We start from the raw sequence: 72,089 nt of genomic DNA on the forward strand, positions 1-72,089 counted from the left end.
GAAATAGAAAGTCATGGTGGTAGTCTAAAAGAAGGTCAAAGCTCTGGGATTCGTGTTTCTGCAGAAAATGTTTATTAAGCAACATTGCCTTAAAGGACCTCACCTGCCTCTCTGTGCAGTGAACCACAATTCTGAGAGCTGGCATCTCAGAGGAGCTCCCCACGTTCCGGGGGAAAGGCCCAGTTACATAGAGCGCAGCGGAAATTGGCACAATCTTTACTGCTAGCTGCTTTGCCCTGACATGAACAATGTGTGCCTAAGCTAAGCAGCCGTTCTCTCCCATACTGAACTGTCTGTCTCAGGTCTCAGGACCAACAGGCAGCATGGCCGGCGCCGGTCGCCTCCGGGATGCTGATGGGCGCAGACAGGCTTGCCTTTGGCATTGTGATTGGTCTGAGCATCGTGGTTTAATGCTCAGCCACAGAATAGTAGTCTTGGAATGTTCTCCACGCAGGCTGTAATGCAACCTGCATGGAGAACAGGGAAAGTGTGCAAGACTGTTTGGCTGGTCCCAGAGGTCGGACAAAATGTTATGTGAACTTAGGAGTGGGCAAACCACCCCTCCTCTGCTCCACTCTCACCCGCCTGCACACAAAGCAGCAAGGAAATATAAAATGATAATACGTCAAAGTTATTATCATTTTATGTTTACTTTATTTGCACTGCGCAGCTGATTAAATATTCAACGCTATCAAAAGTTATACAGCACTTTTCAACAGTCCACTTATCAGGAACAGCAAGATTTGTTTAAGGGTTGTTGACATCTATCAAATATTGGTAAGTTCTGCCTTACAAATCATTTTATTTATTGTTAAGTCAATTTTTTGTATTTATATTTAATTAGTTGAAATCCTTTCTACTATTGAGGTTTTTAGCACATTAACCTTAGAGGAAGATGTGAGCAGTCACAAGGGAGTGGCTACTTTGAGAGGAATTGCTGATGCGGGATGGCGAATGGTGAAACTTTGACATGATGATGCAATGCACATAAAACAGGTTTAAAGAGTAGTCATGATGTTATTTACAGATAAAAAATTCCGAGAGCTGCAGATCAGCAAAAACGTTTAATTTAGAATCACGATGCAGGAATCTACATTTTAATTACCTGTCTACATTGTAGACAATAAGCAAGAGGGTGTGGCAGCATGCTTGAGCTGATCACAGGGTGTATTTTATGCATGGTGTCTGAGAAAAAAAAACACATTCTTGAGGAGGTGCAAGGTGGGTTACATGTAAAACAGTGAACAGGCCTCAGCATCACATACAAGTAGATGAGAAAAAGGAAGTACGACGGAATGCTTTGGATAGTTTTTAATCACAGGGAGTAAATTTTGTACCGCCAATTCAACCTTTCTATCACCAGCCAAACAGCATTGCTACAGTGCCGGCAAAAGTGGAGGCTCATCGCCCCACTTCTCAAAATAGAAAAATAATAATAATAATGTGTTGTTCTTATCATTTTCTTTTTCCTAATAAAGTCAGTGGCTTTCAGGGCAGGGCAGGGCAGGGCAGGGCAGGGCGGGACTGGCCAGAGCAGGGAAGGAGTGGTTTGCACTTTGAATGTTCCCCATCAGGCTGCATTACACAGCCTGGTGAGGAACATGCAAATCCCCTCAGTCTCTGTCTGCGTGCTGAACCAGCTAGCTCAGACCAATCACAACACTGCCTTGGAGCGTTGTGATTGGCTTAGAGGAGCCTGGGAGCCCAGTTGTTTTCTGCTGCCGTCGGAGACAGGAAGATGATAGAGGACTGAGGAGAGAGCTCCGACCAGCATAGGTAAGTGTTTTTTTTCATTTCTTTCCCCCCTGCCCCATCACTCCCATCTGGTAGCAGCTGCTGCTGCATTGCTAATTGCTTTTTTGAGGTGGTTAGAGTGCCACAGAAGACCAACAAATACCCTGGGGCAGTTGTTCCACATATTCATCAATATGGTGTTGATAACTGACTTGTCAGCCTACAAGTGGAATTGTGGGTGGGGTATTCATATGTTAGATAATTAATTTATATACAGTTCCCATGGGAGTATATGAGGAAAAGCTATAATCCAGGTTTAATGGAAAGATGAAAGGAGTAAAGGAGTAAAGGATCTTGGGCAAAAGACAGTAGCAGAAGAATGATGTAGCAGCAGGGAACCCAGCATCTGTGAGATGAAGTTGTTTTTCAAGTATCTAGGCTAGTGATAAATCTTGGGAAACAATAGAGCTTAATATCACCTTTGCAAATCACGCTAAAGGAGAGTTCCCGCTCTGGGAGTCACCAGATGTTAAAAGCAGATAGCAAAGAACTAACTGTTGGGAACCACCAGAAGTCACCGGTAATCAGACACACGGCAACTGCTAAATATTCTGACTGTCCTCATAGCATGAATATACAACAAGAATGCTCACTTAATGGTTCATTTCAGACCCCTGTAATTGGATCGCAAACATCGATGAAGCCCGCGGAAGTATTGACATCCTAGGCAGATGCAACATCTCAAGACTTTTACCCACACAGGAAGATCTGAGTCATCTCTCCTCCAGTAGCATTGAGGCAATACAACTTAAACCAGAGGACCCCCATAAGGCCACATTTGCAACCTGGTCTTCAGCTGCAACTGCAGAACTGGTTCTCTCAGAATATAGAGCTTTTTCTGAATGGGGAATAACAATATCATACTTGACCAAGGAGAAGTGCCTTATCACAATATTAGCCAAGAATTATGAACAAAAAGCAATGGAGAAGGATAATCACCGGGCCATGCATGACTTGAGAAAAAACATCCCTTTTGCAGAAAAGAGCATAAGGAGCTTGTGGAGCAAACCAGACCTCCCCTACAGATTCTGTAGCAATCTCACTAAATAGATCACAAGGCTACCTCTGTTGGTTTGCCAACTCTCCAATTTCCCAAACAGCTAATTGGAATATCATCTAACCTTAATCAAATTAAAATTAACTGATGTCATTTTGAGAACTATCCGGATCAATACTATATGATTAACCATTCAACACAGCAATTTTCTGCTGCTGCAATAAAAAGCCACTCCAAAGGACACGACGATCCATGTCCATTAGTTCATGGAACATTGCAGGAATCAAAAAACTCTATTCAGACCCAGAACTCGAGTCGTATTTGAAGAATTTCGATGTGGCCCATTTCCAAGAGAAATGGAAAATGAAGGAACTGCCACAGGAAGGGTATGTGGAAATTTTGGTCCCAGCAGAAAAAGCCAAGAAAAATGGGCACCTTAACCCCTTCAACGCGCATGATGGAACTACGCCATCATGAGCCACGGGCGGCGTGTGCACATGATGGCGTGGTTCCGTCATACTGCGGCCGCTCCACCCACGCGTCACTAATTCCCCACCTGTGCGGGCGAAATACTGAGTGGGCGGAGTCGTGACGGAACCACGCCGTCATGAGCACAGCTCGCCCGTGACTCATGACGGCGTGGTTCCGTCACGAGCATGGCGGTGCCGCGCTCACCCCGCAACCCCCAGCGCCGCAGCGGAATTCGCGCCGCAGCGAAGGGGTTAATGGGGCCCCCAATCTACATGATGCTGGGCAAGTCTTTCTGCTTGACTCGCTTTGAGTCTAATTCACCACACATACTCAACTTAATAATATCCAAATGGGACTTTGGAAATATAACTGGTCCAATTATTAACAATCCAGGCTCCAGGCCAAAGCAGCAAAAGCGCGTTTGGGGAAAACCCACAAATACTCAAAGGATTTTTTAATCTCAATTTTGCAAATCCCCTTAGAAAAAGTGCACTGGGGCATTTCAATGCAAACTTCCAAAATCAGTGGCATCAATAAAATAGACCATGGCCTCCTCCACACTTTAGAGGTCCTTGGATACCAATACTGCCACAAGAAAATCTCCCAAGACTGGGTTTGTCTTAGACTATACTTTTGTTTCACTCTCCCTCTTCAATAGAATTGTGAGTTTTAACATAAAAGCAAGATGTAACAGTGACTATTCACCCCAGATCATCAGGGTCATGAACTCCAATTAGCCAGTACATGCATACAATGTCATTGGCACTCAGGATGCAGGCTGCCATTGGCACGGGGTCAGATAGTACACCCCTGCATCAGTCTGTTATGAAGGAAGTAGTCTAGCACAACATTAAACTGGAACTTGAAGATCCAATTAGGGCATGGTGAATGTTTCAAGATGAACTTAAAACCCATGTCTCAAAATGTATTAAATAGCCCCTGCAGAGGTGTCAACCGGGGAAAAACAGAAAACGGTACTCAAAAACATTAATGCTCCAAAGTCAAGTTATGGCAATTGAAATAAAGGCCTTTAATACTCATCCTGATCCTGCAATTCAGCGTGAAGAATTCTGTGAGCTACGTAAAGCATACAAAAAAGCAGTCTGGTCAGCAAAAAGAACCCAAACCAAATAGGAGTGGACTGACATTGTGCAAGCTTGCAAAAGCAATAATGGTAAATCCCTTTGATCGCAAATCAACCAACCAACTGGATAGAGATCCAGCTGCCACTACAGGCAACAATGTCACAGAAGAAACATGGGTGAGACATATTCAATCTTTGTTCAAAGGTGAGGACCTAAGTCCTCTTCCTTCACCCAAGGACCACCCAACAATTTCCTTATTCTTCTCGCTGAGTAAAATCAAGGAAAATGTTGAGAAATGTAGAGGGAACGGAGCACCTGACCCCAACGGGCTTCCAGCAGCTATCTTTATACACAACTGTGAATGTTGGTGCGCACGTTTTCATTCCTCATTCAATTTCTGTCTAATGGAGTAGTTAGTTCTAGACTCATGGCATGGCTTTATTTTCCAACCTATATACAAGAAAGGCCAGTATGACATCCCCAGCATCTATCCCATGGTTGCCATTTTGAATGTGAACTGGACGTGTACTCAAAAATCTTTGCTAGTTTACTACTAGCAGAGCGGGAAGCCTGGGCGGAAATAGAAAAAATAATTGCTTTTAATCAAACTGGTTTCAGAGATAAATCTAGTACTACAGATAACTAAGTCTTGTTCTTAATGATCTCTGATAAATATATCATGAATAGAAAACAGCCTTTATATTGTTGCTTTGTGGATTTCTCCAAAGCGTTTGATCATGTCAATGGTAACCTCTTATGGAGAAATCTGACTGGCTGGATCATCCCTGCAAATCTATAATGCGCCATTCAACATTTATACTGAAATAATTGGGGAGTGGTCAAACTCGGTTCTAACAATGGATTGTCCTCTAAAATAAAAGTCAAACGGGGCCTGAAACAAGCATGCGTTTTGGCCCTAATGCTTTTCAATCTGTTTATATCGGACTGAAGTGCATACCTTAATGCAGCTACATCACATCCATCAAGGCTGGGACATCATCAGGTGACCTCATTACTGTACGCTGATGAGTTCTGATGAACTTGACAGGCATTGGGCTTCAGAGGCTCTTGAACAATCTCTACGCTCACTGTGCCAAAACAAAATGATGGTGAACCTCACAAAAACTCAGATCGTGGTGTTTGGAAGGAAGGCCAGGAAGAAAGGAAGTTGGTTTTTGGGTGGACTGCTAGTCTCATGAGGCACCTGTTATAAATACCTCAGTGTCTGGCTCCAGGAATGTCTTTCTTTTTTTTGCATCTAAACTCATTAAAGCCAACTTCTTTAATCGCAACTTTTAATTCTTACAATGCAAATTGCAAAGCCCATCCTTGGCACCTCTTCTTGCAGTGATAAAAAGATTTATTCCAACAATCAGCTTTGGCACAGTGGTTTTCCCAGGGAAGTTTGGGTCCTTTTTTAACTCTGCACAAAGTAAGGCTTGTCAAATTCTTATTCGCCTATTGCAAAGCAGTACCCCTGCCCAATTGCTGCTGGAATTTGGTCTGCTAAATCAAGTTTTAGTACAACATGGCTCTTACTTAAGTACAGAGCACTACTAAGGTGGTTTAATTAATTAACACTGCGTGTGGGATATGGTAAGAAACTCAAATTGCAATATCAAAAACAAACAGCTGGGCACAAACTTGTTATCTTGTCTTGAATGTCCTTGAGCCAAATGAACTACGGGAATCAACACTACTGCATGCTCTCTTTAAAACATCTCTAAGCAGACAAATAAGGAAGATCTCATGGAATAGGGACAAAAGAGACTTTAGTGAAAGGAGACATGCATGGACAGTCATTGACTCTTATAAACAACCCCGCCCGCATTCATACTTAACTGCTTTAGACATTCTTTTTTTAAAGCAATTTGATTCACATGCGTTTTGTCCTGTGGCAAACTACAGACTGCCTACCAAAATGGTCAAGGAAATCTTTGTGTTCTAAATGCAGCCTTTGTCATCTACACATGGAAACTCTGACTCATATTGTATCAACTTGCCTCAAGCTGCTGACTGAGCATGAGGCTTTGTTGCTCAACCTTTTTAATTAGAACAGCATCAAAACCTGCTGTCACGCCTTACTCTTTTGTTGAAAAGGTAAATGTCCCCAAATGGTTGCAGCTTTCAATAAACGTATCATAAAAACTGCTAGGCTGCTGTCAGAGAAATGTTTCAACACCACAGTGAGGAGAAAGAAAGAACAATAGTTCCACACTGACACCACTCAAAGTTCACAATGTTCACCGTTGCATTCTTTTAGCCACTTTGCAAAGTTACTTTATTCTATTCTAATGGAAGTGGCATTACAAGATATAATGTAGGCAACAATGTCCAAGGGATTATGAGGGGACACTTTTGAGGAAATATCCTCATCTGACACTTATTATTATTATCTTGTGCACTTTATTGCGAATTTTGCACCAACTGGAACAAGTGGTCAGATACAATGATAATTGCAGATGTTACAGTGTGTTGGGGGGTGATTAAAATGTTTTTAGCTTGATGTCTTTTTCTTTCTTCCAGTGTTAACTAATTGTATTTTTGTCACCCTTGCACTTTATATATGGTATTTTGGAAGAGGCAAGATAAGACAATAGACAACAATATGGAACAAGAAAACATGGGGCAATACTGCTGTTCAGAATGAGTTTACCATTTCCCTATTTCTCTTTCATGCCTCCCTTGCACTTTTAGCAAATCTTATGCTGTCACATTAGCACATCATATCTGATTTTATGGACAGGTTGTTGTCACATAAAATGTTAATTGTAGGTGATATAGTATGAGGGGCGTTGAGTACGTGTTTTTAGCTTGATGTCTTCAATTTTGAGCAAATTGGATCTTGTCACATCCATACTTTATATCTGCTAATATGAAGGAGCGAGTGTAAGACAATAGGCAACAATGTGGAACAGGAGGAGATGGGACATTTCTGCTGTCTAGAAATGAGTTTACCCTTTTTAGTACACCTTGGGCGGTCAAATTTGCACTATATATGTGGTTTTACGGAAGAGGTATTGCAAGACAGGATCGGATGCAATGTGAACAAGATAATACAGAATGACATTGCTCCCCTGAAATAGGACATTGTTGTAATTTTCTGTGAACCATTTTTAATTTACTGTTTTGTGATGTGTAAATTTATGGTTGTAATTAACCGAAATAAACTGGTTGCAATAAACCGAAATAAACTTTTTTGACTATAAATGTTAACATAACAACTACCAATGTGACAACAATTACTATTCTACATTTAGCTTTGGTAACGATAAACATGTTTGTCTACAGTCAGACCTTTAGTAAAATATAGCAGCAAGTCGATTCATTATTCTGGGTTGACTCCTACTTGTGTAAACTAGCAAAACGTTTGGTGATTAACTTGCAGTTACTTCATTCACCTTATATACATTAGTCTTTGTGAGGCATCCCTGGTCTACTCCATCTTCTAGAAATGTTATCCCTACTCTTCAACTGCAGACTTGGCTAGGTAGTTCTTCTTAGTTCTTTTTATTTTGTCACTATTAAAGAATATTTGTCATGATCATTTATCACAGTCTCTTATAACTTTGCTTTGAACACAGTTCAAATGACAAACCATTTGTCAAATCAATTCTTTCAGCTTTGAATTCACTAAATTGTGGTTGTCAAGACATGGTTATAAGATTGTTTTAGGAATCTTACTTTAATCAATGCAGTTGTAGTGTGGAGTATCATGGAGTTTCAAATGAGTGTGATGTCAATTTGTTAGGATTGTGATCTGATGCATCTGGCACATTGTGGGAAACCAGGGCTATTTTTGCACTTTCCATCCACTTTTTTCCCCCATTTTGACTGATAGATCCTGGTTTTCCAACTCTCATTTTGCTCTGGGCTCTGCTAACCAAACCCAGGGCATGTGCTCTGATTGAAACTACATGGCAATTAGGTACATTCATAATTGGTACTTACAACTTACCTGTAAGTCACAAGTATATGGTAGGGCATGTAGGATTAGAGGCCCACTAGATTTAATGCACTTACGTGTAAACTGCTGTGTTGCTTTGCGGGCTGCTTTAAAAGTAAATTAAATGAAAATTTGACTTTGGAATAAAAAGTACTTCCAAAGTCTTAAACTACCTTATTTTTACATATAAGTCACCCCTGAAGCCTTCCCTAGGTGCCTTGTAACTATAAGCAGGGACATTATAAAATGTGTTTCAATCAATCAATCAATCAACCAGGGTTTTGTAAAGCGCGCTACTCACCCGTGAGGGTATCAAGGCACTGGGGGGGGGGAGTGCAGCTCCGGTTCAGTCGAAGAACCAGTTCTTGAGGTTCTTCCTGAAGGCGTGCAGAGTAGGGTAGCATCTGATGTTGACTGGAATTTGTTCCAGGCCTTGGCTGTGACGTAGAAGAAGGCTCTTCTGCCTGCTCTACTTCTTCAGATATGGGGGTCTCTGTAAGGGCGAGGTCGGCAGAGCGGAGGTTCCTTTTGGGCACGTGGGAAGGAGACTCTCTCATTGAGGTACTTGGGTCAGATGTTACGGAGGGATTTGTAGACATGGGTGAGCAGTTTGAAAGTTATTCTATTCTCGATGGGGAGCAAGTGGCGGTCTCGTAGGTGTTGGGTCATGTGTTTATGCTGCAGGGTCCCTAGGACGAGTCTTGCTGCGGTGTTCTGGATGGTTTGGAGCTTGTGTAGGAGAGTTCTGTTGATTCTGGCATAGAGGGCGTTGCCGTAGTCCAGCCTGCAGGTTATGAGTCTGTGGGTGACGGTCTTCCTGCGTTTAGGGGTTATCCATTTGAAGGTCTCACGGAGGATGTGAAGGCTGTTGAAGCTGGCGGAGGCGATGGAGTTGATCTGGCGGGTCATGGTGAGGGAGGAGTCGAGGATGATGCTGAGGTTTCGTGTGTGGTCAGTGGGGGAGGGTGGACTTCCGAGGGCTGGGGGCCACCAGGTTTTGTGCCATGCGGGAGGTGGAGTGTCCGAGGATGAGGACCTCAGTCTTCTCCGAGTTGAGCTTTAGGCAGCTACTTTTCATCCAGGCTGTGATGTCCCTCATTCCTTCCTGGAAGCAGAGTCTGATGTAATGGGGGTTCTTCGTGAGGGAGATGATGAGCTGGCTGTCGTCGGCATATTATACTATGCTGAGCCCATGCTGTCTGACGATAGCGGCGAGGGGGGCCATGTAGATGTTGAAGAGCTTGGGGCTGAGCGACGATCCTTGGGGAACTCCGCTGTTGGTCTCTGTGGGTTCAGAGAGGAACAGGGGAGGCTGATTCTCTGTGTTCTGCTGGAGAGAAAGGATTGGATCTAGTTGAGGGTGGTTCCTCGTATCCCAGCTTCATAAAGTCTGGCTGCGAGCGTGTGATGTGAGACGGTGTCGAAAGCTGCAGAGAGGTCAAGTAATATGAGGGCTGCAGTTTGGCCCTGGTCAAGTAGCATGCGGATGTAGTCAGTGGCGGCAAGGAGGGCGGTCTCGGTGCTGCGGTTGCTGCAGAATCCGAACACGGAGGAGTCTAGGATGGAGTTCTCTTCAATGTAGGTGGTCAGCTGAGCGTTTAGGAGTCACTCGGTGACTTTGGCCGCGAAGTGGAGGAGAGAGATGGGCCAGTAGTTTTTCAGGTCCATTGGGTCAGCAGTAGGATTCTTGTGGAGGGGTTTGACCTCCGCCCGCTTCCAGTCGTCTGGGAAGATGCCGGATTTGAGGGAGGCGTGGATGGTCCATCCTAGTTCGGGTGCGATGGTGGTGGTGGCCCTGTGGTAGATGTGTGGGGGGCAGGGGTCCTGAGTGGGTGTTCTTCATAGTCGCGGTGGTGTGTTCCACGGTCGTGGGATTCCAGGTTGTAATGGTCGGCTCCTTGTTGGTGGTGGGGAGGGGGATGATGTCCGGCGTCTGTTCGTTGAAGTTGTCGTAGATGGCCTTGATTTTCAGATGGGAGTAGAAGCTGAGCTTGTTACAGAGTTCTCCTGATGGTGTGACATCCGTGGCTTCGCTGGGGGGGTTTGGTGAATAGCTATATGACATTGAAAAGTTCTTTGGCGTTGGTTGCTTTGGTGTGGATTTTGTTTTTGATGAAACTCTGCTTGGTGTCTCTTATGTGCTGGTGGTATTCCTTCAGGGCGCTCCTGTAGCTGTTAAGGTCTTCTGTGATTTTCCGGTTTTGCCAAGCTTTCTCAAGTTGTCTGCAGGAGTGCCTGGCTTTTTGGAGTTCAGGGGTGAACCAGGCTGGCTTCAGGGGGTGTTGTTTGACGGGGTGGCGGAGGGGTGCGAGCTTGTCGGCGCAGCTGGAGATCTTTGGCTGTGGAGTTGGCATCAGTCGTGGCGCAGGGGGAGTCTAGGAGGAGGGTGCTGTTGAGGTGTTCCTCTGTGATCTTGCTCCAATTCCTTCATGGCGGGCGCAGGGCGGGTGTGGGTGCGGTGGTGGTGTTGAAGATGAAGTGTACGCAGTGGTGGTCCGTCCAGAGGGGCTGGGTGCTGTGGCTGAAGTGGATGCTTGTCCCTTCTGCGAAAATGGGGTTGAAGGTGTGTCCTGCTCTGTGAGTGGGGGTGGTGACGAGCTGCTTCAGTCCAAGGTTGGAGAGGTTGTCAAGGAGGGTGATGGAGTTGGGGTCGCTCTGTTTGTCGAGGTGGAAGTTCAGGTCTCAGAGTAGGATGTAGTCTGTGGAAGTGAAGTGATGTTTCATATGCCCTGGTGAGTGAAAAAAACTTTTCCCCATTGTAGAAAATGTTCTCAATAGACTAACATTGGAATACTGCAATAAAGTATAACTATTCATAGGAATGAGATAAAATACATTTAAAAGTATTAAAATGATATCCTATGGAATTTATATTTCAGTTGACGGGATCTCTGTCTCTGTCTCTGTCACACAGAGTAACCCATCAGCCGAACTCTAAATCAAGCCCTAAGTCAGAAGGAACAAACTTGACAGGGCTCTACCGCTAAGTGTAACTGACAGGCACACCATTGCAGGCAGCCAGAAAATGTGACTTTGTCCTGGTCAAGCGCGACTAGGTTTCCCAAAAGGGTGCTTTTGTCTTTTGGCTTCAAGCACCTGAAAGTGTTTATTCTTTGAAACGTCATATCTCCGGTTCCCTTAATTGGATTCCTGACAAAGGGAAGTTGCTTAGCAATTCAGATCCCTGTATTAAACAACAAGAAGAAGGACTGCCATGCTGGAACCCTGGATGGCACCAAGAGGATTTCACTCTGACTGCACCTGCTACACACTTTGAGAACTACAGCCCTAAAGACTTTGCCTTGCTTTGGAAAGTGAAGGAGTTGGTTCCCTGAAAGCAACAGGTTAAAAGAGCTCCACCTGCATCATCTCCATAAAGAAGACCCCAGCAGACCACCTTCAGTTGGACCTTCAAGGATTTGGCCAGGTGCATTGTAGGAGATGTAGTCCTTTCATCCCAAGGAGCAACTCAGAGCTTCTGGAGCCTTGTGTTGGTGGTGTGGACACTTTGTAACCCGAAACGGACCTCCTGGAAGAAGACCAGAAGTCTGGGGAAGTTTGAAGAATTTTTGGTCAAAAGCTCCATAAGGTTACTGACCTGTTGACGAGAGTCAAGCTGACGACATCAAACCACAACCAGACTTAAAATTCAGGTTTGCCCCGATGAAGCTCTGGAGCTTTTTGTCATTGACAAGACTCCAAGGATTTGACTGAGGCATCGTGCTGAGGCAAGTTGCCATTATCGATCCCAAAGCGGGCCTTACAAGGAGCCTCACTCAAAGTTGAGAGAACAAACTCCCAAAAAGTGGCTAAAGAGAAGTTCAAAACTTGACCGGGCCCTATAGCTAAGTGTGTCCGACTGTCGCTCCATCAGGTCGGCCTAAAACTTTGATTTTGTCACAGCCAAGTGTGACCAAAAGTCCCAAAGTTGCACTTTTGGCTTTTAGGCACTAGAAAGTGTTTGGTCTTTAGAAATTTGTTTCTCCGGTCTCCTACCTTGGATGTTTGTCATTTTGGTGTCATTGTAATTATAAAGATATTTCCTATTTTTATATATTGGTGTTTGATTTTATTGTGTGTTGTGTCTTACTTATTTCATGTATTGGTGTTTTTTAATGCTTTACACACCTGAGCAAGGGAATAATTTATTGAGACCTTGACTGGACCTCATATTGTGATTGTGGACTTATTACTAGCGGTAGGTCCCTATCTACACCTACTAATAAGCCACATTCCACCACAAATTCTCTGAGTAATAAGTCTATTCAGGTGCAGAACAGCTGCAACAAGGTAACCTTGCTCCCTTGGACATTTTTGGTGTCTGTTGATCTTCTTCCATATCGTATTTGCCACTAGATTCTGTTTCCTCGATGATGGTTGTGGTATCTGTTCATCTGGCACACTTGATCTCAATCACCTCCTACCTTTTTGCCATTTTAAAATCTTTAGGGTATTTCTCTTCTTACACTTGTCCCTTCATCTGGGTCATTTGGTTGCTCTTGTGATGCTTCAACAGTTCTAATTTTTTTCAACTCTCAATCCATTTTCAGTGGGTATTTCCACACCTCTTTGTGAAAGTCAGGAACTTGAACTGGTGAAGGATTTTACTGTACTTCATCCTCCTCTGATCCTTCAGGACATATGTACACAGGAGGTCTCAGACTCGACTCAAAGAACCTTACTTCTTCATATGGACACCTCACTCTCTGGGTGTGCAGAGCATGCACTCAATTTGTTATCCGAGCACACTTCACAGCAGTGTTGGTAATCTAGATTACCTGCCTGATGCCTTTCCACCTCAGCTCCAGGTGGGATTTTAGCACATGCTTTTTGATCAAAACCTAGTCACTGGGGTAAGATTGCGGCACTGCTCCGGGATCAGACTGGCAGTATCAGTTCCAACATGGTGAAAAACAGAACGTACCACATGCAGAGTATCACTTCATCTGTCATGATTACAAAAGCATTCACAGCTACAGCAGGGAGTCACATAGCGCTTCCCATGAGGATCACTTGTGGAGATGATCCAGTCCTTCTGCCAGGAGTACTTTGAAGACTCATTAACACGAATGGTAAATCATCTGGCCCTTTCAGTGAGGTGGATGCACAGATTTTGGCCAGTTGAGATTTCAGTATCCCATTGAATTGTTTAATGATCCCAGAAACCTTGGGATGAATGCTTCAATGCAATCTCTGTTACACTTGAAGGGCCGCACAGAGCATTCCAAGGTCAGGAATGTTAAAATGGGTCCCTTGGTCTGACTCCAGAGAAACCAGGAATCTGAACTATAGAATGAGTTCACGTAACAGCAGTTCGGCTACAGTAAGACTGCTGGATGTGCTGAGCTGGATAAGCTTTCACCTATCGGGAGAAAATGCACACTATAACCAGAATCTCAGGCATTTCAATAAATTCAAACTCTGGCCTGTCAAATTGTCCTCCAGATCTTCCTTTGTGACTCAGTGTTACAGGGGTTCTCCCTCCTACATTTATCTGCAGACATGTTACACACCTATTGCCTTTTTTCCGGCTAGAGCTCTGATTCGAGGACCAAAGCAGTTCTGCCCAAACATTCTAATCATTGCCTCCCTCCCAATGTGTGCAGAATAATGGAAATGTTGTGTCATGGGAAACTATTGTCAAAAAAGGAGGGGTTTAGCCCAAAGGATTAGAGGGTAGGTAGGGCTAGTTATACTATATAAGAATTTTTTTTACCTATGCCTCTGGTGACTTCAACACTTATTCGTATGAAGTAAGATCAACGAAAATTAATACGTTTATCCAAGCAATGATTTATGCCTTTTATTTATTTTATTTTTTAAATTAATATCTTTGATCACAAAAAGAACACAAAATAAACTACACGAAATACCACATTGATATTTACACAATGAAAGTGAACAACGTGAAAAATGTGTTTTGACATACAATTATAAATAAACTCATAATAGTCAAACATTAAAACCATCAAATGCAATGTCACAAAAAACAATCATTATATAAACAATACGAAATGCAAAGTTGTCAAACAAATTAATAGATTGGACAACTAACACCCTTATATTTGGAATCAATCAAATCCCCTACATATCAGTGACACAAGGGAGTTTATTTGTGATATTTAACCAAGAAGTTAGATTCCTTTGTCTGCCTTGTAATATTTAACCAAGGAGTTGAATTCCTTTATCTGCCAACGCGTTTCGAGTGCCGGTTAAATCAATTGCCGCACTCTCATCAGGGCTGGATTAATCTTTCTCACGAACAGACTGCATTATGCCGGTTGCATGTAACCATCAGCAATGTATAACACACAGTGGTTGCCAAACTGATTTTCAATATTGCGGGGCCAAGACGATTTTTAAACCGCAGATCTTTAATTTCAAGAAGGGGGGCCAAAAACGTGGTCCCACAGAGTAAGTGTTGTAACAAATAACGATCCTTCACTCTCTTTAAAAGTAGTTCGTGGCTAAAGAAGCTTCAAGCTCAAGATTTCAGGCTCAAGGTTTCAAATGGGATCTGTCTCCATTACTGCTAATAATGTTTGACTATTATGAGTTTACTAACAACAGCATTGAAAAAGTAGTGAGCTCATCAGATTCACTTTTATATTCTCCATAAAATGTGCTTGTCACAACCGCACATTACAGTGTAAGTTCAATGGCATATCTAGTTTCCACTGTAATATACTTATTACCACTTTTGTGGGCTACACATTTATCTATGACAATTTATATGGCAATTTTAAAGCTTCCAAAATTTCCATCACATATATGCCATTTCTTATGGAGGGCCCAGATGCTTTCATTAATCACGTTTGTGACCCAACTGCCCAAAGTCATGAACCGCACCAAAGCCATAGTGACTATCCATAAATATAGACACTCTTAATTGAGTTGAAAGATTGCATGCTCTTGTAAGGGCAATCAATTCCATCACTTGCGCAGAGGTCACACCTTGAAGCCAGGAGGCGTATATTGCTTTCTGAATTGTGCAAACAGCATAAGCAGCTCTCATAGGCCCCTCATTTTATCTTAAACATGAGCTGTCCACAAAAAGTACATGATCAGTTTCATGGAAAGGTTCATCTTCAATGTCTAGACTTAGATCAGTGGATACATTCAGAGCATCCAAGCAGTCATGTTCAACCTCATCTCTATCAATTTCACTTTCAGGCAATGGTAACAATATAGCAGGATTGTGTGTTTGGCACCTCTTGAGGACCACATTGTCTGCAGCAAGGATTTGTTGTTCATCATTTGTAAGTCTGCTGTTTGTAAAATTCTGTGTTTTGGTATGTGTGAGCAATATTTCCACAGAATGTGGGACCATCACTTTAAGAGGGTGTCTCATCACTATGCTCTCAAATCCCTCATTACTGACACCAACTGCCACAACTGCTTTACGGCAACCAGGCAGTCCTGCACCAACAGGATTAAGAGTAGTTAAAACATATGCCACAGTTCCTTGAGAGTCTCCATGTACCTGAATAAACAGTGAGAGAGTGCAGCCCTTACCCTCACTGCAAAACAATGTGAACATTTTACTTTAATCAGGCATTCCCAGTGCCAAGGCACAACAGAGACTTTCCCTTAGGTCTAGGAATGCTTTCAAGCAATTGTTATCCCATGGTAGTGGATCAGGCACATCTTTGTGTGCCAGCCTCAGTAAAGGCTTGTCCACTAGGGAAAAGTTGGGTATCAACTGTCTACAGTAGCCAACCATTCCCAGGAATATCCTGAATTTTCTTTGAGTGTTTGGTGGATTCATCTTCGATATTGTCTTGGTTCTCTACTGTGACAACTTTCTCATTCCTCTTCTCAATGAGATTGTCGTAAATACGCCTACAATTTAATTTCTTCTTTATTTTCCTTATTCATCGTGCCATGTTCAAATACTGGTAACCCCCAGCATAAGGAATGTGCAACAAAATTTCCTAGAACATTAATAATTCCCCCATTCCATTGACATCATCAACAACACAGTGCATTCCTTTAATCCTTCAAGTAGTGCAACTCCACACATCTCCTTCTTTATAAAGAACAACATAACAAGACAACAAAAGAGTACTTCATAACTATAAGATACATATTAAAAAAACTTGAAATAAATGAGCATCAAAGGCAGGAGAGCCTACACAAATTGCCCATACTCCATTCTCTTCCATCATGAAATCTAACAAAAGAATTCATGACCTTAATTACTTTCTGTGGTTTGGAAAATTTACTTTCCCCTTTTTTTTCTTGACTAATTTTCCTCACTACCACCCGATCTCCATAGTTCGCATTCACATACTTCACTCCTTTACTGTTCTCACAACACATTTTATTACATCTCTGAAAATATGTCACTCTTGCCGTCATTGATTCACTCTCTACCCATACTTGATTCTTTTTACACATCCACATAGGAGATTCTTTCATCGCAGATTCTCTACCCTTTAGAGCAATAAATGGAGATAAACCTGCCACCAAATGAGGCCATATCATCTTATTCAACTCCTCTTCCACACCAACCCATTTGTTAAAGACAACTGGATATTATCCATCATGATTCAATTTACCCTTTTCACTAGTCCATTTGCATGTGGGTTGAATAGTGCCACTCTATCATGTCTGATGCCCAAATCTTTAAGAAATTCCATCATGGCAGGGGAAACCAACAGCACACCATTTTGCTTAACTAAGACCTCTAGTATCCTTTCTTCCAAGAATACATCCTTTAAGTATCCAATCACATTCTTGGTCATAATTTGCTCCATAGTCTGGACCACAAACCATTTTCTATGATAATCCACAAGAACGGCCAAAACTCTATTCCTCAGACCCAATCTCTCAACCGGTTCCAAAAGGTCTAGTGCTAGTTTCTCCCATGGACGAGCAGGAAGCATCACTCACACTAAAATAAAGGTGGGTGCCTGACCACCCTACCTCTATCACTGTAACTACAGGTGTGATAATCACTCACCACTGCCTTCACATCCCTGTCCATTCCTGGCCACCAAAACGACTCTCTCAATCTTCGTTTTGTCAAATTTCTACCAAGACCGCCCTTCAATTTTCGCTAACCTTCCTCTCAAAGCCTTGGGGGGAAAAAAACTTGATTTTACCTTCAAACCTTATCCACCTGGACACTCAATTTATGCTTACCACCAAATACTGTTTCAAACCTTTGCTCAAATCAGCTGTCTGTTCCCAACCATTACTTACAGCATTCTTCAATATCTTGTACTCCTCATCCTTCATCAATGCATCCTTCTACTCTTCCTGTCCCGAAGCAAGTTCCCCATCAATGGAGACTGTGACCGACTCACCCTCATTAGAGAAATAAAGATCCCCCCTCTTCTTACCTCACCAGCATTCGTGACAAAAAATTGGCAATTGCGTTTTCCTTCCTCTAAAGAATTCTATCACAAAATTGAAAATCAATCACTGACAACATCCACCTGGAAATCCGAGGTGTCACACTACCTTCTAGACCCTCGGCTACATTTAAACACATGCAACAAAGGCTTATAATCTGTTTTGAGCACAAAAGGCAAACCCCACATCTAAATTGATTAATCCCCAAACATCAAGCCAACACCACTTTTTCAATAGGAGAATCTTTCCTCATCATCCACCCTTTGAGTCAATACAGCACCAAGTCCCACATTACTAGCATCTGTCATCACAATAGTTTTTGCCTTGACATCAAAATTACCCAACGTCGGTGCATGGGCAGGTGAGTACTTGATGTTGATAACGCAACCTTACACTCCGCTCCCCACTCAAACACCACCCTTTTTGCAATAATGCTCTCATGGGTTCTTCTACAATCAGCAATATTTGAGGCAGATTTGGAACAGTATTCCGTGAGTCCCAGAAAAGACTTCAAGTGTTCCTTGTCACCAGGTTGCGGAGCATCCTCAACTGCCTTTACAATACTCTTCTTTGGTCTTATGCCTCTTGCAGATTTCTCATGCCCTAAATACTTCACCTGTTCCCTTCTCAACTGACATTTCTCTTTTTATAGTGAGACCATGATCCCTAATCCTCCACAGTACTTCAGGAAATAACTCATCTTGTTCGCCCAATGACTTTCCCAACACCGTAATTTCGTTCTGGAAACATAACACTTTCTGCATTCACTGGAAAATGTTTTGCATAATCCTCTAAAAAACTGAGGCTGCCAACCCGAATGTCGTTTGACAGTATCAATATGCACCCAGGGGCATAACAAATAACGTCAATGGTCTGGAATCTGGTTGTATGCCGCCGACAAGTATCAAGAACTAAATACTTTCCCCCATCCCATAACCCTCCAATAATACTGAACATTTCTGTACTATTGGGCAATGGTTGTCAATCCACCCATATACTTTCCTTCAGGTCTCTTAAGTCAATTCAAAGGCGAATATTATTGTCTTCCTTGGGAGGAATGCCAATAGGGCAAGCCATTCAGAAGACTCTATGGGTTTAATAATCTTTTGCTCCAATAACTTATCCAATTCTTTCTGAAGTAGTTTCCACATCAAAAATAGAATTAATATTACTTTGTGCACTGTGGAAACTGCTTTCTTTTTTAAGATTATACAATGAGAAAATTCCTTTAGCATTCCTAACATGTGGAAATGTCTGTGCTAACTTCATACTCCATTCCATGTCGATATCATGTTTTAGTAGATCATTTTCATTTACAGGTTCAATAGTCATGACTGGTTCCTCAGCATTCGGATTTAGAATAATGTTCAAATCTTTTTGGTGGCGCCATCCTAAAAGATACAACCCTTCTTCTGTTATGTACACTCTACCATGTACATTATTCTGCTTAAGAAAAATATCCATCCATTTCATTCCTATAGTGTTAATCTTCTTGCCACCATATCCTACTGCTGTAACATCTGTTTGAAGTAAATCGCTAACCTGCTGTTTGAGATCACTTTCATAGGTTTCCTTGGATATCAAAGTGAAGCGACTCCCCTAATCTACCAAAACTTTAACTTGCACATTTCCCAAAGTGATATTGCATAAGGCTTCTCCAATTTTCCCGACCTTTCTTGTTTCACACTCTTATTTTGGGTAGAGGCACATTCTTGCGGAGCAGAAACCTTAGTTTTATTTACAGTTAATGTAATTTCCTTCAGAACTACACTCACATTCTCCCCCAATTTTACATTACTGTCTTACACTCTCCACTTTGACCTGCATACCTTTGCTAAATGTCCTTTCCTCCCACAGGATCTACATGTGGCACTCCTTGCCCCACCTGCAAAACTTGAGGCAATATGCCCAGAAGTACCACACCAGTAACATGTAATCTTTCTTTTTTTCCTCAGGCTTGACACTATTGGACACAACAGCTTTAAAGGGTTTCCTCCAGTTGACCTATTTTACTTCAGCCATAGAAGTTTCCTTCTCTGAATTTTTTTTACCTGTAGTTTCCTCATATCAATCTCTTTCATCCACATAGCTGTATGTTCCATACTTCTAACACTTTGTATGGATTACTCTAACATAGGATCCATAGATAAGAGTCTTTCCATCACCTTCCTGTTATTTGTACACCTAACAATCTGATCACGGATCAAAGATTCACTTAAATTCTGGAACTCACAAGTTACTACCAGGCCTCGTAATATAGCATCATAACTCTCTATATCCTCCTTATGGCTCTGCTATGATAGAAAAATGTGTGCATCTCATAAACCATAAATACTTTCAGAATAAACTGTTTCTCCAACATTTGCAGTGACATGGCATATACATTCATGGGTTGACAATTTCCCACGGCCAATGAGACTTCAGGAAGGTTGTAATAAATTCTTCTACCCTCCTCTCATAGATGATGTAATAAAATTGCTTGTTTCCTCAGGGGACCATATTTTTACTACCCATGGCTAACAAATAGATAAAGAACATACTTTTCCAGCTTTTCCAAGGAATACTAGATTCCCCAGGTACAGCTAGAAAACTAAGTGGAACAGCCATGCTTTGTTCTGCTATACCAGCAAAAGAAAAATAAATAACAAACCATCACAATATACAAAAATAATAAATTATAATAACAAGCTGAAATAATAAATTAAAACAATTATCTAAAAATAACTATTCTTTCTTCTAGGTGTGTTGACAGAAGTCTTTCTTCTAGGTGTGTTGAAAGAGAAGTCCTTCTTCTGTGTTAACATTCAATAAAGGCTGCACCATACGTCATCATGGTGGACGATATCTGACACAGTGAGATTTATCCAATACTTCCTTATCCACTTCAAGAAATGAAAAGTACTTTGAATCGTGGAAATGTGGTTTTATGGTAGAGCGTGTACAACAGTCAGCTCTAAATTAGGCTTAGCAGAAAGAGACAGACTGCTGCAAGCATATGCCTAGAGTAGACACAGCGTAAATGCCACAAGCAGAAGCCTCGAGTGAGCGATGTTGCCCTCAAGCTTGAGAATATATAAGGTAGCCTCAAGGAATTAAGGCTCATGCTGAAGACTCACGAGTCGAACTCCATCAGTCTTAAATATCAAAAGACACTGTAAACTGCAGATGTGCTTTAAGTGTCAGAGCGTCTTAATAAAATCCCCCACACTATGATTGAAACACTGAATACTGCAGACACACTGCTGATGCACTTCAAATTGTCCAATGCACTCCAAACTGTCTGATGCACTCCTAATTGCAATTCAATTAATCATTAGCACCAAATCTTCACCACATTTACCCCTTGCACATAGACGTCAAATAAAAGCCAAATGCTAGCTATATTTAAAACATTCAAGGCTAGCACATTCCCGTACCATGAATATTCTTCATGTATGAAAAGTAACTCACTTTCTGTAACACTTTAGCACTGTTCATTTCCCTGTAAGAGTGCTTTTCCAGGGGTGGAAGTGACCTCTGCCTAGTGCGCAGATTCACTCATTGCCAAAATCTGTTGTAAATATTCCTACAATTTTGTTTCTTCTTTATTTTCATTATTTACCATGACATGTACAGGTACCAGTAACTCCAAGTATAATGGATGGACAATAGAATTTCCTAGAACATTAATAACTCCCCCATTCCATTGACATCCTTCATTCCTTTAAGCAATGCATCTTCACAGAGATGTCAGAAATATAGGACTTCTTTTTGACAGCATTGTAATTTGTTCAGTGTCCATTCCCAGCCAAGTGATTTAAAAGTGCAAAAGTGTCTTATATAAAAGCAATATATTGCACAAGAACTGATTCGCAAGGTATTTGTGGAGTTTCAAGATAATTTTTCAAGATCTGATTAAAGATCGAGGACTTCCCGGATACCCTTCTGGAAGCCAGCACCATGCCAAATCTCTGTCTCTAAATATAAATGAGAACAAGAATTGACTGTCCTCATGCAATGGGCTAGAGAAAAAGACCTGATAGAGATCCATAACGGTAAGCCACTCTGCACTATAAGGAATCTGAAATAATATTGTTGCTGGATTCTATACCAGAGGACAAGATGGAATCACAATACGATACATTTTTTGAAGATCCTGTGCAATTCGATACTTGCCGTTGCGCTTCTGTAAACCCATGATCGGAAAATTGCAAGAACTTCCAACAATTTCGTTCAAAATCCCTTGTTTTACCATGTTTTCAATCACTGGAGTAATTCTGGTCACTATTTCAGGTGATAGGTTATAAGGTGGTATTCTCAGAAAAACTGTACTTGCCGTTATAGTGATTCAAACTTGTTCTGTACCTTTGATTAATCTGATGTCTTTCCCTCAAAAATCCCACCCATCTGATTATCTCGGAAATCAGGAGGCATTTCCTCTACCATTCTTACAGGATGAAATACTGTAGCTATTTCTTGTTTTAAATTCAACATCTTCATCCTATGTTTGAAATTCAACACCATCCAAAATGCTGTAAATAGCACACTTTAACTTGCACAAAAGATCCCTTCCTAACTGATTTACAGGACTAGAATTGCACACCACAATTTGGTGATTTTCCTCAAATGAGGCTATTTTACAAGCACTGTCTTGGAAACAGGATTAGTTATTCATTTATTTGTGACACCTACAACTTGGATCTTTTTTCCAGGGAGGGGTAGGTCTGGGACTACTGCTGTTCTAACAGTGAAACAGGTAGCACTTGTCTCAATAAGGAATGGACTTGGTGGCCATTTACCTCTCCTTCTACAAACAAATGGTCCACTTTAGTCTACCTCCAAGACTGTACCAAGTACTCAATCTTCAGCCCCCTGATGCACCGTCATTGGGAATTGTCAGAATCAAAGTTTTCGTTCTTCAACTGTTGAAATGATTTCTGAGTTTGAGATGGATTTGAATTTGCTCTTAGTACTTGATTCATATTGAATATGGGATTAGCCATAATCTGTGGGGCCATTGGAGAGTGTGGGACCTGCATCATAGGATTTTGTGACGGCATTGACTCCTGCTGTCGTTGGACTGGAATCTAATCAAGAACAGTTTGCATTGTGCTTGATTTATACCTTGCATTTGCCCATCAACACTCACCCAATATTGATCTACCCACTCTCTTCCAATGCCATAGCCTGTTGCAATAGTGACAAGGAGTCAATTTCTTTAGCTTTGCAATGCCCACTCTTAAATTTAGATCAACCGCAACACCTTGACCCCTACTCTGTGAAACATTCTCTCAACCTTGAACAATCTTCCATTCTGGAAGTGAACACTCTACAACCACTAGCATTTCCTGCATATCACTGATTTTGAAACCCCTTTTGAGCCAGCTTAGTCTAAGCCACCATACATTTCTCCTTAAGTCTTTTCTGCTTCATCTCTTGCTCATCACTGCAATATGTTGTATACCTAAGGATCTCTTTTAAGCAATTTATCTGCCAAAAAAAATCTTGATTTCTGGTCGAAACCCAAAAACAAGTTGTGACACAAAACGTACCATATCTCAATTTCCTGGATTTTCTTGTCCCCCGCGCTGTTTAAACACTTGCAACAATGGCTCATATTACGCTTGCACCAATTCTTTAGCTTCCTTAGTAGTTCTATTGATCATTAACCAATCAATATACCTCACTGGAACTTTTCCTCTCAAAAGGTAAATACCTCATCATACTTTGTCATCACCACAGGAGAAGGTGCTCGAGGTTCAGAATGTGGCTATTGTACAGCTTTCCTATATTTATCCCATAGATCACTCTGTACCAAAACATCAAAGAAAGTATTCAATTCCATCCGCAAAATCTTTGAATTGTTTACAAATCTGTCAACTTGTGTATACAACTAATCAGGATTCTCTCTCTTAATTTTGGAAAGTTATTATGAATGTCACAAGGTCACCTCTACTCCATGGTACATGAACATTCCCTCCACCTGGTATCTCCTCATATGGAAAGTTAAACCTCATCTTCATCAGGGGGTGCTGGTGGTGGATTACCATTTGCTTCTGTTCCATGCGATTGTTACATTTTCTTTCCCTGTTTCCTTGCCCACTTGCACTCTAACCTGTCAAAATTACTCCATTTGTGGATGCACTTTATCAATTCCGAAATGTGTAACCTCATTCCTGAGGACTACATTATTGAAAAACCTTCTTCATCTAAAAGTGCCCTTTACTTTTCTGTAAAGAAAGACTCTTAAAGTGATCCTTCTCATGTCTCCCTGCCAATTCTGGCAACTTTTTGTGTGTGGCAGCTGCTCATCTTGTGATTTCTTCACTCATATGTATTAATTCATTTTCCTAATATTGATTCAAATGTAGAATATCTAGACATCCTCTAGTCATTTCTTCCAATTGACCTTCAATTGTGGCACATCTAGAAGCCTCGATTTTTCCTGGAAAGTAGTTGATCTCTCTGTTTCTCCTTTTCTGGTGTGTTCTGGAGTTTCTTCAAACCCTGAGGAATAAATCCCATTGTCAAATGGCTCTGTTTATCCCTCTGCAATAGTTGTCATAAGGACAAACCTTCTCTCTTCTCTTAATGATCGAACATTTTGAGGTGGGGTCCATGTAATATTCTGTGGGTTTTTAGTGACGTTGGAGTTCCGTGCAATGATTTGTGAGTTTTGCGAAGTTGGACCAAGCCCTGTCACAGCTACTCCTCTTACAGCAACTAGAACAGTTAGATTCAGTATAATATTTATTGGTGCAATTGCAATTGGATCTGCCAATGTCTGAGCTGGTGTAAGAACAGTCACAATGGAGGCAGTAACACCTGGAGTGATCACTGTAGGGCTCCTTCTACGTGTGCAGTTGTAATCGGAAGTACTGGAAGTGGTCTCTCAATCTGAGATATAATCTGGTGAACAGGAGATGTAGCCACCATAAAACACTAGTGGTTATAACACCATCTGTACTTGTTATGGGAGCCACATATGGTGGTGGATGTTATGATAACAAGGAATCTGAAATATCATCTCATGATTGATCTCATGATTCGCTCTTAGTGTCTATTTTTTCTTGCACCTTCCTCATCACCATTTCCCCATATCCAATTATTTTTAGGCCATTCTTTTGCTATAGCTGGGTACATTTTAGTTCCCTTGACTATGCATTTCCTCCACCTCTGCTGCCCTCCATCCCATTGAGCATCTGCATAATTTTGTATTGCTCTCTTTGCTCTATTCTAATACTTGTATTTCTCTTTGGCATGAGCTGCTTGCTCCCAAGCATGTATTTGCTTTGTACAGTGTAGGTGTAGGAGGTGCCTTTAATCATTTCATTTTTCCCTTAAAAGCTCAATAATCTTTAAATCAAATGTACCACATTGTGGAAATCCGAATGGTCCTTCATTTTCAGTGGTCTTATGTCATTGATGATGTCACAAACATGTATGAAGCACTACATTTGTCAGCATGCAATTACCTAGTGTGCGTTCCAGTGGAGTCCTTCAGCCTCCCAAATAGAAACCAGCACATCACCCCTCATTAAGCCTCTTAGAGCTTTAAAACATTTCATGATTGCAAAAATTCCACAATACATGAGAAAATATCAATGTAATAACTTGACAATGTTTTTTCCAATATTTAGTTCCATATATGTCAATATTCCTCCAGTCCTGTCATAATCCCTTTTTCATAAACCTATCGCAGCTTAGTACTTGATGACTTGTCAACAAATCTCAGGGCTCCACAATAACTGACCTATCCCAGTGCAGCACACTCTTACGTAGTTCTTCACTCCATGCTGCGGTTCATTGTCCTTTACAATTGTCTCATACATACAATTTTACAACTTTAGGAGAATAAAATAAACAATAGGTTTTGCTAGCATTAATCAATATTAGTGGAATCTCATTAATTGTTATAGTCCCTGTCTCAATTGTGGAGTAAATGCTACCTCATAAATCTGCACCACAAAACCTTAGCAGACAAATAAGTCCACAGCTTCTTGTTTCTTAATTATTCCAGGATCTTGGAGCACTCCCAATAACAAGTTCAACTGCTCAACATCAAGGGCATAGACATGACTAACCTATCAGCCAACCAAACACATAACATCAACACAATGACAAACTCATAATTAAAACAATTGCTATGCATAACCCTATTGATACTCACGCCTACAAAACTGTTGCCACCTTCAAAACTGTGGACTGCTTCAGTCTTCATGTTTGGGCACTGGACTTAAGGAACACGGGCAATTCTCAACTTGGGCACATTTTTTCAGCTCCTGTTATCCTGTGACATAACCATCTCCTAGCAAACATGAGACAGAGTGGGTTTTTCTTTATCTCAATCTTCTGGTGTAGTCATTAAATGACCCTCACCACTAATCACATTAAGCTTTGTTTGTCAACAAGGAGAAGTAAAAAGGAGCAATCATCTACAATAAACAAATAGCAATTCAATTAATTAAGATGTTTAGTACAGTCATTAAAAAGATAATTTGTGTGAGTTGAAAAGTTTTATTTTCAATTCCTTAGCTTTTCATTATTTATTCAATGAGTATTAATCTTTCAGGTATCAGCATTAAAAGTTATAATCACATAATTGATATTTCAATTTAAGAAAGAACACAATATTGGTTACATTTATGGTAAATAATTATAGGAAGGCAGAGTATTATGTGGTGATGCTGGTTAGGCTTCACCATGCAATACTCTCAAAATACCCCAATTATGGTCCTTGGATTCACAATAATAAATCCTGTTCTCAGTCCTGGTAGTGTGCCATAGAGCAGTCAGGCTTTACTAGAGGAACAGTTTAAAGCATTTCAGAGTTTTAACACGGACAATAAGTAATTGACACAACTCAAAATAATTCCAACACCAATTTATAAAACTGAAGCAGTCTTTTTCTTGATGTAGACACCAAAATGAACAAGATCAGATACATATAAATGGAGTTATGGATTTTACAAGAAAATATAATTCACAGCAATTCACTACTGCAGAACCTTTGGATTGCGGGTCAAAGGGAAAAAGTGGTAGTGTCAATTGATCACTAGCAGGTCAAGTTGCATGGAACTCAAGGAGGGTAAAGGTGATGTGGGTCCCAGGACCAAGCTACGACAACCAGTTAATTTTGACCTGGCTTGAGAAGCCCGGGTGCGGAATTGTTCTCACTGTCTTTGGTGCTGAAGCGGGAGCAGTGGGAGAGCTGGTTTTATCTCTTACACAGCGCTGGCGCGGAATACGGTGCAAAAAGTCAACAACTAAGCCACTGATGAATCTCAGAGGAAGGTTTTGTGAAGTTCCCTCAAACTGCAGCATTGAGTGAAGGGGTCGGTTGCGGGACTGCCGACCAACAAACCTTGACAGCTGTAAGCACAGTAGAAATTTAATTAGATGTCCGTAGATCACAGGGGACATGGCAGACAGCCTGAAACTCCATGGAGGTCATGACTATGTTTCCCGCAATGCAGTGGACCGTCTACTTTTGGGCAATCCCTCAGAGGGCCTGATGGCTAGCGATCTTTGGTTCTGGTACATTGTTTTTACCTGCGGTTGCAGAGGACTACTGCCACTAGTCCAGGGGAGTCTGAGATTGCTTCTGGCTCGCACAGGTGTCCCTCTCTGGGGTAACAGAGATTTGGTAACAGACGAGTCGCGGACGTGCAGTACCTGGAGAATTGCCAAACGTGCAGAGAATCCCTCTTTTGGTTTGTGCAAGTCCAGTTGTCACAGTCTCAGGTTTCTTCTTTGCCCTCTTTGATGTAAGTTGGTTCACCAACTGAGGTTCTGCTGTCAGAGGTAGCCCTTAAATCCTACATTTAGGTGCATAAGAGGTGTGGCTGCAGGTGGTCATTAGGCTTCTAGCCCGGGCGGCTAATATTCCCAGGTAGTAACCACATGGCGGGCTGCAGGCCACCTTTTCTACCCAGAAACCACTATTCAATCACATTTGAAAATGGTAGAAGTCAGGGCGGAGGCAAGATGGCATCTGAGTAGTGGCTACCCGATGCTGCTCCGCCAGTCCGATCCCTAACACAGTAAAAAGAGAAGCTTCTATGGCAAGAAACCTCACTTAAAAACTGTACATCGTCGGGCAAGTCTTACCGCATGGGCCGGCATTGCATCGCAGCCTTTGTCATCCTTATGTGGGTCAGAGATCAGAAGGAGCGGCGAGGAGTGAAGAGACGCCCGGCCCCGGTGTTACGAACAGCGAGCCGCGCTGCTCTACCATCTCCCACATCCTCGCCGCACATCGCCCTGCAGCCGCCTGCAGTTACGCGGCAGCCTAACGCAGCTCTATCAGCATTCTGGGAATTCCTGACGGCTCCACTAGATACAGCGATCAGAGGCAGCAACTGCAGCAGGCTCCAACGAAAGCGGGTGCTACATCGTTTCCAGGGCTCCTCATCTACTAAAGAAAAACAAGTAAGGATGTCTGGGCGAGGTGGTGGGAAAGCGCTAAAGTCAAAGACAGTCATTTACCAGCACCTGTAATGACTGAAGCGGTGCAGCAAACTCATCCAGACCCCCTACCAAGGCGCCCAAAAATGCAGGGATTAAAAAGCAGGGAGCGTATCGATAATCTGAACTCCACTGAGAAGTCTGAGCAGACGGCCAAACAGGCAAAACGACTACAAGCCAAAAAAAACACTAAGCTCACAGATAATGCTCAGATCTCCGATTCTCAGCCATTAATATCCAATATGTTTGGCCCAGCTGTGGTGGAAAAAGCGCATAATGAACTTGCCATGGTGGGGATACCTGAGGGGCAGACTAAACTAACCACTCCTGAAGCAGTTGGAGAAACCTCACAGGGACCCGCGGCAGCAAATTCATCAATACCGGTCCTATCAACTTTAACATCTATGGAAAATACAGGAATAGTTGCTACCACAGAGTCAGATATGCACATAAATTGTGAGGAGATTCAGAATGACCCTTTAAATGCCCCTCTGGCACCTCTTCAAAATCTGGATACAACAACACCTGGGACAGAGCACAGTGGTAAGGGGTGGCTCTCAAACTGTACAACCACTGAAACCGTTTCACAGAAGCTTCCAGCTAACTCAGCGAATACTGCTACCCAATGGTTGGAGAACCCCAACAGCATTGAAAACCCCTACTCTCTTACAGATGAGTCAGAGAGGTACGAGACCGGAATTTCAACGTCCAGTGATGGTGAGAGGCAAGACTGGGGAAGTACGGACTCAAAGGGCTCAGAGGACTCTTGGGAAGACATTGCACAAAAAAAGTTGGAAAAGAAAAGGAGAAAACAATAAAAACGAATCAGACACAAGAGTGGGGGGACCATGGACCAAGGGAGTAACGCCGAGCTCAGATGGGATTACTCATACTCTCAGTTTGCGACTCCCTCAGATCAAACAGTATGCTCGGGCAGCAACCCCTCAACCATGGAAGACTGGAGAAGTGGAAACTCAGGAGCCCCCAGAAATAAGGAGGAGCCTTCCCTCGCCACTCTTGCACTCAATCAAACTTTTTCCGGAAGAGATCAAGATTGACAACCGGAAAAATCGTCATGCCACTCAGAAACTACAGGGTGCGATCAGGAAAGTGGGTCAGACCTGTGTGGAGATAGCTGATAGAATGTCATTGGTAGAAGTGCGCACCGAAAATCTGGAAAAGGACATCTCCTCCCTCCAAGCACAGGGGGATGAGCATGATGGTATAGTAAAGGACTTAATGCTGAAGATCGAGGAACAGGAGAACAGATTGCGACGCAATAATCTTCGCATTTTGGGGGATCCCGAAGGAGCGGAAGGAAGTTATCCAAGGGCTTATATGATCACACTTTTTAAAGGAGCATTTCCAGAGCTGCAATCCTGGGATTACGGTGCAATATCCTTGTGCAATACTAGTATATTTTGGCAATTTTCTCCTACGCCAGACACTTTTTGATTTAGCGAGACCCACCATTAAGAGGGAGTTTAATGGCGTTACCTTTTTTAGTAGATCTGATTTTGCCCATGCCACAGTTGAGCGAAGATGGAGGATGAGGCAACTCTTTGCCCCGTTTCAACAAATTGGGGCAACGGTATACTTACAAAACCCGGCACACCTAAAAATCACCTTCAATGGGGTTACAAGAAGTTTTACATCCGAAATCCAGGCCCAAGTTTATCTGCGGGAGATCACAGAAACTAGAAGAGACAGAACAAAGAACTGAATCATCCAATCTTGTGCTTTAAGGATTTAAAGCAGAGGCTTTGAGCTGATTTTTCCTAAATAAAGACAAGAACCAAGGATTAAATTACTTAAAAACTTCGCGCTATAATGCATGATACAGGGGATAACTAAGCGAGGTCAATGGTTATTAAATTGATTGGACTGTTAGCACAGGGGTCGGACTGGGGGAGAGGGGCATGGGACCCTGATTGCCCAGATGTCCTCATCCTGGTTCTTCCTGAACCAGGTATCCTCAGTGGCTGGTGGAGGGTGGTGGGTGGGGTCCACTGGAGATGGGCGAGGGTCAGGGGAAGGGGCTGGCACCAAGAGAGTTATCCTGAATCTCTATGTTTTTGTTTTACTTGCATCGTTTGTTTTTTTGCTCTGTTTTAAATTTGTGTGTTGCAGTCTGGGAAAATTTAGCTACACTTAAATGAGCAAATTACGCATAGCAACAATCAATGTGTGTGGCCTTAACGATATCAAGAAACGACGTAATACGGTCGTAGCACTTCAACTACTTAAAGCTGATATCCTATGTTTGCAGGAAACACACATAGAAAGGACGAAAATTCATCTGCTAGATTCACTTGATTTTACAGTAGTAGGGGCTACTACCCAAAATGCTAGGATACGAGGGGTGGCAATTTTATCAGCAAAACGCTCACTCCAATTCACACGCACAAAAACTGATTCAAATGGAAGGTGTGTTATCACAGTATGCCGAAGGGAAAATGGGGACTAACTTACGATATGCACCATATATGGCAGCACCGCAGATGATTCAGCAATTTTTGATTTCCTGAATAATTAATTGGCCGAATGGCCTCTACCTTTAGTCATCTGCGGCGATTTTAATATTAACCTGCCAGCAGACAAGAGCATAACCGGTGATAGAAACTGGACATACAATGGACGAAAACCAAATATTTTTAAAGCCCTTAAGGCTTTATGTAGGGAGCAAGCACTCACTGATATTTGGCATTCACAACACCCCACTGACTCTAGCCATACCTTCTAGTCTTTCCTGCATAATTAAATGGTGAGATTAGACTATATCTTTGCATCTCACCCTATTCTTCTCGAGTGCTCAATAGAGAAAACTCCACGCATAGTGGCAGACCATACTCCTTTTGTGGTGGAAATAAGAGGGGTAACCATGACCAATAGAGATTTTGCTAACTGGACTTTTGAGCGATCCCTTCTCTTAAATGATGAGTACTCCAAGCACATGAAACACTGGATTCCACAGTTCATTATGGATAATCTAGGTAGCACAGGGATTGAGGTGGTTTGGGGTGCACTAAAAGCAGCAATCAGAGGAGAGACACTTAGCTTTTCACTCACCTTAAATCGAGAAAAGCATCAACTATTGGATAAACTGCAACTTCAGCTGGCTGAGGCAGAAAAAAATCTAATTACTGTTCTTAGGGATGGGGAGGACCCAGCGGAAGCCCAAGCAAGAATAATATCAGCAAAATTGGCCGTCATGGGGGTAATCGCTAAAAGAGCAGTGGACAGATTAGCAATTTGGAAGAGGGAAGCATATGAATGCAGCGAGCAGGTTGGACACCGCCTTGCGGTTAGGGCAAGACAAAAAGCCACCAGGAATATTATTACAGCTGTAAAAAAATTCCGCGCAAGAAATAGTTTCAGAAGTAGAGGGCATTTGAAATGAGTTCCTTGCTTATTATCAGGACCTATATCATGAGACAACCACTGCTCATTTAGATGATATTGCTAATTACTTAAACCAAATCCCAGCTGGGAAATTATCGCTTGAGGACCAGGCTCTACTCGATGAACCCCCCCCAATGGATTGATACACTGCTTTGCATTAACTGTCTTCCTAATAATAAAGCCTCTGGATTGGATAATATTCCAGGTGAATTTTATAAAAGATTCTCCACGGAATTAAAAGAGATCATGCTCCAGCTATTCGCTCATGTGTATAGGGGGGAAAACCACCTGAGTCATGGTCGCAAGCTAAAATCATTATATTCCTATAAAAGCATAAATCGGCACTTGATCCCACCTCTTACCATCCTATTACCCTGACAAATGCGGACAGCAAAATCTACTCTAAAATCTTGGCGGTTCGATTAGCAGGGGTAATACACAAAGTTATATCCCCGAGGCAGCACAGATTTATACCGGGACGAGGCACGGTAGATCATGTTAGGAGAACTATCTCTCTGTCCGATGCAGCGCACATCTCAGGAGATCCAATGGCACTTATTCTTCTCGATGCCGAGAAGGCTTTTGACAGGGTCTCCTGGCCTTTCTTATGGGAGACCCTGTCAAGGGTTGGGATAGGTCAGGGATGTATACAAGCATTCACGATGCTGTATTATCAACCCACCGCAAGATTATTTTTAAATGGCGCACTAGCCAATACTTTTAAAATAATTAGGGGGACCTGCCTGGGATGCCCAAGCTCACGTCTCCTGTCCGCACTCTATATAGACCCTTTTCTACGCTTGTTGGAAAGCAATCAGAAAATGAGTCCTATTGTTACACATGGGTGGGAGACGAAAGTTCTGGCCTATGCCGACGACATTGCCTTGGTGACTGCTAATCCTGAAATATCTATAGCTGAGGTCGAATTAGAGGTGGCTAGGTTATGAAGCTTGTCTGGATATTCCCTTAATAGATCCAAAACCCAGATAATCTGTAAGAATGTTGATATGGTTCAGGACACAAGACAGGTTGAAAAAGCTACGTATCTTGAAGTGGAAGTTATGGCAACCGTTGAGAAGATAGTTGAGTGCAATATTGATCCCTTGATTGATAAAATCAAACCCAAATTAATCCGATTACAAAGACTGCATCTTACGATAATAGGGAGATGTAATCTAATCAAAATGCTTTTCTTTCCCAAATTTTTGTACTTTATAAGAGCTATTCCTCTAGAATTCTGTAACATGTGTCTAAAAAAGATTGAAGACCTGTTTTCACGGTTTATATGGGCCTATGAAAAACCCAGAAGAGCTTACAAATTCCTACCAAAGGAAAAGGGGGCGCTGGCTCTCCCAAATATAAGACTTTATTATTGGGCAACCACTCTTTTGCACAATCTTACCCTTTTATCAGAAAATGTTACAGTCATCTTTTGGGATTAATACCCACGCCTATAGAACTCATAATGGGCAAAGATGCATGGGGGTGGATCTGGCAGTTTTTAAATGATTCCCACTACAAGAAGGTACGCTTTAAGACACTGGCGCCCGGGTTCAAATGTATGAAATCGGTTCGCAAAATGTTAGGACTGGGTCGTCTGAACTACTACACACCAATATATAACAATCCAAACCTGCCCGACATTTTTAATGGCGCATTACTCAAAAAGTATCAAAGTAAGGGCCTGTTCAAACTGGGGGATTTATATTATCTCTCTGATATAGTTTCTTTTGAGAGTCTTAAAGAAAGATATAAACTGGACTGGAAAGATTTCTATAAATACCTGCAAGTATGTGATTTTTTTATGGAGAAAGTGCGGTGGTCCAGCAGGATTCATTAACAATCCCATTATTGATAATCTAAGAATGAATCATCCATCCATCGGAGCTGTCTATAACTCTCTTAATATATTAATGCCAGATGATTTAACAGCACGAGCCAGGAAGTGGAAAGAGGAAATTGATATTTCAGAAGATCTAGTTTTTCACTCAGCTGAGTTGGCACAAAATCTGTTAATTCCAGCGCGGCTCCAAGCCCAGTATTATAAATCCTGCTTTTTGCTGTACTATACTCCGAAAAAGATCGCAAAATGGGGGACGAGGAGAGGGACTTTTTGCCCACGATGTTCGCTTTATCAGGCTGACCTGAATCACATGTTCGCCTCTTGTGACGTATTAAGCAAGTTAAAACTTGAGATTACAAACTTTTTTAAAGAAGTGCTAGGGAGGGACATTTTCCTTTCTCCCTCCCTGATCCGTCTAAGGGTAGATCAGGAGATGCAAGGCAAAGCAGGAAAGTATTTGATTTTCATAGCCATGGCAATATACCGTCTTTGCCTTGCCTCAGCCTGGCTGGAGCCATCTCCCCCTGGGTACCATCAATGGCTGACACGGTTGGTGGCAAATTATTATATTGAAAAAGCCATCTATGGAAAAAGAAGAGTACGGTCCTGTAAAAAGGTGCTCAAGATTTGGGAGCCTCTGACTAAATGGCTTGAGAGATAATTCAGATAATTCAACATTTCTTCACTTCTTTTTCTTTTTCTGCTTCCAAAATGCATATAAAGCTGTGCCAACCCCGAGGGGTGGGAGGGGTTACAAATTTTTTAGAAATGTGTGCATGATGAAAAATTGCTGATTTAATATTAATTCCCATCTATGATAAGTAACTTATTTAAATATATATGCAACCTACCTGCGGTGATACACTACATGCATGCTTTGTACTTATAAATTGTTCGTTAAGCGATTGAAAAAAACGAAGCGCAATCTGTATTAGTGTAATCATGCACTAAATAAAAATATTAAAAACAACAAAAATTTAAATGGTAGAAGTCTTCCTTCACTGTACATACCAGGTAGCCCCCCCTAGAGGTGTGGCTAGCCTTCTGAGGGTGTACACCTCCTGAATACATACCTTTCCTGACTGCCCTGATGCAATTGTGCCTAGGGACAGGGGGAGGGCTGTTTCCTCCTTTGGGAGGTAGCCTAGTTGCATATCACAGGTGGTGCAGCCTTTGACGCTTTGATGCTCACCGCCCTGATGTGCCAGCCTGTCCTTTATGTCCAGGCCATTGTTAGTGACTCCTTGGAGAGTTCACACCTCCTGGCAGGGGCTCAGATTCCTATCTTGGTGGCAGCAAGTGTGGGCTGGCAGCCAGAGCACAGGAAAGGCTGGGGCAACTAGGTGGGCAACCTCTACAGTAGGCACCTGGGTGCATGTCACATCATCCTCGACATTAGATTCATGTCACAGGTGACAGGTGATAGGGCATGTTATTTGATATCAAACAAGACATATTTAGGCAGTACCATAATGGACCTGCCAACCTTAGGTTTGCCTGGGTGACAGCCCATATGGACCACCTATCACTTATAGTGTCCTTTAATGGTAAAGGCCACTATAGAGACATATAAGGTTTCACTTTCATTTCCACACCTTTTATATAATGCACACTTCCTCCTGGGCTCAGGAGGATTTCCTTAGAGGTGACTGGCATATATTAAAAGTGTCATTGCCACACATGGAGAGGGCAAAGTCGAGTGTGTAGTTTACACTGCTCCTGCAGACTGCAATGGCAGGCCTGCTGGCACTAGTTTAGTTGGGTCACTCAAAGTTGCACAAATAGTGCTTCAGGCCCTGGTGACCACTTTAATACCAATGCCCTGGGTACCACTGGTACCCTACACCAGGGACTTATAAGGGGACTAAAGTCCTTGCTCAATTGGTGTTACCAATTCACACATATCAGTTTTAGGGAGAGAGCTCTCGCACTGTGTCCTAGTTAGCAGGCTTGAGTGTACTGTTAGAGTCGAAAACCAACATCTAGTGGGCCACATGGGTGCAAAAAGTCAGGGGCATCTGCAAAGAAGCCTAGTTTCTTACAATATTGTAATAATACAGCAAGCTTGTCTCATAAAGGAAGTTCCTTAACATAAATTAATTCAGAATAAAATAAAAGAAAGTGGCAGTTCAGATACCTGATAAACAGTACTGATGAGAGAATCTATGCATAAGCATAACTCCTTTACATATTAAGGTGGAAAGTATTTTCAGCTATAAATCAGCAAACATCAAAGATGTTGGCTAATCAACCTCCCATGTAAAGAGAGGTATTAAGAAACTCAAAGATAAGTCTCCAGCAAGTGCAAGTGACTGAACCCCTATCTTAGAGATACGCTTAAGGGGAAAAGCCCAAATAAAACGCCCTGCTTTGCTCAAGGAACACACACCAATATAAACACACAATATTCTAAGTGATAACATGTTTCTTTTCAACTTCCACGACAACCAATAGGATTTTGAAAGCTCATGGGAATAGGGTAACTCCTCATCTTCTAAACGTCTACACAATTTTCTACAAACAGTAGTTCTTGAAAAGATACATCATCCTTATTTTGTGGTCCAGACTGTTCTTCCTATGAGTTATTCTTCATGTTGTCTTCTCTCCTCCCAAAGAGAACCTCACTAATAGTTGTCTAATTCAAAACAAGTGCCTATTCACTAGCTACCAGAATGTTTATGTACAATGCCAACATCTGCAGCAAAAGAGAAAACAAATTGTGCAGAACATCACTCCAACATAGAAAACAGGTCTTTCAATGTTAATGTATTATTTCTCAGTTAACATGGCATGATAGTTAAGCTATCGTAAGTCAGCACATTGTTATTTCTCTAATGTGTCTATAAGGTCTAAATATGATTGCCTACTACAAAATGTGCATTAAAATATACATTCATTTTTCATATACTGTTGCACTTTCTCAGTTAAGTGCATTTTATTAGAATAGATAAATTCACCCCAGCACATCCAAACACTGCACCAAATTCTAAAGACTCCAAGTTTACTGCACATGGTTTGTAGTTGTTCCTAGTCACAAGGTCTAGTCTTGTGACTCCATAGACTCAGAATCCTGTGCACGTAGCTTGTAGCTAAAGGTGGGCTGACAACTCCGTTCTGCCCATGGAATGTGTGGAGATTTGCCCTTCCGCCTTCCCCGATAATAGGCGGAGAAACAGGGCAAATCTCCGCACACTCGGGGCATAATGGAAGCTGGCCGCCCGCTGTAATAAATACATAAAAAAATACATTTTTAAATAACCTTACCTTATCGCTGGCGTCCCCGGGCTTCCATCCTCCTACAGCGCGTCTTCTCTGGGAACCGCGCATGCGCATTCCTCGGCAGGAGGGGTGTTAAATGAGGACATCTATGTTGTCGAGGAGAAGAACTTACAGAATACCCCGCATGAGACAACGAGTGAAAGTGTACGCTCCACTTTAAATGGTGCTAACATTGGTCTAGAATCTGAGGTGCAAGATGAAGCCCCTATTGAGGTGCCACAAGATATTCTGTCTACTGCCAAGGATCCCGTGGCAAACACTGGCAGAAAGTTGGGGGGAGTTGCACCCGCAGCCTTGACGGGGGCTATAAACAAGAGGAAATGCAGAAAGGGCTAGACGTAGGGGGCAAATACTGTTGACTCTCTGCTAGGGGCGGGGAGTAGAGGACTATTGGGCACAGAAGCCTGGGCCAAAGCCCATTATGCTACTGTTGTGGAAAACTCCATTCAAACGCATCTTGCAACTTTCCTGGGGACACTTAAAGAGGACTTAACTAATTGTATTAAAAATGCATTAGAGGTCATGTTAATTAAACTGTTCTCCATAGACTTGCATTTAAGCAAAATGAGGGATCATAAAGATGGCAAGAATAAAGACATTAGTCCGAGTAAGGTGGCTCTGGATGCTCAAGTTGATATAGACCTCACACATGCAGGACCACCCAATGGGGTTCAGCACACTGCCCATCACTATGGGATGCCCACATCTGATCTTGATAATTTAGCTACTAATAACGTTAAGTCAGATCTGGTTGCCCAGTCTAGCCTCACAGGGTCCCATCCTCAGCCTGAATAGTTTGCAACTTCTGCCTGTAGAGCGTGGATTAATCAGTCTCTGTGTGATAATTCCTCAGTAAGGCCACATATAGGGCAGGGCACCATGTGCTTGTGAAGACAGAATAACTTGCCTAATCAGATCCGAAACTCACATCTACATGTCTGTTAACATCTTGGAATGTCCCAGGTCTTAGACCATTGAGGAACACACTAGAATTGGCTGATCGATTTTCCCCTTTGAGCCCGTTGGGCGCCAATGATTGACTATCAAGTCATACGCCTACAGCGACTCAGACCCACCCGAGTCACACCACTCCTAGACTGAGCTCCCCTATAAGGGTGGTAGAAGAAGGGGATGACATTTTTAAAATTTTAAGTTGGAATTTAGCTGGCCTTAAGAACAAGTCTGATGACCACGTGTGGCTTGGCCTGGTGAGGAAATATGATATGCTGGGATTTCAAGGAACCTGGGAGTCTGAAAATTTATTTTGGTTGGACTGGTCCCCAACTTACATGGAGGCCGCGCGACCGTCAGTTGCTGGCCGCTCGAGGGGCAGCCTACTAACATTGTTCTAATTAAAAGTGAGGGGCAGTCACGGTAAACTGGACACAGGGTCTGCAAACTGTCTAGCGGTCGAGATTAACCCCACACATGCTCAGAAAATACTTGTTCTTAACTTCTAAAAGTCATTTGAAAAGACATATATAAATGAACACTTATGCAGCCTAAATCACTTTTTAGATTTATATAGGGAGAAGCAAGTTACCCAGTTTTCGATTATCTTACTTGGTGATTTTACTATTCATCTATGTAGTAAAAAAGTGTCCGGTTTTTGATGAATTTGGACCAGGAGGTAACTTAGAGCCTCACTTTGAACATTCCTCTCAAGGGGGATATTTAGAGGATGTGCTAGCTGACTTTGGGCTGGTCCTTCCTAATACGGCAGAAGTTGGCGTGGGCATCTAGGGACAAACTAGGGATCAAGGTCAGGGGAATTTTTTCTATTATTCACTATATATTTGTTAATACAAATCTTATTCCCCTTGTCTTCAATTATGCCGTGAAATGGTCACATTATAGAAACCATAACCCTATTTATATTAGTTTAAGAGGGTGTTTAAAGACCTTAGATGTGGTGGAGATTAAGACCTTAGCCCCCATAATACAAACTAGGGATCAAGGTCATAGATTGAAATGGGTTAAAGTGGTACCAGAACTTTTTTTTAATGATTTGGTAAACACTGTAGGGAACAAGATCGCCATCTGTCAAGATAGTACCCAGGGGGGAGTGGTGATTGCCGCAGCATTTGACAGGATTTGTAAGCAGGTAGCCAACACTCCCTCCCTTCCTAACAAAGAGGGCATTCACAAGGAAGAGAGGTGGTTTGATCACAACTGCACAGTTGCCCATCAGAAACTATTATCTGCCCTGAAACAAAAACCCCAGGACAGAAATGTAAAAGCTACGGCAAGGCTAGAGCATATACGCCAACAGGAAATCAAACAAGAAGCCTGGGACGATCTACTGTCTGTTGACATGATTAAGAATAGCGCACACTTTTGGGACATCGTAAACAGACCTTTCTTCTCTGGTCGTGAGGGTAATATTGATGAGTGCAATATTCCAGAAGAGCTCTGGTTTAACCGTTTTAAACATATTTATGGTGACCCGCATGAACAGGTAAATACAGGGCCCACGTGTTTAACTGCTGCATATTGCTTGAACTTTTCAGAACATGAAGTGGCTGCGGCCATAGCTCAAATGACCAGTAATAAAGCTCCGGGGCCAGATGGGGTCTCAGTCGACCTTTTTAAGGCAGATATTCCTCTATGGGCAAAGCTACTGGCTAATGTTTCAAACACGGTATGCCAACAAGGAATGCCCAAGTCCTGGTCTACATGAATTATTGTCCCGGTTTTTAAAAAAGGAGAGAGAGGGGATCCAAGGTGTTACAGGCCAATATCACAGATTGATTCTACCGTTAAGGTGTTGGGGAGAGTGGTTCTCAGGAAATTAACCAGATGGATTAATGAATGTGGTGTGCTGTCAAATCTCCAATACAGCTTCAGGAAAGGCAGAGGAACTCTGGATCAGTGCCTTAACCTATATCTTTTAATAGGAAAATATACAGTAGCCAAGAAGGGGACACTTCACCTTGCTTTTATGGATCTATTCTTGGCGTTTGTTTGAGTAAATAGATCCAAGCACTGGGACCTGTTGCTAGAATTAAGTATGGACAAAAATATTGTGTATTTCTTGTCTGATCTGCACAGGGATCTCTCGGCAGCAGTAAGGTTCGACCAAAAGGGTAACTTAATGCAGAAGATTGATATCATAAGAGGAGTCGGACAGGGCTGTATCCTGGCTCCCTTGCTATTTATCCTTTACATTAATAACTTAGACTTGGTCTTGTGTTCAGCCTCCAAGGATATCCCTCGTGTGGGAAATCGAATGATCCCTGCATTGCTTTATGCAGACGATGCAGCTATACTGGTGCGCACAGAGGTGGGGCTCCAGCACTTGTTGTCCTCCTTTGCCGATTTCATGGGATCTCTGGATCTAAACGTACATTTTTCACAGTCATACACGATGATTATGGGAGCAAAGGCAAGTAAACTCAAAACATTTGGTTGTAACGGTAATGAATTAACCAGGGTCACCTCATTCCCGTATTTAGGTGTTTAATTTGATGCCAGATGCTCATGGGCCCCACAAATGAGGGTGAAGAGAAATGCTATGGGAAGATCTACAAGTGCGGGACTCGATTTTGCCCAGAGGTTGGGTGCCAAACCTGTGCAGGCAATGCTAAGCATATATAAATCTAAGTGTATCGCCATTGCGAACTATGGTTCCAAAATTTGGGGTTATAAAAACTGTACTGAGCTCCAAATTGTGGAAAATAAATTATTGAGAAGTCTGCTCTTAGCCCCCCAATCCATACCTTCATATATAATCCATGAAGAAGTGGGCATCGGCTATGTGGCCGATTTAATTAAAATGTCCCCTTTCTTAAATGGATTTCGATCTGGTGTAATCCAGAATTCGTGCTAAACCAAGAAATCATTCGAGACTGTATTGCACTAGATAGGGCTAGTAGTATCCCATGGATGAGATATGTGAAAAGTACAGCAGGGGTGCTAGGCCACCCATAGATATTAGATAACCCAGAAATAATATGTAAAAAAGATCTGGTGTGGGCAAAGACTTCATTTTTATGCTTAGCTTCCACAGAAAGAGAGGCCACAGAACTATTGAAACCCACTGTCCATGCAAACCAGATTTTAAAAACCTCTTATTTTATGGATCCCTATTTGGACATAGTCACTAAGCCTCAACACCGTTTTCTCTTGATGAGACTGAGGTTTAACCTTTTACATTCTTTAATGGCGGAACCTTTGGGCTGGTGCAAGATAGACGATTTGGGACCTTGCTCCTGTGGCAGTTTTTCGAGGCAAGATACTTTGCACTTTGTCATGTTTTCCAACCACTATTTGCAGATACGCAAGCGTTTTATTTTTCCCATTTTAAAGAGCAAAGGCTTCCTGCAGGTCAGGCCGGCTCTAACAGATCTGCAGATGTTGAATAGCCCTTGGGAAATTTTTAATATCGCTAACTTTTTAGTAGCAGCAGTCAGAGCAAGGAAAAAAGGAAATAACAAGAGTTTGGGTTCCTGGGTCTCGATTTTTAAATGTATATTTATGTCTTAATCGTGAAATATCTCTTCTTCATTCTATATGTATTTTATAATGTAAGAATGCTTTTTTATCATTAGGTGCTGGTCTCTTCTTTTTTAATGTGTAACAAGATTCTTCCTTTTATAACATGTATTGTATATCACATCGTCAAATTTTTAGACATATATTTTATCTATGATCGATTCTGTGTTTAATTGGATTTTTATGTGATGGGTATTTTAACATGCGTTTATGGTCTTGAATAACCGAATAAAGTGATTTTGACTAACTGACTGGCCCCTGGGAACAGGAGTCACACCCCTGGGGTGGACTGGACTACACCACTGTGTTTGCCATGTGTATACTGTCTGCCTGTTGGGACACATCTGTGAGCAAAGTAAGTTTAGGTGCTGCACCGATGGGGTCCACAGGTGAGGAGAAGGGTTCCAAATGGGTCAGCGCAGTGGGCCCTGAGAGTATGGATAGAGGGATCCAACTAGGTTTAGAATGGCATAGAACGGAAATAGACCCCTGCTGTCGAGGGCCAGGTTCCCTGTTCTGTCGCCCCATGCAGGGAAGCCCATCGAGGTATGGATTGGTCTAACCTGTCTTTAGGCTGGAAGGGGGTTGTTTTGACCTTCGCCCTTTTTGCAGGGTTATCCCCAAACTTTTTGTTTCTTCCTCCTATTTTTTCCTGACCTGTTGTTGTCGGTTTTAGGACTCTGGGCACTTTACCACTGCTGATCAGTGCTAAAGTGCATATGCTCTCTGTGTAAATTTGTATTATGATTGGTTCTCCCTGATTGGCATATAGGATTTACTGGTCAGTCCCTAGTAAAGTTCCCTCGGTGTGCAGAGGCTGGTAAATCAAATACTAATAGTGGGCCTGCAGCACTGATTGTGCCACCCACATGAGCAGTTCTGAAACGGTAAGTCAGACCTGCCACTGCAGTGTCTGAGCGCAGTTGTTAACTGCCATGTCAACTTTGCAAGTGCACCCACTTGCCAGGCCCTAACCTTCCCTTTTCTTACATGTCAGTCACACCTAAGGTAGGACCAATGTACCCCTGTGGGCAGGGAGCAGTGTATGTGAAAGGTAGGACATGCCCTGATGTGTGTGGCATGTCCTGATAGTGAATTACTGCCAATGTTGTTTTTCACTATTGCAAGGCTACCTGTTCCCATAGGACTGAATGGGGAGTTTGTTTATAACATCGTATAAACATAACTGCCCCTGGGAACAAGGTAGGAATATAAAGTTTAGTATGCCTGAACTCAGAATGTTAAAATGCATCTTTCAGTGAAGGTGATTTTTACATTCTATGTTTGAAAATACCACTTTTAGAAAGTAGGTATTTTCTTGTTTAGTCATTCAGTGTGCCTCTGCTGGGATGTGGATTGGCTGTCTGGGTTTGGAATGTCAGGGGCTGGGGAGGAGCAGTGGCTCCAGAGACCCGGATGAGTCAGGGCTGGGCTGAATAGACCTGGACTGCATTTAGAGTAGGGGAAGAGATTTCCTTTCACCTGAATGGGCCTGGTCTGCTTTCCACAATGCTATCTCCACCTCCTGCCAGGAAGCTGCACCAAACAGGACAGAACTGGTTGCAACTGGCACAGGGCTTCTCTCACAAAGAGAACAAATACATTTTGTGGTATAAGTATTGGACCTGAACCCCCTGAACTTTAGACTACTTCTGGAATCAAGAGATACCTTTGCCAAGAAGAAGAGCTGGAGAAACTTAGGAGAAGTACTGCCCTTGCTGTGTGTCTGGGGTTGGCCTGCTGTTGCTGTTTATGCCTAGGAAAGGTGAATGACTTTGCTGTGTGCTGTGTCCCCTGCTTGAGGAAAGTCTCCAAGGGCTTGAGGAGAGATTGCCTCCTGTTTTGAAGTCTCAGGAACACAAAGACTTCACCCCCAGCTCCCTTGAACTTCTTTACTGGGAGTTCTGACCTGCCAAGAATTGCCTGTGACTGTGTGGGGCCTCTGGAGGTTGTTTCTGCTGCTGGAAGCTGGAACGCAATGCAACAACAAGAAAATCAATGCATCACTCATCTTGCAACAGTTTTTCAGAACACAACGCCGTAGTGCGAGAAGAATCTCGCCACCCCGCTGCGCCGCTGCTGAAACGGACGCAGCAGCTGTCACTGTTGCAAGAATCAATGCATCGAAGGTTCGTGGCTGAAGTAACCGATGCATCGCTGCTCGCCACCGCCACATCGTTCGCCTATGCATCCCGGATTTCCACGAATCTCCTCTGTGCGGCAAGTTTTCCCTGACACATCACCCGCGGATCGGAGTTATCTCAGAATCGACGCATCCATTCTCCCTACAGACCGGACCTGATGCACCGCTCCCCTGTGCCCAGCATAACTGTTGCATCGCATGCATGAAGGTCTCAGGAATCGACGCATCTCTTTGTTTTTCAACGCTTCCCATCGCTGCGGCTGTTTGGCTTGGTGAATTTTGTCACAACGACAGGTACTTTGCAAGAAATCATGCATCCATAGTTTTCTATGGACTCAGTTGCTAAAACCTTTTGAAAGTCATTTTTCTTAATACCTGTATGTTGGATTTTTGTTGTTTTGGTCTTGTTAAGTTTAGTTAAAGATACTTTATTTTTCTAACCTGGTGTGGTGTCCATTTATGGTGTTATCACTGTATTACTGTGTGTTTTGAGTACAGATACTTTACACATTGCCTTTGGGATAAGCCAGTCGACTTGTGCCAAGCTACCAAGAGGGTGAGTAGGGGTTTATCTAGAGTGTGTATCCCCCTTTCCCTGACTAAAAGCAAGGGTCCCTACTTGGACAAAGGTACCTACCTTCTGCCAACTAGAGACCCCCATTTCTAACAAATATGTAAAAAACTCTACTTTTTTAATTCCCACAATATACTTAAAAATTACCAGATTGTTCTCTTAATCTCTCGGGAGGCTTTCTGACACAGATAGGCTAACTCAATGCCTATTTGCGCATCCCAATTGCAAAATCAAACAGCATCTTAGATTTTGTGTAGAGGGAGACCATTGGCCATTTTGAGCCTAAAGACTGCTCCAAGGGTGTTAACAAAGGTTCTGGGATTAGTGATGGTTTTGCTTCATAATTAGGAAATAAAAGTCCCTTCTTATCTCAATGTATTTATTTATTTATTTACTTGTATAGCGCAACATTCATCTCATTGAGATATCACAGCGCTGAAGTAGCGGCATAGTGGTGCGTAGGATCGGTGCAGTTATTGGGTATGATAACGGTCTTTAGGAAATAAGTGTGTTTTGAGTTTCCTCCTGAAAGTGGCGCATTCTTTAGTCAGCCTAAGTTCATCTGGAAGCTCATTCCAGTGTAGTGCTGCGAGACACGAAAAGATGCGAGCTCCTGCCCTAGATTGTTTTTATCCTTTTTGTTTCGGGAAGTGCTAGATGATGTGACCTCAGGCATCTGAGAGGGATGTAGAATCGTATTTTATTCTGAAGAATCTTAGGGCCCGTGTGGTGGAGTGCCTTGTGGGTATGTCCTAAGAGCTTGAATCGTGCTCTTTGGCGCATGGGCAGCCAGTGGAGTTGTTTTAGGCATTCCGTTGCTGAGCTGTACTGGCCCTTGTTGCACACCAATTTGGCTGCAGCGTTTTTCCCCACCTGAAGGCGTTTGAAGTGGTAATCTGGCATGCCCATAAAGATAGCATTTCCGTAGTCCAGCATGCTAACCAGCAGGGCCTGTGTGACTGTCCTTCTACATTCTAGGGGGATCCCGGGAAAGAGCCTCTTTAGAAGCTTCAGAGCTGCAAAACTTTTTCCGCATAGTGTTCGTACGTGGTCTTGCATGGATAATTTGTTGTTGATTATCACGCCCAGGTTTTTTGCGCATTGCTTGGGTGCTGGTGCTTCTCCAAGTGGATGGGGCCATCAGGATGCATCCCAGATGTGGTTAACTCCACCAAGGAGTAGGATTTCTGATTTGTCTGCATTGAGCTTTAGACAATGGTCCGACATCCAGCTTGCCATTTCAGTGAGACAGCTATTAAAATTTATTTTTGTGTTTTCTTTTGTGTCCTCAATGACCTTCTGATTAATGCTCAGTCACATTCACAGGTGTTGAGGGATATTTAGATAGTTTGTCAAACTTTTCACAGGTTTTGTTTCTTAATCAATCTGAAGAAGTCCCAGCTGGTTTCATCCTAGAACCTGGTTCAGAAAGGAAGGTATTTCTACCACCATCAGGAAGGCTGAATTTGCCTGGTGAAGAAGAAGACTCCCTTAATGGAATGTCTGTGGTACCATAGAGATATGGTAATTATTTTCTTCAGTAAAAGAGGAGAGAGCAGTGAATTGGAAGTGAGTAAGAATATTTTTCCCTTCTCCTCCTATTCTTTTTATAAACAGTCAGTAAATTTGTTCATTATTCCCTGGGCTTGCTCTCATTTGGGCTGGATTATTTTGTCTGATATTTCAAAGAACCACAAGGAATATGTCACTGTAACGAGAATCATCTAATAATAGTTTATTTGGTGGCTGAATACTCTGACTTGGAAGCAGACTACTCCTTCCCACAACCCTCTCCATGATTCCCAGGTACTGACTACAGATGCCGGCAGCTTGGTTTAGGTGCTGTGTTGAAAGATCTCTCTGCACAGGGACACTAGACAGAGCAGAAGGTAAACTGGTCTTTCAATTGGAGGGAATTACTGGCCGTTGTTAGAGCATAATTGATGTTTTTGGATCCCTTCTGAGACTCCGTTCTGGTGGTTAGAATACATCGTATGGTCATCAAAGCTTACTTGAACCATCTGTTCAGCCCAAATCCTCCTGACCCTTCTGATTTCCTCTCCCAGGAAAGTAGTCCACATTCAGGGAATTCATATTTCAGGCATGCAGATAAAGTAACTTTTTCCCTGAGGCACCTACTTTTTTAGGAAATGTATCTCAAGTGCTGTGTTCCGTTTCCACATGTTCTCTCCATTCAGCATACTCACCTGTTGCTCCAGAGGCTGAGAGGGAGTGTCGCTGAAAGAGGGGCCTGTCTCTTTCTGTCCAGGCATCTAGGAGAGATTCCACCCACAATGAAGGCTTACAGTCATCACTGGGAAAACTGGAGTGATCTGCAAAAGGTAACACTCCAAAGCAGCTGCTTGAATCTTTGCCAAATTGATTTGTTAATAATTTGTCAATTGCACCTTTAAAACTCCAATGGTCAACCATCAAGGCATTTAGGGCTCCCTGTGGTGGTATCTCGTCAATAGACAACCTGATTTCTGAGAATTTTAAGGGGTTTGATTTATTGAGATCAAAAATTAAGATTTTTTACCCTCTTGGGATGTTCTTTCGGAATAATTTTTCTTGTAGATATCGACCTTTGAACCTTAGCTATGTCATCAGAAAATGTCCTAACTTTGAAGGTTTTTAATGGTGGTTAGTACTATGTCTAAAAGAATTGGAGGTATTTGGTTCTTTGAAGGTTCTAGTATCTTTATGTAAACATCTTTGAGGAGGGTTGTGTTATCCTTCAAATCATCATTTCATAGTGTCCTGGATGTAACTTGTTGTAAATAGATATTTTCCTTTATGTATTCACGAATCGTCCTCTCTTAATTTAGCCCTTCCTTTGTGTCCGTTCCTATTCTTGTATTGGAATGCTTAATGTATTCTAAAGCACCTACCTCGAATGTGTGTGAGATTCGAGACCCGACAGTTGGTGTCTGGTCAGCGAGAGTGGTGCATGCTTTACCTGTGCTTATGTTAATAAACTTATCATACAATCTCCAGAAGACTACAGCGTTGTTTCTGCTAAATAACTTACCACATTTTGGCGACGATCTTCAGTGCTGACCAGACGGGAGTGCATCTCCAGCAGAACCTACGGAGCCAACATTGAGTAAAGCGGCACCCTCCACAAGAATCCACTTGGCATTGTTCCCACATCGATGTTACCGAGGCTGAGTCCGAGATCAGGATATTTGAAGAAGGCATGAGAAGAGATTACGAGATTTTGGGAGGAGCGCTGACATCATTCAACAAACCGTGAGTCAGTCAGGCACTGTGCATGCGCATTCCTCTAATGCTGCCTCGTTACCAAGCAACGTCATTGGTCAAGGTACGGGGAACTTCCTCATTGTTGCGCGTTGCCTGGCAGCAGCCAAAGTCAGCGTGTGTATACAAGTGAACTCGCCACGTGTTCTTGTCACGCATAGACGCTCCTTATCTACGTAGTGAAGCGAAACAGCCATGTTAGTAAAGGGAATGGCTTTGAAATAAATGAAACGTCCATTTCAGCATCGAGCCTTGGAATCGTTGTGCTAACGCCCACACATGTAATAAAGTGGTGCGCACAAGGGGAACACAGGAATTGCTGTCTCATTGTGGTATGGAGCATTAAGGAAAGAAGAAAGAGAAGAACAGAAAAAAATAATAATAAACAGTTTACTTTTGAGTGGAAATAGCTTCACAGCTTTTCATATTAGAGAAATTAACTGCACACAGTGAGAAGTCCACCATTGAATACGAAAAAAAAAGAGACAAAAGCTAGTTACAACTTGGTCGATTAGTAGTACAGTACTCGGGATATATTGTGGTAGAAGTATTGTTTTGTTTTGTTCTTTTGTTTGTTTTAAATACAACTCACTCACATTGATTTGTGTACTAAAATTCAGTTTTTCAGGATAATTTGATCTATTCTAAGTCACAACATAGCTCAACAATCTGGTCAACAAGTTACGGTGTCCTTACCACCACAACGTCTGAGTGAACCAGGTACACCGTCAATTTCTTGGGAAGACTGGATACTCATGTTTGACAATTATTTAGACGCCTTGGATGGACAAGAGTTTTCTGCTAAACGTAAAAAAGCGCTACTGTTAAGTGCCTTGGGAAAAGAAGGTCAACGTGAATTCCAGTATCTTCCACAAGCACTGCAAGCCAGAGGTCAACCCATACCCAATGAGTACAAGGAAGCAATAACAAGATTGGAAGTAAGGTTCGGTAAAGAGGAGAATCTTGTCATGAATAGATACAAATTCTACACACATAAAAAGCGAGTTGAGAATCAATTGATGACTTTGTTGCACGTCTCAGAGAGCTATCAATAAGATGCAAGTTTGGGTCAACGAGTGATGAGTTGATACGTGATCAACTAATAGTTCAGTGCAATAATAGGAAAATTCAAGAGCGATTATGGGCGGCTAAGAATCCTTCATTGAAATTAGCAATTGACTTAGCCAAGGTGATAGAAGAGTCAGAAAAATGTATGAAAGAGTTAGAGAAGTATAGTTCTCAACAAGTTTCTGTTTCGGTTGTGTCTGAAAAGACAAAGAATGAGTGTGAGTCTGGCAACGAAGAAACTGTAGGTATGGTAAGGTCTAAGGGGAAGAACATTCTTAAGAAAAGTAATTTTCAGAAATATCCCAACACCAGAATTTGCTCAAGATGCGGTAGCAATACCCAAAGTTCAGATGCAAAATTTTGCTTTGCTAACAATAAGGAATGTCTCAAATGTGGGAGGCTAGGTCACTTCTCGAGAATGTGCAGGAGAAAAGGTGGTATTACTAATGTGTCAGTGGTTGATGACAAACCCATAGATATAAAACGTGAAAAAGACAAGATTTTGATGGTTATTGAATGTGACATAATGTGTTGCAACGAAAAAAGAGAGATAAGACCCAAGACAGAGTTTTTGGTCAATGACCGCACAGTAACCTTGATGGTAGACACTGGTTCGAGACACACTATCATTCCAGAATCCTTATTCAAGGATAAGTGGGGTCACACACTTTTGAAGGAGAGTGATATTTCTCCAACTGGGTACCAAGGTGAAAAAATAGATTTACTAGGGTATTTTGATGCAGATATCCACTTCAAAGATAGGTCAATCAAAGGTAAAATATATGTTGTCATAGATGGACCACCAATTCTGGGCTGGATTCATCAGTATGACCTACATATAATAGTAAATCCAAGGGCACCTGACCAAATAATGGTTTTAGATGATCACAATCTTAGTGACATATTGTATGATGCCAGAAAGGTATTCAGAGAGGAATTAGGAGAATTGAAAGGGTATGTCCATAAGATTGTTATAAAGACAGGCACCATCCCAGTACAACACAAGGCAAGGAGAATTCCACTATCAGTCAAGGAGGAGGTTAAAAAGGTAATAGAAGAAATGTTACAGGGTGGTGTCATTGAACCTGTTGAGGTTTCTTCATGGGTGTCTCCGGTTGTTATCACGCAGAAGGCGGATGGCAAAATTAGATTCTGTGTGGACTTGAGATCGTTAAATAAATATGTAGTAGCAGACACTTTTCCTCTTCTCAACATAGGAGAGCTAGTCTCCACGTTACAAGGAGCGAAGTTCTTCACAAAATTAGATTTGAAAAGTGCATACAATCAAATTCGTCTCCATGATGATTCGAAGAATTTGACAGCATTTATTACCACAGAAGGAACATTTCAGTTTACAAGACTTCCTTTTGGGTTGATTTCTGCTGCAAGTGTTTTTCAACGCATGGTCACAGAAATCTTTAGAGGTATCAAGAAAGCAGTATTCTTTCAAGATGATATATTGGTATTCGGAGATACTGTATTAGAACACAATCTTATCCTAAAGAATGTGTTACGAAGAATAGATTAAGCTGGTTTGACTCTACGCAAAGAGAAATGTTGTTTTCTGGTTCAGCAAATAGAGTATTTGGGCTATGAGATTTCAGCTCAAGGAGTCAAATCAAAGAGGAATCTCTTACAAGCGATAAATTTAGCTCCATGTCCCATCGACAAAGAAAAGCGTCGGTCATTCATGGGACTTATTGAGTTTTACTCTAAATTTGTGAAGAAGTTCTCAAATAAAACATTGATGTTGAGGTTGTTGCTTAAAAAAGGGGTAACATTTTGTTGGGAAGACAACCACACTGAATGTTTTAATTTGATAAAAAAAGAATTGTGTGATGCTAAATTTCTAACTCCTTTTGATATCAGGCGCACTTCAGTGTTGATGGTTGATGCTAGTGCCACAGGCATAGGAGCAGTGTTATTGCAAAAACATCATGAAGGTGAGAAGACTATCGCTTTTGCTTCACGCACCCTTTCATCTTCTGAGTTGAACTACTCAGTTATAGAGAAAGAAGCATTGGCTGCTGCGTGGGGGCGCAGTACTTTAGAACATATTTGTGGGGTACACAATTTAAACTTAAAACTGATCACAAACCTTTATTAAAAGTATTGTTGCCAGGTGGCGCTGGGAAAGGATCACCAAGACTAGCAAGATTAGCGTCTAGACTTCAGGAATATCAGTATGACATCTCTTACATTCAAGTGTGGCGTAACATACAAGCTGATTGTCTTTCAAGACTCTCAATCAGAGTGGAGAACACCACAAATGAGGTAACAGATGTAGATTCTGATGGTGCTGTTGCCATCATTAATGATGTTGTTGCTCTAAGTGATGGAACTTTTACTAAGGATGAATGGTTAGATGCATTGGGGAAAGATGTAATCCTTAATAACGTCATTCAGTTAGTCAAATTGGGATCAAGGCGAGAAAGCTGTGTCCAACCTTTAGTACGTCCATATCTTAAAGTGTTGGATGAACTTTCAACATGTGGAGATAGTATTTTAATGAGGGGTGACAGATACATCCCACCATGTAATTTGAGGAAGAAACTTATGCAAATAGCTCATGAAGGGCATTTAGGACAAACCCTCACACAACGGAGACTGAAAGCAGATTTTTGGTGGCCATCCATGGATGCTCAAGTAGCATCTTGGGTAGAAAATTGCTCCGTTTGTAGAGATAGTGAGAAGAGACTTAAAGTTGGTTCTAGTACGCCTCAGAGTCATATTGTCACTCCAGATTTACCATGGCATAGTGTATGTCTTGATTTCATTGGTCCAATGGATGAATTACCAGTGTGTCAACGCTTTGCCATAGTGGTTGTTGATTTGTATTCAAAATGGTTGGCAGTGGAATTTGTCAAAGACATCACCACAGATTGCACAATTGAATTTCTTAAAAGTATATTCCTTAATGAGGGTTACCCTTCAGTATTAATCACAGATAATGGGACTCAACTTACTTCTCAGAAAATGAGATGGTTTTTATCTGGGTGTGGAGTGAGTCACCATCGTACTTCTCTTTACAACCCACAAGCCAATGGTGTCTGTGAGAGGGCTAATAGGGTTGTTAAAGGAATTATTCAAATGTCTTGTGCCTCGGGAGGGTTTGCCATTGAATTGGTCAAGGATATGGTATGGGCCTACCGGACCACTGTCCATAAAGAAGATTGTAAATCTCCGTTTGAGTTAATGCGGGGCAGACGTCCAGGCACTAAACTTGCACCCTCTTGGATTAAAGATTGTCAAGGGGAAAAAGTACGTTCAGAAACAAGTGGTTATGTTTCCAAAAGAATTTCTGCAGGTGATTTAGTTAAAGTTAAATCAGGCAGAGTAACAAAAGGTCTTTCAAAATTGAGAGGGTCACGTGTGGTTAAAAAGATATTTCCACATTATGTTGTACTTGACAATGGTGAGAAGTGGAATCTTTGCAGAGTAGCACTGTATAGTAAATCTACATCTTCTAGTGTGTCCAACAAGCAAGTTGATCAACACAGTAGTGGTTACTTGTTATCTAACTCAGAGGTTAGTAACTCTTGTCCTGTTGCTGTTTGTCAGAGGGAGGATGGTGGTGGTGATGCTAGTGGTGGTGATGCCCCTAACATCTGTGATTTGCAATCTCAAGGAGGTAATAGTTCTACTTCTTGTCAATTTGAAAGTACTAGGAGTGTGAGATCTCGTAGACCTCCTGTGTATTTGAATGATTATTTATGCTAATGTATAAAAGGTCCAAATGGGTCTATGGCAAGTTCATTTGTGTAATTGCAACGGAAGAAGATGTGTTGTAAATAGTTATTTTCCTTTATGTATTCACGAATCGTCCTCTCTTGATTTAGCCCTTCCTTTGTGTCCGTTCCTATTCTTGTATTGGAATGCTTAATGTATTCTAAAGCACCTGCCTCGAATGTGTGTGAGATTCGAGACCCGACAGTTGGTGTCTGGTCAGGGAGAGCGGTGCATGCTTTACCTGTGCTTATGTTAATAAACTTATCATACAATCTCCAGAAGACTACAGCGTTGTTTCTGCTAAATACCTTACCACATAACTCTTCCTTCTTTGTCAAGTATTTCCTCCCAAGACAACTCTAGTCTTCTCCTAGATGTTAAGATGCTGTGAGAACTCTTGGGATTTATTGACATAGAACAACTGAATTTAGGCAATAACATAGCCTATTCACAACTTTTAGTTAATCTAGAAGAGGATGTGAATTTTCTAAAGCCACTCTTGGAAGATTGATCAAATCAGTAATCACAATAGCCTTATAACATGCTGAAAAGGATTTTCTAGATACTGGGTTTACTCATTCTACCACAGACATGTCTGCTTTCTGGGTAGAATAGACTGCATTTTCTATTGTTTATATACGCAAAGCTGCTTCTGGGTGCCTTGTTCCATGTTTCTCTCTCTCTACAAGGTAGCAAACTGAGTTTTGTGTCAAGAATGCTTTCTAAAGCAGCTTGTCTATAACTCTTCATTATCTGATATTCATCATGAGTTTCTATTTTCATTGTTTTCACTTAAGATTATCATAAATAAAAGTTAGTTTCAGTTAAATTGCGCTCATGTGTGTTTCTCTTGGGATTTGTTTTCAGACTGATACAAAAGTGTTATGCTTGGGAATATCCTCACTATGTAAAATATGGGTCGAGGAAGGAGATGAGGATGTAATGTCTGGATTATTTACCGGTAATCTTAATTACTCTACTTCTTTTGTGCTCTTATGAGTACTTATACAACCCTCTCTCACTCCCTGTGATCCTACTTTGTCGTTCTGGTAATGGCAGCTAAAGGCAGCTTTATGCTGTCCATACCCCAAGAATTGTGTTTCACACATTGTTTTTTAATTTGCTAACTTGATTTTTAACTATTTGCTTGAATAACTTAATTCTGCCATACTCTGTTGGGGCTGCTTGAACTGCAGTGGCTGGGGACATGCTGTGTGCATTTCCGACTGCTTCGGTGGAAACCAATCGAAAGTTAAGACCTCCAAACCCTTTTAATCTATGCCAGCAACGCTGACACGTAGGTAGCTAAAGGCAGTTTTGTGCCAGCTGTATCACCAGAATTGCACTATGCACTTTGTTTTTTATATTGCTCACTTCATTTTTAACTGTTTGTTCAAATAACCTCATTCTTCCATACTCTGCTAGGGCTGCTTGCACTGCACCGGCTGGGTTGCACCCTGTTAAATTGCGATTGGTTGGGGGTGGAGTCTGGAAGACCCTTCAAATCTATGCCGGCAGTGCAGATGTACCACTGGCATTATGTACCACTGGCATGCCAAAGGCAAGCCCATCAGAGCCCATGCGCGGCTGTCCAGGGCCAAGGGCCAGTCACTTTGCCCACCCTTAAGCTGGCCTTCTCTTCTAGGGATCAAGGAAAACTCTTCTCAGGAAGCTATCAACTTAAGCCACCCCCACATTTAAAACTTCACAATTTAGGCATTCTTAATCAGAATCTACCCATGGCTTAACCACCTAATCAGAGGGCAATCACCAAGTTAGACAGTGACAACAAATCCACGCCTGAGTCTGTCATTAAGTCATTGCTGGTTCCGGTCAAATGGAACAATAACCAACTTACTAGCACCTATCTCAGCACTCTATCTCTGATAAAACATCAACTGGAGATTTTCCATTTGCTTAACTCTGAATCTCCAGATATAATATTCATGAAAGAGACTTGGCTAACAGATTACTCTGTGCTAGACTTTCTGGCAGCCCATCCAGAAAATTTCCATCTATTCAATACCAATCGTCCGCAGGGGAAATAGTGTTTGGTGGAGCCGATTATTGTCAAAAACACCACATAATTGAGAAACATCCTCCATTACCGTGTCCTGGGGTGGACATCATTGTGATTAAAATTAACTCCGATTTTTCTCCGCTGCTATTTGCCCTTATGCATAGATCGCAGGAACATATGGAGAATTTCCCCCAACTTGTGGCCACATTACTATCCAAGCTGGCCGCCGATCATGCAAAAATTCTTATCCTTGGCAATTTACTCGGTGAATGAATTCAGTGGTAGACAATCATCTCTAGACTTGACTGATATTGTAACTGCTCTCAATCTTGACCAACATGCATTTGTACGTACCCACATTAGAAGTCCTACTCTAGATCTGGTCTGGATGTCCGATTTAACTATAGCTAACCTCACTGTTTCTCCTTGCATCTGGTAAGACCATCTCTTCGCTAAATTCATTTAAAAAGATTTATCTCTTTCAATCCCCTTACCCACCCGGGTACTCTCATCAGAAACTGGAAAAGCAAAGATTTTTATACGTTGCAAAACACTGGCTAGAACTCCTGGAACTGAAATGGTGCAATACTTATCTGACTGAAAAAAGGGACGTTTTTGCCCAACGTCAAACAATATACAATAAACTAATTTTACGGGCAAAATCTATTTTCCTCTCTAATAAAATTCTGAACTCAGAAAATAAAACCAAGGTCCTCTTTGAGGCTGTCAGAGAACTTTCCAATCCTGACAGAATATTTCTGCCTGTGGTTCCCACTTAAATTGAATGTGACAAATTAAATTATTTTTTTTGTTGAGATAAAAGTAATAACATTAGTATTACACCTAGTACACAAACTTGTGACATCCTACCAAAAGACAAAAATCCTATGACCCTTTCTGCCTTTCCGATGATCAATAAAGAGCATCTCTTCAAACTGATGGACACAGTTAAAACAGGCTCACCGAATGATATTTGCCCCCATTATGTCTCCCCCCATTTGTTTTCATGCTTCCCAGACATAGCCATCTCTCTTCTCAACTTATACCAGGCCCACACGGTCTCTCCTCCCCCATATCGCTCTGCTATGGTTCAATTTGACTGCGGTGAACCACAGGGACCCTCCTTATCCCCCCACTTGTTTAATCTCTGCATTCACCCTCTAATACAATCCCTCCAGGAGCAAAAGGTGAAAATATATAACTATGCTGAACATATGCAGTCCGATTTTCACAAATCGACAACACTACGGAACCTAGGGCATTCTTTTTATATTCGGGACAGAATTAATTTCACAAACTCAAGCTAAACTCCGACAAAGCCAAAGTTGTGGCTACTGAAAAAAAAGTATCCAATGATATCCCTCCTTTTGGCCCCCCAAATTGAGTCCTCCTCCTACACCCAAGAAAGCTCTGAAAAGCCTTGGTATTCTCATTCTATCATCAAATAGGAGCTGTGTCATCCTCTTGCTTCCTCCAACTTCGGAAAATACAGAAAATTAGGAGATACTTCAATGAGGAAGATGTCATCCAAATTCTTAACGCGCTTGTGATATCTCGGATTGATTATGCCAACCCACTTTATTTGGGACTCCCTATTGGTTTAAACAACAGGCTGCAATAAGTCCAAAATCAGGAAGCTCAGCTGGTCTTTTGTCAGACACTGCAACACTAAGCCATTGATGAAAAAGCTCCACTGAGGACCATCTTTAAAACAGCCAGCACTATTTTTAAGTCTCTTCATGGCAAAATGTGTCCTCCAGAATTCAGCACTACAACCCACTTATCATCTCAGATTGGCTCATCACAATTTACTTATGGTGCCAAGAAGCAAAAGAAAATGGATAGGAAAGGTCAGATTTTCCATATTGTCTCCCCTCAACTGGAGTACTCTCCCTCCTGACATCAGATCATCATCCAGTTATGGAAGTTTTCGAAAAAAAAATTAAAAGCCTGGTTGTTTGAAAAAGCTTGTGTATAATCCAGATGCTAGCTGTTGTGTTTTGCTACCTTAGTGCCGAAAGACCTTATGATGAACATGCGCTCTACAAGTTATTTATAACATAACATAACGATGAGCTTCAAAAATATTTCCAGGAAGAGGTGTTAGAGCTGTGATGTGTTATGGGGGTTGATGTAGGCTGGTGCAGTAGAAAAACTAGAAAGCTAGGGAAGTGGTGATCAGTTAGTTTGCTTGAGGCTATACATACTATGTAAGTACTGGGACAGGAAAGAAGGAATTGCATTACGGGTAAGTAATCCAGACATTATGGCGCCTGTGTGTCATTTTCTTGTCATAGGCACGTCGTTACATCAAAACACACCAGTAATAATTAAATAACATGCAAACATTATAGGAAGAATACAGGCTCCTACTTCATGATAAAGTGGACTTACCAACAGCTTTTTTTCACATATTATTATTATGTGTTCTTATATATTATTATTATTATGTGTTCTTATATAGTGCTCAACTTACCCTTGGGCATCTTGGCGCTTGCATTGGGAACCCGTCCTGGTTTTTCCCTGTGAGATAACCCGTACTGGGCATCCCCACGCGGGGGGCCGTTGTGGAGATTAAGCAAGCTTGTTGCCCAGAGCTGCATAGTGTGAACTCGTGCTTAGAGTGGGCACCGAAGCGAGAATTATCGAGTCCGTGGACAATTGGGCTCCGGACCCTGCCGCATCGGGAATTGAACCCTGGTCCCAGGTCTGACCTCTGCTTCAGGGTATGCCTCCTCTAACCAGTGAGCTACACTTCTCCAATGGAATGGAAATATGTATCATGGTATGAAGGAAGGATTACTTTGGATGACCTTTGGTGTAATTCTGAAGTGATATGAGTACAGCAGAGAATATAGCTCGATTTTACAGAAAAGCTTTTTCATATTAAAACTATCCACTGCAGAGACTCTATTAAGAATAAATACATCCATTTTGTATTTTCTGAGAAGTGCGTTTTGATATATCCCGCGAATCCAATTATCAAGGTTTTTAAAGTGAAAGTGTTTTGAATGTTATGATACAAGCTCACATTAAATCACAATCTAAGGCCTCAAATAACACGTTTTTACGGGAACAATGCTTAGTGAATTCAAAGTGAAATCGTTGTGTCAAATGTTGAAATACATGAGATGTAAAACAGACTATTTTTAAGCTAATTAATTCACAGGTATGCTTCTGCATAGCTATAGCTGTTGGACAATTAGGCTACGCCACATTTGAATGGGCTTGTTCTCAATTACCTATTGAGATGCACTTCTCTTGGAACATTACACTAAACAGAAATAAAATAGCAGCGTTCAGCGCTGCCTGCAAAGGCCTGAAGGAGATGTGTTGCCATTGTCTTGCTAGGCTATTATTTGTGGACAATTACCAACGTAGGGGAAAAAAACATCTTTCAAGCTTCCTCTGCATAGACCCGACTCAGGAAGGACAATACAGCAAAACATCAGGTGAAAGAAATATTCCTTAATTACCCTCAGTCTGTCCAATTCTGCACTGGCATCTTCCTGATCTGATAATAAATACTGCAGCTACTGATGGAATACATTGTTTTCTATATCTGGAGACGAACATTTTCGTATTTCTGCCGCTCTTTCTCCCATATAATGCCATCAGTAATTAGGAACCGGATCAAAATACATTTTAGACCGATGCTGTTTTCGTTGTAGAACAGAATGTCAACAACAACAACATCGATTGACATGAATATCATATCGAAAATACTGATTACAAAAATATTGTTTTTATACACTTGTTATGTATGGCTCTCGTAGAGAGCCTCTATCATCATATATTTCAGATTCTGAATGTTATAATCCACTGCTATGGCATAGCAACAGTTGTTATAAAAATTGGTTACCCACTTGTTGTGATGTCAAGGTCTTCCAGGCCAGGCTGACAGGGCACCCTGAAAACCTGAGTCAGCGATGCTGCGAGCGTAAAGTAAGTTATTTTATTTATTTATTTCTTTGCTCTACACTTTCCCGTCATATGTCACACTCCACACCCCCCCACCCAGCACGCCCTCTCTGCCCCACAGTGTTACCTGTGCAAGCCACCAATGAGATCTTTCCAGCTTTTAAATGATGTTTGATTAGCAGTAGCATAGTTAGACCTGGCTCTATGGCCTCTTTTAATAAGCATGGAGGGTGTCCCAAGAGTAGACAGTGACCATCAGTCACTGAGTGCTAAATTACATTTTAACTTGTTTCTGACATTAAACACTGTGGCTCCTCTGAATAAATCTACAATTGTGACTTCAAATAATAACAGAAACATAAAAGTGGTCATTGATTGTGAATAATACAGGGGTCTAAGACCCAAGTATATAAACTATTTGCAAGAATTTCACACTGCTCGAGTCCCATGCAGCAACAGAGATTGATTTTGTCTCTGTCCATTGTCAGGTGATGGACCAACTAAGACCCTTCTTTGTGAAAGAAGAGCAGTGGGGGTCCTTTCCATAAACCTTTGCCAAGCTGGTTCTCTAAAAAGGTCAGTCAGGATGAAAATTACCTAACGGGAGCCTTAAGAAGTGGTAACAGGCGCAAAATTAGTTTGGCGAGAAAGTGTTATAAAACAACTTTGAGAGAGGCAAAATATAGATGGTAAGGAAACCAGTGTGCATTATTAATAGAAGCTTCATAATAATGATACAGAGACCTTCTGGAGACTAATAGAGTACACTGTACGAGACTCTCCTCCACTCTACTTTACAACACTCCACTTAATGACACTCCTCCTGACCACAGTAAACTCTATGATTTGAAACAGATTTTTATTTTAAAAAAATTGAAATTGAGTTAAAAAAACAAAGGTTCAACCTTTGTTACAGTTAGGAAAACTTTACATATTCTTTCTCTACAACCCAAGTTTAAAATGCATAGACATTACAAATTTTAAAGTTATAGTTATAACTTACATTTACAACTTGCAATCCACGTTTGAATTAACATATAACCTTAATTATAATCACAGATAGAAAGGAGAAATAAATAAATAGCATATTTCATCCACATAATTTCATCATTATTGAAAAACATTGATAGTTAAATACAATTGATAATTAAAATGACATTCCCCAAAGCTTTAAATTCCAATTCTTTAAATTGTAAACTTATCATTATACCTTTAATTCAAAATGTATGCAACACCTTCAAGTTATTTGAACTCATACACTTACATGCACAGTGGGCCCAATTTACAAAGGGACTTACATGTAGTAAAGTTACGAGTCTGGATAATCCGCATTTGGAGGATTCTCCACATGGCGCACTGCAGAGAGTGCGCTGTGCGGAGATTTCACCCCAAATGCGGAGAATGTCTGCTCAGCGAGGGAAGGAGAGTGTCTGGCAATCCAATTGGGGAGAATTTCTAGGTTTAAAAGCCAAATGATGTTCTTGGTGTGTAGAGCTTATTTTGCAATCGGTGGTGTCACCTGTACCAATGTGAGCTGTGAAGGGTCACTTGGACTTCCTGCAGTGATCATGTGGTGTACAGCATAACGCCACAACCGACCCGTTCATCTGGCATACTCGAGGAACCTATTCAGCTGCAGGCCTGATGTAATGTAATTAAAGACATCAGTGCCATAGCAGAAGATCCAAGGCTCTGGAACCAGCAACTGCCATGATGGGGGACTGCTGAAAAGTCCTGCATGATACTTACATGGACTCCATACATGTGACCACAAAAGGTGCACCGCAGCAACTGAAGGGTTAGGCCATGTTCTCACAAAGAGTTAAATCTAAGGCTTTGTTTATAGGCTGTGTTTTGCGCTAGATAGAGAGATGCATGTTGAAAAGGAGAAACAAACACAAGTATAAGCGCTTATGCAAGATACAATGTGAACTGACCTACGGTTTTCCAGAATTTAGTGATTGCTCACATAAGCTGAGTTTAACCCACACCTGTGCAGAGTCTCAGCAATGAGTTTGCCTTTACTGTTAGGTCATTGTAGTAGTGTAGGAGCTCCAGCAACTGTGCTAGAACACTGTAGTGGTGGTAAAAAAGTTTGTTATTATGTTAGGATCCTGTAGTTGGTCTGGGAAATGTAGGAATTAGTTAGAACTCTGTACTATGCTGTAGAGACATGTAGCTGAACTCCATTTAGTGTGTGCAGTAATTGGTTTTCCTGTTCAAGTAAAACTTCTCTTTTTCCTAAGAGAGGCGTTTGGCTGGAGAGTTCATTATTGTCTGTTGTTTTAATGTTGTCCCAACATTACCTAACACTGTAGACTTTGACTCCTCACCCTTGCTACAATGAGATTCAAGTGCAAAAAAGTAGTATTTGGCCCAGACTGCAGATTCATAGTAAAACGTACTCCAATACACCAGGGCTAGTAGCATCCACCTTTGTTACAGCCCAGTAACCCCTTCCTACCTTGTGGTCTCCAATGAGGTCTGAGTATCTAAGTATGTAAATATGAGGTATTCATATAGTACAAACATAGCTAAAGTATACTGGAGATCTGTTATCACATTACAATAAAGTATAGCTGTCCACCTGAGGTTACCTGTTCACAAAAGTATAATGCTGAAGTGGATGTGACTTAAATACGTTTACATTATATATAGTCATAGTATAAACAGTTCAAAACAACTTAAAGCACAACATCATAGTTTAAACACAAATCGTCTATGTAACACAGAAGAAATATAATTACCCAGTAATCTCGCAATGAGAATGGTAATTTTGTGTGGGTAAGAAACGGCTTATAAGGCAAATGTTTAAGCACAGTAAATGAACTAGGGGCCCCAGCTGTACCCACCATACAATGTTCACGAACAGGCAATGTTCACAAAGCTCTAACAATTGCAAAGTCCAGAAAAAGCTAGAATGAAAAAGCACTAATACAAAGTGCCACAAATATAGAAACAACGATGGTCAAGAATCACAAAGGTTTAGCCTTCGGTTAGCATTACTTTTTTAATGCACAGCCAATGCTAAATCTGTTTGGGAATTAACAAACCAACGCAAATTGGTATTTGCATTCATTTGTATGGAAAAGTAATGCAAAGCATTGCAAAACACTTATTTGAATTACTTTGCGTCAAGGAGGTGATACATGGGTGGCACATGGACTTTCATGAGACATGCACTCTTGCACTATGATGCTAAGGTGTGTGCCTGAGGTGTAGCAGCTTAAATCAGCACCCATGCTATGGAGAGGGTAGGAGAGAGCCATATATATGTAAATATTGTGCTCCCCTGCTCTCTCCCTGTCACGCAGAGCAGCATTTTTGGATGATGTGCTGTGTTCCATGAGAATCTGGGCCAACAATTCTCACAAATAACTTCATTTCACACACCCTTAATTGGACTTTGTAGATAAGATACAGGATTGTAACACACCCCTTCAAAATAGAGGATTACTTTGTGACAATACTTATTGTCAAAGTTTATGAACCTAGAGGCTCACTAACATCTAGAAACAAAACAAAACATAAAAGCAACTATAGTATTGATATTAACTGCAAACAAACAGCCAATGGTTTGGGTTTGTTGGTTTGGCCGTGGAGATGAGAGGGGTATGCTGATCTCTGGCACTCAGAGACCCAAAGCGAAACAGCCTGGGACCATATAGTGCTTACAGCTGACCAAGAAGGGGATTAGATAATCTAGCTTCCTAGCCAATCCGGTGTTAGACTGACACACTTGGAAGTGACAAAGAATTGAAGAAAATAGGAAAGCATGATGTAGAGAGGAGTATGCTTACGGTGCTTGTGTCATCTCATTTCACCTACTCTTGCAGAAGTCAATATCTCTGACAGTCCATCTCTGTCTCTGGTGCGGGGTATGAGCGGCTTGGCAAATGTTCATAACATCTGATATTATTGAAGTCAAAACAGTTGAAATCTACTTCCATTTTGTCATGGAGGTTAATGGTGGCTCATATTTTTGTCAGTAGTGCAGGACTATTTATTGAAGCTGGAAGCTACCTTGAAGGGCATGACCAAAACTACAGCAGCAGGATAGTCATGCAATACTTCAGCAGTGTCACACACTTAATCCTGGTGAGGAGAAAGTTTTTTGCACACTGACTTCACTCTTGAAAAGATCCAGCCAACCAGTCTGGGTCAAGTTATTCCTTCTCTGAGGGGAGTCTTGAATAGAACGAGTCTGAGACTACGCAAAGAGCCTTAGGAGAAACCCATAGAAATTTGGGGGTATATTTACCAATCTTTAAAGCAACACAGAGCAGCAAGCAAAGTTGCTTCACTGCATTGCATGAAAGGGAGAGAGCAGAAATGCTCCATATTTACAAAGAGATGGAGCTTTTCTGTGTTTTCCTTGCACTGGTGCACTGTGTGATGCCTAGTATCAAAACAAGCACCCTTGCAGGATAGTACAAGGGTGCCTGTGTTAGAGGCAGCAGTGTTCTGTGCATGAACCGACACCTCCCTGCACAAACATAATCCTTAGAAACATTTTCCTCTTTCTATGTATGCTGCAGAATGCAACACTCGTGGGAAGAGGAAATAATGAGGAGAAATAAAGATGTTTCTCGCTATGCCTCACTTGGGAATGCGTAGCATTTTGATGAATTCCCAGGTTTAGTAGCTTTAGTAAATCTGGTAATGCACCAAAATCCATGGCAATGTTTATACTCCACCCATGAAAAACCTCCCAATTCGGAATGTAATGAAACTCAGCACAGCAAATTATGTAGGTCGGTTAAAAAAGCCTATTTTGGATAGTTTATTTTTCATAAACAATGAGAGTGTTTTGTCAGTTGAAAGTTTCCATCTCTATATGCCCAACAACTTCTGCTGCACAGGTGAATGTATGGCACTCGTGCAGTGACAGGCCATATTTTCCTCTCTTCACTTGCCAAAAGCATGTAAAGAATTTTGAAAATACACATTACCAAAATATCTGGGGACAGTAAATGATCCAGTCTTTGAATTTTGAGGCATACATCTATGCCCTGCTCCAAATTTCAGGTGAAGGCCTAGAAATGCATCTACTTTCTCGAGGCCTGGCCAGACTTGGAGAATCCATGGTTTGAAAAGGGGTTTGTGTGCAGATTTGTACAACATATAATATGAGACATACAGAAACCTTTTGAAAGACTAGCATCAACAGTGGTGTAGCAAAGTTGCCTTGGACCTTAATGCTACAATGAAGGATGAAATTAGGCCTGCATGAAACTTTGAATTACACTCGAGTAATTGGCTAATGTCACATTACTCTTTTGATGCAAAATTATCAAAATCCTGTGATTACGCCCTTTAATGTAATTATGAGGGCACAAAAAATAAAATCCTATCACAGAAGCACAAGAACAACTAACTAGTAAGCACAAGCAGCTTCGCGATGCTGCTGTTATGTTCTTTTGCCTTTGGCATGATTTTCTTAGTGAAAATTGTGTCCTCTGGTCCATTTTTGATGCAACGATGTATTTCTCACTAAGCAAATAGACATTTATGAGTTTGGGAAGCAATCGGAAGCACCGGATGTGCACTCAACCTGTTGCACAAATCTCCTGTTCTGTGAGGCAGCATACCAGTATCTTCATTTCACACACTTCAGTTTGCTTTTATTTATTTATTTTGGTTTATTATTGTGCTTGGTTACAACAATTTTATACTTTGTAGTATCCACTTACCATATGTAATCCACCTCCACCTTTTTTGGAAACTCCTGGGTTGCTTGCAGTACAGTGGCAACAGAGGTATGATGAATTTCACATGTATTTAGGGCTAATGGTGCATCTCGATTTTAGATCAGAAAGGAAAATAAATCTGTTACCACATTTCTTTGGTTTTGAAGGTAGAGAGATTGTCAGACATCTTCCTGATCTTGTAGTGGTTGAAGGGGAAGAATTAGGTGAGTACCAAGGGGTGGTGAAGAAATTAGAAAACATACTTGATGTACAAGTTGGTCTAGTGGCCTTACAACACAAGTTCTTTAAAAGAACACAGACACAAGCTGAAAGTGAAGGCACATATGTTAGATCTGTGTATAGATTCTGTTCACAGTATCAATTTCAAACTTTGCTGTTTCGTTGATAAAAGATCAGTTCACTGGACATTGTTATGATAAACATAGGCAAGAAAGCTGCTCACCATGGGTAATCCAACTTTAGAAGATGTTATCAAAGCTGCTAAAATAATGAACAGTCCCAAATGTCAGAACTCAAATAGAACTCAGTGAAATGTATAAAGAGGTAGTTGTTTCTGTTCACAATCAATTATCATTGAAGAAAGTTTTTTAAGTAACACAAGATTTGCTTAGATGAGGCAACACACAGAATGTACAAATGGCAACCCTTGTCCACCCACGTATGTTACTTATAGAACGTGTTTTAAGGGGGTGACTTTGCAAACGTGTGTCAAAGTAGTCGCAATTCTTCTTCTAAAATGGTGAGTATTGTTGGAGAGGTAGACCACAGCTGTTCTAAAGAGCATATGATTCATAATTTATGGGATATGGTTTTGGTAGTTTCGGGGGTCACTAAGGGAGATACCTTAGAATGTGTTGATCCTTACGTGAACATTGTAGTGGTAAAACACAACATTACTTATTTGTTTCAGGTGCTACCACCACTATGATTACTCTAGACCTCTTCTGTACAAGGTGGAGTGAGAGGAAGCTTTTTCCACATTACAGGTATCCAGTCTTGTATGAAGGGAAAACGATAGATTTAGAGGGTTACATTGAGGACATCCTTGATTTCAAGGCCGAAAACGTTGGGGGAAGATATATGTAGCCACCTCAGGTCTTCATATTCTGTGTGGTCCCAGCAAGGATAATTTTATGTGGTGTTTTTGGCCAGATACAAAAAACAGATCATAGGGCCTGATTCACAAAGGGCCTACACACTCATGGTGGAGCCCCCATAGTCATGAGGGAGTCTCCGCACTCAGGGTGGAATCTCTGCAATAAGAATTCTCATTGTGGAAATTCTGTCCCATGTACGGAAACAATCCCATGACTGCGGTGGCCTCAGCCAGGAGTGCAAAGGCACTTTGTGAATGAGGCCCGTGGTTTTCAAGGAACGAACTGAGGCAGTTAATCGTTCTCAGGAGTTCCTGAGTATCTTTTTAAGTACCCTTGGAAATGCATAGAATCAAGGCAAAGGATTGTGCTCTATCAGTATAGCATAAAGTGTGAGGTGCCCTTTCAGCTTGGGATTGGATTTAGAAAAGTAATTGAAGTTTTTGCAAGAAAAGGGAGTTTTTGATTCTGTAGAGTCTTCACTATGTTTTTATGCCTTGGTTTAGCCGGCAAATGTCATGGAGACACAAAATATGTATAGATTTTCAAAATTTTAACATGGAGAACCTATCCTGAAAATAAACAAAATATTGGAGAAAGTTGGTAGGGCAGAATGTCTCTTTAAAACTGACGTGCATCTGCTTACCACCAAGTAGAATTGGAAAAATCATCTGGGCTGTTAAAAATGGGATTTCTGGTTGGCTAGGGCTTGCGCCAAACCCAGGCAGAAACCACCACTCTAGTCAGGGCTGGGGAGTTACACGCCAAAGATAACCCCTGCTCACCCCCTTGGTAGCTTGGCACGAGCAGTCAGGCTTATCCCGGAGGCAATGTGTAAAGCGTTTGCGCGCGCACACAGCAACAACACCCTAGGCCCACCACAAAAGAAACCCCACCCAAGTTATATATAAAAAATAGCCTTTGTATTATAATAAACACATTGGATGATAATCACATAATTTACACTGTGCCAACTGGCACTGGGCAGAATTTACAAGGGACTATTTACACGGGACAGGGCCACATGGACTGAAGTAAATAGTAATCCCAAGGGCCACACTTACCAGTGGCCCGCTATATCAAGTCAATAATAAGCAGTTGGCAACGTAGAAGGTTCAAGCGTTTATTGGCCACAACAGAACTCTACATAGAGGAGCCTCATCGAACTTCACCCATCAGGTGCGCCGAGGAAGACTGCTGGCACTTTGACACACTTATATACATAACTGATTCAGCATACAAAGCATTGTGAGTGGAAAAACACCAGTTAGCCCTAGAGCTCCTAGATGAGCTCATACCATCTGCACACATAAGGTTACTATCTTCTGCAGGGAAGGTCGGCGGGGTGACTCCCTTTCGTCTCGGGCCCAGAGGAATTTCGCTTGATACTCCCTACTGCAGATGTGACCTTGGGCCTCGGCCGTAGATACAATTTCACCCTGTCTCTAGGCTGGTACGAGCTAAATCATACAGACGGTGTTCAGAGAGAACCACGTGATCTGAGGCACGACTGGTCATAATCCAAGATGGCCGTAGTGTGGCTTTTCGGCCCTTTCCATCATACAAAACACAGAGAACGAATGGGCCATCTTATAAAGCAGTTCTTGATATGTATGGAATAGAGATACAGCCCAAGATACGTTATGCTAACTTTACATACTGACTTGAATCCCACAGAACGGCCCTTTTTAGCATAATGTAGCTATCCATTTGAACTACTCTTCAAATATACCCTCGTCTATCTGCATTATGTCATGTATCTCTTTCTGCACTAGTTGAGCGTTTACCTTAGCAGGATTTGTTTTAGGAGTAGGCAAAGCAAGACAAACTTGGGTGGCAAAGTAGGAGCAACAAGCGGGCCCACATTGAATGCAAACGCAACAAGTGAAAAGGAAACCCCCTATTCCTAGGAGGACCATGAATATTTTCCAACCCCAGGTGGTAAGGAGGTCCCAGAACCACCCCGAAATAGACCAGGTACCTGTCTCCATATGAATCTCGGATGCTAATCGATGCAACTTCTGAATGGCCAAATGAACCGAAGGGGCGGAATCAGGTATATATACACAGCAGGAGCTTTCTCACTAAAAGTCCAAGTATAATCTCGGGAAAAGGGAATCTACAAGCAGTCCAATCTGCCGGAGGGTGCTTCTTTCCTGTGTCTGTATTAGAGCCTCACAGGCAGACTCCTATTGTTCCATGCACCATAAAAAAGAAAAAAAGACACAAAAACTTCTCGCGTCGGAGTTGCACTTGACCCAACTCTTGCTGAAAGGAAACTCTACCTGGGCCCCCCACCAACTGATCAATGTCTCTATCTTCTTTCTGAACAGAGCGTTATCAACAAGTTCCAAGCTCTCAACGAGTTCAGTCCAGTGCTTTTACCTTTCCCAGGGTTTTACTCAGACCTTCACTCTCATTCTCTAGGCCGAACCTGGGATCTCTGCTTTCTGTCGGGGCCGCAGGTTGTAGCGAACATGACCCGGTATTTCGGGATTAATGAAAAGAACAGGCACAGTGGGGTCAGGTAAAGGACTGGGTGTGTGACTTTCCTTGTCACGTATTGCATCCCCAGGTGTCAGATTACCTGTTGCAGAGGTCGCCGAACTCACGACACCCTCCACTCGCCCATCCGTTTCTCCTTGGGCTTCTGAGGAAGGTGACTTTTTGGTATGTCTATCACTTTCGTACCTTAATACTTCGCTCTGATCCTGTTGATCATCTGGCAAGGGAAATGGAACCTTCTTCAGATGCGAGACGTGGATCCAATGCAGCTTTCCTTCAACTTTCACAGCCGTCCTCGTAACCAAGAGTACTTGAAAGGGCTTGGTCCAGCGTGGGTCTAGACTCGATTTCCGTTGATAGTTCCGAACCAGGACCCACTGTCCAGGCTCCAGGCTGTGTCCAGAATCCTCCGGCAGAGGCTGCAGTACTGCTGATATCTGTTGGTGAATAGAACGAAGATCTTTATTCAGCGCATAAAGGTAGTCTGCCAACATAGGGTACTTAATGTCTCTAAGGGATTTTGGTCGTGGCACACCCCATACATTAGCGGGCCTACCAAATATCACCTCATACGGCGATATCCCACTGCGGGAGTGGGGAGTGGTTCTCACAGACAATAAGGCCAGGGGTAAGAGATCAGGCCATTTCAGTCCTGTGGTAGCCTGTAACTTCGCTAATTTCAATTTCAAGATCCCATTATATTTTTCCACCAGCCCTGCTGGTTGGGGGTGACGGGCAGCATGGAACTTCTGCTGTATTGACAGGCCCTTGCAAACATGTCCAACAAGGTCTGCATTGAAATGTTTCCCATTATCACTCCAGATCACCCGTGGTAACCCATAGCGGGGAAAGAACTCCTTTACTAGGGCCTTCGCGGTGGCTAGGGCAGTATTCTCCTTGGTAGGGTACGCCTCCACCCACTTGCTGAATGTACAAACCACTACCAAGACATATTTGAGATTGTTAACCCGCTCAAACTGAATAAAATCCATTTGTAATACCTCGAAAGGTAGGGTGGGGGGCGCGAAGCTACCAGTCAGAACAGTGATACTCCCTCCTGGATTATGCTGTAGACAAATCATGCAATTCTGGACTAGTTGCTTTGCAGTCCTATGGATGTTGGTATTATACCACACAGGATCTAGTATTGCGCAAATACCCTGAATCCCCACGTGTGTGGGACCGTGTGCCAAGGACACGACAGCATTCACAAATGCATTCGGCAGCAGCCATCTACATCTTTCTGATAGATCAATCCAACATCCATTGTCATCTAGCTTCCCTATCTGTTCTTGCCAGTACTTTAGTTCTTCAGGGGTTGCTTCTAATTGCAATTCTCTCACACTGTCTATATTGTTATTGAATGTCTCTGTTTCTATCATCCCTTTATGCAGACTTGTTACAAACATGGAGGTGGTATTGGATTGGGCAGTTTCTTTAGCGATTCTGTCCGCAAATACATTTCCCTTACCTACATCATCAACTACTGCTTTATGGGCACTACATTTAACAACGGCTATGGCTTGGGGCAAGGTCAGGGCGGCTAACAACCTCAAACCAACTGTCCATTCTTTATTTTCTTACCATGGGATGTAAGGAAACCTCTCTCAGCCCACAATCTCCCAAAGCTATGTGCTACACCAAAAGCATACTGGTTATCGGTGTAGACATGTATCCTCAACCCTTCACCCAATTCACAAGCCCTTAGTAGTGCAACTAACTCGGCAGCCTGGGCCGATCGATAAGGTACCTTGGCCGTCTCAACTACTGTTTGTAATGTGGTGATCGCATAAGCAGCGGTCGTGGTGCCGTTGGGTAACCTAAAACATGAGCCATCGACATACAATTCCCCTTGAGGGTCAGATAAAGGAATGTCTGTCAAATCTATTCGCCCCTTTGTTTCTTCTTCTGTCCGAAAGATGCAATCATGTATATCTTGACTATGGTCTTCCAAAGGGAGAGGTAGTAACATAGCAGGATTCAAGGTGACACATCTTTTGATAGTGATATGTGGTGCAAACAGGGTCAATTCGTACCCTGTAAGACGCGCACTCGTTAAGTGCTGGGTCTGCGTCCTGTTCAATAATACGTCCACAGCTTGAGGCACCATCACTGTCAGGTCCGTATTCAGGACGAGCCCTTCCGATTGTCGGATCGCCACTGCAACCGCAGCCGTGGCTCTCAGACAACTGGGAAGTGCCCTGGCGACATTATCCAATACAGCCGAAAAGTATGCACAAGGTCTTTGCTTACCACCAAATCCTTGTGTTAGCACTGAAAGCGAGCAACCGTCCTCCTCATGCACGTAGAGTACAAAAGGCTTCCGGTAATCAGGGGTGCCAAGCACGGGAGCAGAGCAAAGAGCAGATTTCAAAGAAACAAATGCATTCTGACATTCAGCTGTCCAAGGTAGAGGCTCATGCACGTCTTTAGTCGTTAAATGCAAGAAAGGTTTAGTTAATAGGGAATAGTTAGGGATCCATTGGCGACAGTAAGAAGTTATGCCAAGCAGAGCGCGGACATCACGTTGCGTGCAAGGTACAGACATGTTAGATATAGTTATGATACGATCAGGGGTCAGTCGTCTTCCCTCCTTCGACAGGAGATGACCAAGATAGGTCACCTCCGGTCGACAATATTGAAATTTTGACAACAAGACTTTGTTACCGTGGTCTGCCTAGTGCTGTAACAACGCAGTCGTCGCTGCTCGGCAACCCTGCTCAGTATCCAAGGCCACAAGGAGATCATCCACGTATTGCACCAGAACGTTACCGGGTGGCAAAGTTAATGTATCCAGTAATGTTTTGAGCGCTTGGCTGTAAATACTCGGGCTTTCTGTATAGCCCTGGGGGGCGCAACAAAATCTGAAGCTGCGGCCTCCTAATGAGAAGCCGAAAAGATAGCGGCTATCTTGATGAATGGGAATGCTACAGAAAGCATTTTTCAAATCGATGACAGAGAAAAACCTGGCGGTCGGAGTGATCATCGTCAAGATGGTAGTGATGTCAGGCACCACAGGATATTGGGGTACCACAATCTTGTTGATTTCACGCAGGTCAATCACAAAACGATAGGTGTCAGCATAATCAGGGCTTTGATCTATCGGGGCTCGTTTAAGAATAGGAAGAATAGGGCTGTTGCACGTGTTAGAAGCCGTCTCTTCCACTACCCCGGTGTGGATCAAATCATGAACGATGGACAGTAATGCCCGTTCCCCAGCGGGAGAAATCTTATACTGCGGGACTCTGGGTAACCGGGCATTTTGTTTCAAGGTGATCGAAATGGGTGGTATGCTCAACAAACCCACGTCAGTATCTCCGGTAGCCCAAAGACTCTGGGGAATCTTTGCAAGCTCAGGGGGGCAGAGTGTCTGTTTTGGAGAAACATTGTGCTGAAGGAGGGAGGGGTTTCTTAATCGTCAAATAAACACCGTCTGGAGTGCAATAGATGCGGGCATACAGTCTCTTCAGTATATCCATCCCCAAGAGATTCTCACCACACTGCGAAGTCAGAAGGAAGGGTGAATCAATTGAAATCGCCCCCAAAGTAAGGGAAAGAGGTTGGGAGATGATGCTTACCACTGGAGTTCCAGAGAGACCTACAGACACATTATTCTGGCCAGACAGAGCTGCCCCAGGGACAAGGGCATGTGAAATAGAACTATTCATAGCCCCTGTGTCAACTAGAAACTTACCTGATGTATCCATCAAACGAGCATGTACATAAGGTCGGTTTTGATCTATCGGAATTGACACACGTCCCCCACTCTGTCCTCGGCTCTCCTATGCCTCACAATAGCCAGCCGAGTCATTGCTCACACATCCTTCATTGTAATACTGTTTCACCTGACCATGGTCAAAATAATTCTGACTATTCTCACCTTGCTCGACACCTTCCTGTCTCGTACGTCCACCTCGATAACCACCAGCACGGCCTCTCCCTTGGCCCCTCGGAACGCCGTTCTGCGCCTGCAACAACGGACACTGAGCGCGCCAGTGCCCCTCCTGCTTACAGAATGCACACTGATTTATTCCTAAATCTGTTCGTCCTACACCCTGCCCGGGCCCCACCCCTCGCGGGGTGAAGTTCAGAGTTCCTTGACCCCTACCTCGGCCTCTTTCAACTTGCTGTAACAGGACCCGAGTCTTCAGCTCCTTCGATCTCTTTTCCGTTTTTTCCTCTCTCTCGTTCTCTCGATGCTCATAGTATTGAGCCATACTTAGTATAGTTGAAGGGGTAGATGTAGTCCAGGTACTCTCCGCAGCCTGAAGTCGGGCTGATATCTCGGGTAATAGGTTAGTTACAAACCTATTAACAAACAAGCGTATGCCACCCTCCTTAGACAGATCTTGCCCGCTAAAGTCAATAAAAACCCCTTCAAACCTCGTAAAGAAATCAGACACATTCTCGTCCTTCTTCTGTTTGCACGCCGTCAATTTGTCCCAATCTACTTTCCTGGGAGGGATTAGGGAATGCATGTAAGTTATTATTTTCTCCGGCAAAGTCAATATTTCAGTTTTGGGCTTATCTCCTGGCTTACGATCCCTATCCCAGTCTCTCAATTGCTCCCAGGTTCCTGCAAACTCCGTCACGTGGTCCTGGTCATGTACCTGCCGCCATATATCCACCGGCACTAATAGAGCAAAAAATAGCTCGATATCAGCCAGTTTCATCACCGCCGAGGAGGCGGCTTCAGTGAGTTCCTTATAGTATGCTGTAGGATTCTTTCTGGGGTCTGGCAACTGAGTTTTCAATGACAGTACCTCGCTACGTTTCCATGGCGTGTATACCCATTGCTCCTGAAAACGGGCGTCTGCTCTCGGGCGGGTAACCGTCCCCCGTGCGTCTACTATCTCAGTTACTTCTGGGTGATAAATGGGGTGCACCTCACGCATCGGGAACTGCTGTATCCCTGCAGGACTAGCTGCATGTAAGCGCATTCTGTA

Source organism: Triturus cristatus, chromosome 1_2 (assembly GCF_964204655.1).
Source record: "Triturus cristatus chromosome 1_2, aTriCri1.1, whole genome shotgun sequence".
Classification (NCBI taxonomy): Eukaryota; Metazoa; Chordata; class Amphibia; order Caudata; family Salamandridae; genus Triturus; species Triturus cristatus.